Here is a 72089-nt window from a genome sequence, read left to right as displayed (position 1 = left end):
TCGGGTACATAACTGTGGGTAACATGTGGTTGGATCATCATCTCGATTGCTCATCATTCGAAGTGTCTTTCAAAATTTTCTAAGGGTTTGAACACAGATTGTAATCGTTAACATACATTTGATGTTCTAACACAGTTTTGAAGTCAAAATATAGCTTGTGAAAGATGTAAGGATCTAAGAGTGATGATTTTGGTCATATCTCAAGTTAAATTTTGAGATTTCAAAATCAGAATATGTAATTAAATTTTGAATGAGTATGGTTGTTTTGGTTTCTATAAAAGAATGTATATTGTTGGGAAAGTAGGGAGTATAATGGATGATTTGCTTAATCAGATTCAAAGAATGTAACATATTAATTGTGAATTTATATATCTCTCGGGTATTACCTACTCGTTAAAAAAATTTCACAATTAATATTTTGTACAAAAGAATTTTATTACAGTCTTTATGAAAATATATATATGTATATTTTCTTCAGATGTAACATATATTTAATGAGTTAATGTTAAATTAAACTCATTTGATTTACGGTTGAAACTAGAATTGAGTAATCCCTAAAGGCTTTAAAAAGTACATAACTTTTATGCAGTATTTCTTTAATGACATTGGAATTATGAATCAATACTTCGTTATTTGTTGATGTATGATGTTCGGTTCGTGGAATTCTTGTGAATTTCGCAAAGTACGAATGATGTTATCTGAAAAGTTTCGGGTACATCGATGATGAAAGTGTAAAATCAAATATATACTTGATTTATTATGAATTGGAATTTGTTGAATTGCGACAGAGATTGTAGTTAACGCTGGTTAAGTTGCGGCCGAAGGACGTACATTATTGCATATTTGTAATATGAATTAACTGAGTAGTTAAGATTCATACACAATAGCTTAGCACGGAAAGATTTATTTCAATATATATATATATATATATATATATATATATATATATATATATATATATATATATATATATATATACATACATATAATTTCTTCAGAGGGAATGAGTTAATTCTTCATAACTCGTTGATATAATATATACGTTATTGATTCGTAATGATGTCCACAGTGATTCTTGAACTGACGGAGTTTGTGATGCTATCGGTGTTGTTGATTCGGATGTTGACTGTACTGACGATGCTGGTAACGCTGACGGTACTGTTGGTGCTGTTGGTAAAGCAAGTTTAGCTTGTTAATCACACACAATTTTTATCAGGGTTTCTACTCTTCCTTCTATCATTTTGGTTCGCTTAACTGATTTATGGTTAGGGCTAGATTAGATAATCTCTAAGACTTTAGAGATTACATAATCGCCGCGGAATGTTTCTCCAATGAAGTTATGAATTAATACTTCATCAGTTATTGTTGTTGGTACTCCTTGGTATCTATGGTGCGTATGATGTTGATGCTCGTGGGACAGATTGTGAAGTTGCGGTTTACGACGCGGTTGTGGTTGGAGGTGGTAATGGTACTGTTGGCGTTGATGATGGTGGTACTGGTTATGCTGCTGATGCTGCTGCTGGTGTTTGTAATCTCTGCACCATATTCTCCAAAGCCACTACCCGAGCGCGAAGCTCGTTGACTTCTTCTATTACACCGGGGTGATTGTCGGTTCGGATGAGCGGATAAATAAAATCTAGAATTTGATGTAGTATATAATCGTGGCGAGATACTCTGGAAATGAGAGAGAAAATGGTGTTTCGGACAGGTTCGCCGGTAAGTGCTTCAGGTTCTTCGCCAAGAGGGCAATGTGGTGGATGGAAAGGATCGCCTTCTTCTTGTCTCCAATGATTGAGGAGGCTACGAACCCATCCCCAATTCATCCAAAATAGATGATGGCTGATTGGTTGATCCATTCCAATCACACTGCTTTCGGAGCTTGAGTGGGATTCCATATGGAATTCTAGGGACTTGAACTAATGACGAATTCCATTTCGTACGATTGGATAAAGGATTTTTTTTTCGATATGAAATGATTTTGGCTAACAGATGGTATTCTAATTACATAGAATATATATATATATATATATATATATATATATATATATATATATATATATATATATATATATATATATATATATAGATCAAAAGATTTCGTAGATTACGGAGGACTTTGCGGGATATGTCAGGTAAAGTTTAAAGTAACAGATACGATAAGATATGATTTAGCAGATATGCTAAGATATGAATTTTTGTCTATACACTATTCATGCAATCAATGCAGCAAGACGTGTCTTAGACTAAAAATGATAAGCGGGTAATTTCCTGAGGATGATAAGTAGTTAATTTTCGACACAAAATGATAAGCAAAACTTTGGACATGCAGACACGGTCGAAGTCCAGACTCACTAATGCATCCTATCGACTTATCAGTTAGACACACTAATGCAGACCTGGTTCGCTAAGACCACCGCTCTGATACCAACTGAAAGGACCCGTTCATATACATTATAAACGATTCTCAATAGTTGATTACATCGCGAGGTATTTGACCTCTATATGATACATTTTTCAGACATTGCATTCGTTTTTAAAAGATAAACTCTCTTTACATCGAAAATTGACAGACATGCATACCATTTCATAAGATTCAACTATAAATGACCTAATCTGTCATTTATTTAATAATAATCTTTATTGAACTCAACGACTTGAATGCAACGTCTTTTGAAATATGCCATGAATGACTCCAAGTAATATCTTTAAAATGAGCAAATGCACAGCGGAAGATTTCTTTAACACCTGAGAATAAACATGCTTTAAAGTGTCAACCAAAAGGTTGGTGAGTTCATTAGTTTATCATAATCATTTATTTCCATCATTTTAATAGACCACAAGAATTTCATTTCCAGTTCTCATAAATATACGTCCCATGCATAGAGACAAAAATAATCATTCATATAGTGAACACCTGGTAACCGACATTAACTAGATACATATAAGAATATCCCCTATCATTCCGGGATCCTCCTTCGGAGATGATATAAATTTCGAAATACTAAAGCATCCGGTACTTTGGATGGGGTTTGTTAGGCCCAATAGATCAATCTTTAGGATTCGCGTCAATTAGGGTGTCTGTTCCCTAATTCTTAGATTACCAGACTTTAATAAAAATGGGCATATTCGATTTCGATAATTTAACCATAGAATGTAGTTTCAATTACCTGTGTCTATTTCGTCAAACATTTATAAAAGCGCATGTATTCTCAGTCCCAAAAATATAAAGGGTAAAAAGGCAAATGAAACTCACCATACTGTATTTCGTAGAAAAAATACATATAACGTCATTGAACAAGTGCAAGGTTGGCCTCGGATTCACGAACCTAAATTAATTATATATATTTATGTGTTGGTCAATATTTGTCTAACAAATTAGGTCAAGTCATAGTGTACCACAATCCTAATGCTCGAGACTAATATGCAAAAGTCAACAAAAGTAAATTTGACTCAAAATAATTTCCAAAAATCTATACATGATTAATATATAGTTTAAATATCGTCGTTTTATATTTTTAAATATTTTTAAAAGATTTATTAGAGTAAATAATATAATTTATTTATTAATAAATAAAATTTTATATTAAATTTATATAATAAAATATACTTTTATATATATTAAGTAATAAAATTTATAGGGTTCATTTAATATCATAAAGATAATATGATAGGTATTATTAAAGTAAGTTATTACACGTAGTAAAATATGTTTGTATCATATATTTATTTGATAAAAGAATATCTATAATGATAGTAAGTAAAAGTTGTATTATTTTGTAATAATAATTATTATTATTATAAAAATATCAATATTTATAATTACTAAGATGACATTATGATAAAACGATAATTATAGTTATGATAACTTTAATATTTACGATAATTTTTAATATTATCTTTAAAATAATAATTCTATTTAAAATAATAATAATAATAATGATATTTTATAGTAACAATGACATTTCTATTAAAATGATAATTTTTGTTAAAATGATAGTTTTAATACTAACGATACTTTTAATAATAATAGTAATGATAAAAATAATAAGAACTATAATTTTATCTAAATCAATATCTTATAATATTTTAATTTCATCATGATACTCTTACTCATTATTTCCTAATCGTTTCGTTTAATAGCTTTTAATCGTCTTTTATATGGTGTTCATAACAATGATAATAATAGTAATTAAAATAATTAGGTGTTACAAATATTTGTTTTAATTACACTAATATTAATAATGATAGTTACTATAACATTATTAACGATAATACTAATAATTATCTTAATGATAATATAGTAATAATAATAATAACAATAACAATAACCATTTTTAAATAATGATATATATATAATAATAATAATAATACTAATAATAATAATAATAATAATAATAATAATAATAATAATAATAATAATAATAATAATTGGATAATAATAATAATACTAATTATAACTTTAACGATAATAACGATAGTAATAATAAAAAAAATAACAATTTTTAATGATAAATCCCTTTTATTGATAAAGATAATAATAATGATAATAATAAGATAAAACTAGAACGACGATAAAAACGACGATAATAATAATCATTTTTAATAAAAATATCGAAAATTCAATTGATTATAACTTCTAATCCGTTCATCGAAACCATTCGATATCTAAAGGAAAAGTTCTTAATTTTTCGCTAGCTTTCCAAGGACATGCATATCTTATACCTTATCTCAACCGCAAGTGTAACTAATTCAAGATTCAACCTAACATGTCTAAGGGAAATATCAAAAGTACAAGCATGCATAATCCTAAATACTCGAGCACTAGTCAGGGATACACTATTAATATGTAAAAGTTAAATTATGAGTACTCACGTATCAATATTGAGATTCAATATTGCAGGAAAGGTACGTAGACGCAACGGAAATGATAAACACTATATTGACCTCACGAGCATACCCATGAACCATACTAAATCACCTCCATAGCTATAACCCATAATTTCCTTAATCCTATCCTACTCGAAAAACAATTTCGAAATCACTCAGACAGCACTCCGTCGTAATATTTTATGTATACTAATAATATCTTGAAATAATACGGAGTAAATATATATATGTAAATCGATTGAGAGAGTTTAGAGAAAAATATTTTCAAGTTTCTATGAAATAATGAAACCTATTGAATTCTATTTATAATAGATTTTTAAATTATTAAAGTGAATTATTAAAGTATGAATTATTAAAGTGAATTATTAAAGCATAAATTATTAAAGTGAATTATTAAAGTATGAATTATTAAAGTGAATTATTAAAGTATGAATTATTAAAGTATGAATTATTAAAGTTAAAGTAAAGTAAAAATAAAGTAAAGGTAAAGTTTAAGTATAGTAAAAGTATAAAACTATGTACGTATAATACGCGTATAAATATATATAATATTAATTTAAATCGTTATATATTTAATAAAATAAAATATAAATATCGTTATCTTTATCATACTAGTTAAGTAATGAGTTGTCAAAAGTGGTTCTAGATATTTATAAAAGTTATATACGTTTTAATAATAAAGTTCTTTTTAAACTAAAAACGTTTTTGTACGTTTGAAACTAAATAGATCAATCGAGTCTTTATGAGATTCAATCTTCCACTATCCTTTGTCTAGTTCTCAATGATTGACAATTTGTTCTTATTTATAAATCACTTTATCATTTTCCGAATATTGTTAAAATGGAAAGATTTCTTCAAATCAACGTGGGCCTTTCAACAGAGACTTGTAATCATAATTCAATATATCTGATAATTCAATCATTTGATCTTATCTTCTAATTCCATTGATAAATATTTTGAAACATATACAATCATATAAAGTATTTAATCTAATATTTTGTTTACGTTTCAAGTTATAATATATATACAAATATACATATATAATCATATTCATTTAATGGTTCGTGAATCGTTAGAACTTGGTCGAGGTTGAATGAATGTATGAACATAGTTTAAAATTCTTGAAATTTAACTTAACAAATATTGCTTATCGTGTCGGAAACATATAAAGATTAAAGTTTAAATTTGGTTGGAAATTTCCGGGTTGTCACAGGATGATCACCTTACAAGATTGGAAGTGAGCTAGCAAACTTGAAAGTATTCTTGATTTTATGTAACTAGAACTTGTAGAATATATGAAGAACACTTGGAACTTGAAGATAGAACTTGAGAGAGATCAATTAGATGAAGAAAATTGAAGAATGAAAGTGTTTGTAGGTGTTTTTGGTCGTTGGTGTATGGATTAGATATAAAGGATATGTAATTTTGTTTTCATGTAAATAAGTCATGAATGATTACTCATATTTTTGTAATTTTATGAGATATTTCATGCTAGTTGCCAAATGATGGTTCCCAGATGTGTTAGGTGACTCACATGGGCTACTAAGAGCTGATCATTGGAGTGTATATACTAATAGTACATACATCTAAAAGCTGTGTATTGTACGAGTACGAATACGGGTGCATACGAGTAGAATTGTTGATGAAACTGAACGAGGATGTAATTGTAAGCATTTTTGTTAAGTAGAAGTATTTTGATAAGTGTATTGAAGTCTTTCAAAAGTGTATAAATACATATTAAAACACTACATGTATATACATTTTAACTGAGTCGTTAAGTCATCGTTAGTCGTTACATGTAAGTGTTGTTTTGAAACCTTTAGGTTAACGATCTTGTTAAATGTTGTTAACCCAATGTTTATAATATCAAATGAGATTTTAAATTATTATATTATCATGATATTATCATGTATGAATATCTCTTAATATGATATATATACATTAAATGTCTTTACAACGATAATCGTTACATATATGTCTCGTTTAAAAATCATTAAGTTAGTAGTCTTGTTTTCACATATGTAGTTCATTGTTAATATACTTAATGATATGTTTACTTATCATAGTATCATGTTAACTATATATATCCATATATATGTCATCATATAGTTTTTACAAGTTTTAACGTTCGTGAATCACCGGTCAACTTGGGTGGTCAATTGTCTATATGAAACATATTTCAATTAATCAAGTCTTAACAAGTTTGATTGCTTAACATGTTGGAAACATTTAATCATGTAAATATCAATCTCAATTAATATATATAAACATGGAAAAGTTCGGGTCACTACAGTACCTACCCGTTAAATAAATTTCGTCCCGAAATTTTAAGCTGTTGAAGGTGTTGACGAATCTTCTGGAAATAGATGCGGGTATTTCTTCTTCATCTGATCTTCACGCTCCCAGGTGAACTCAGGTCCTCTATGAGCATTCCATCGAACCTTAACAATTGGTATCTTGTTTTGCTTAAGTCTTTTAACCTCACAATCCATTATTTCGACGGGTTCTTCGATGAATTGAAGTTTTTCGTTGATTTGGATTTCATCTAACGGAATAGTGAGATCTTCTTTAGCAAAACATTTCTTCAAATTCGAGACATGGAAAGTGTTATGTACAGCCGCGAGTTGTTGAGGTAACTCAAGTCGTTAAGCTACTGGTCCGACACGATCAATAATCTTGAATGGTCCAATATACCTTGGATTTAATTTCCCTCGTTTACCAAATCGAACAACGCCTTTCCAAGGTGCAACTTTAAGCATAACCATCTCTCCAATTTCAAATTCTATATCTTTTCTTTTAATGTCAGCGTAGCTCTTTTGTCGACTTTGGGCGGTTTTCAACCGTTGTTGAATTTGGATGATCTTCTCGGTAGTTTCTTGTATAATCTCCGGTCCCGTAATCTGTCTATCCCCCACTTCACTCCAACAAATCGGAGACCTGCACTTTCTACCATAAAGTGCTTCAAACGGCGCCATCTCAATGCTTGAATGGTAGCTGTTGTTGTAGGTAAATTCTGCTAATGGTAGATGTCAATCCCAACTGTTTCCGAAATCAATAACACATGCTCGTAGCATGTCTTCAAGCGTTTGTATCATCCTTTTGCTCTGCCCATCAGTTTGTGGATGATAGGCAGTACTCATGTCTAGACGAGTTCCTAATGCTTGCTGTAATGTCTGCCAGAATCTTGAAATAAATCTGCCATCCCTATCAGAGATAATAGAGATTGGTATTCCATGTCTGGAGACGACTTCCTTCAAATACAGTCGTGCTAACTTCTCTGTGACGACCCGAAAATTTCCAACCAAATTTAAACTTAACCTTTATATGTTTCCGACACGATAAGCAGAATTTTTAATGTTGAATCTCAAAAAGTTTGGAACTACATTCATGTAATCAATTATCCTTTGACCGTGTTCGACGATTCACGAACAATTATGTGTATATAGATATGTATATATAATATATAATATTAACTGAAAACATTAACAAAGTATTAGATATATGATACTTTACATGAACGTATTTGTTTCGATATATTTATTGACAGAATTAAGAGATAATATCAAATGATTGAATTATCAGATACATTATGATATGATTACGGGCCTATGTTATGAGGTCCACTGTGATTTAAGAAATCTATTCTTTTTGACCACTCATTACTTAACTAGTATGATAAAATAACGATATTTATATTTTATTTTATCAAATATATATAACGATTTAAATTGATATTATATATATTTATACGCGTATTATACGTACATAGTTTTATACTTTTACTATACTTTAACTTTATCTTTACTTTACTTTTACTTTACTTTAACTTTAATAATTCATACTTTAATAATTCACTTTAATAATTCATACTTTAATAATTCACTTTAATAATTCATACTTTAAAAATTCACTTTAATAATTCATACTTTAATAATTCACTTTAATAATTCATACTTTAATAATTCACTTTAATAATTCATACTTTAATAATTCACTTTAATAATTCAAAAATCTATTATAAATAGAATTCAATAGGTTTTATTATTTCATAGAAACTTGAAAATATATTTCTCTAAACTCTCTCAATCGAATTACACATATATATATTTTCTTTGTATTATTTCAAGATATTATTAGTATACATAAAATACTACGACGGAGTTATATTTAGACGATTTTAAAATAAGTTTTCAAACGGGATAGAGCTAAGGAAATTATGGGTTATAGCTATGGAGGTTATGGGTATTGATCGAGGGTATTGCTCGTGAGGTCAACCTAACGTTTATCATTTTTGTTTCGTCTACGTACTTTCCTGCAATATTGAATCTCAATATTGATACATGAGCACTCATAACTTAACTTTTATATTTCAATAGTGTATCCCTGACTAGTGCTCGAGTATATAGGATTATGCATGCTTGTACATTCGATATTGTCCTTAGATAGGTTTGTTGAATCCTGAATTAGATACATATGCTACTGAGATAGGGTATAGATATGTATGTCATTGGAAAGCTAGCGAAAAATTAAGAACTTTTCATTTAGATATCGAATGGTTTCGATGAACGGATTAGAAGTTATAGTCAACTGAATTTTAGTATTATTGTTAAAATGATTATTATTACTATCGTCGTTATTATTTTAATAGAAATATCATTGTTATTATAAAATATCATTATTACTATTATGTTAGTATTATCATTTTATCATAATAACATTTTTAGTAAATATAAATATTGTTATTTTTTTATAGAATAATAATAATTATTATTACAAAATAATACAACTTTTACTTATTATTATGATCAATATTATTTTATCAAATAAATAGGGGATACAAAGATATTTTTCACCACGCGTAATATAATTACATTAATAATACTTACCACTATAGTTTTACGATATTAAGTGAACTTTATAAATTTTACTACTTAAGATATATAAAAGTATATTTTATCATATATAAACGTTAATATAAATTTTTATTAATAAATGACTTTTATTATTATAAAATCTAATAAATATATTTAAATATATAAAATGACTATAGTTAAGTTATATAATAAACACGTATAAATTTTAGAAGTCATTTTGGGTTAAGTTGAGTTTTGTTGACTTTTGCATATTAGTCTCGAGCATTAGGATTGTGGTACACTATGACTTGACCAAAAATTGTTAGACAAATATTGACCAACATATAAATATATATAATTAATATAGGTTCGTGAATCTGAGGCCAACCTTGAACTTGTTAAATGACGTTATATGTATTTTTACTACGAAATACAGTATGGTGAGTTTCATTTGCTCCCTTTTATATATATTTTTGGGACTGAGAATACATGCGCTGTTTTTATAAATGTTTTACGAAATAGGCACAAGTACTAAAACTAATTCTACGTGGGTTTAAACCAGAAATATACCCTTAGCTTGGTAACATTAAACTATTTGTCTATGTACGGTAGGCGCGAATCCTAAAGATAGATCTATTGGGCCTGACAAACCCCATCCTGACTATGGGATGCTTTAGTACTTCGAGGTTATTTTAAACACACCTGATCTGGTGTACTTCAGAGGGTAAAACATGAACGTTAAGGCTTGTTACCGGGTGCCTACAACTTATAGAATACTTTTATACACTTGCGAGTGTACATATATTTATAAACGGAAATCTTGTGGTCTATTAATATATTGAAATGATTGTTATGATAAACCTATGAACTCACCAACCTTTTGGTTGACACTTTAAAGCATGTTTATACTCAGGTATTAAAGAAATCTTCCGCTGTGCATTAGCTCATTTTAAGGATATTACTTGGAGTCATTTATGGCACATTTTGAAAGACGTTGCATTCGAGTTATTGAGTTCATTAAGATTATTATTAAGCCAATTATAGTTGGATGTATTATGAAATGGTGTGCATGCAGTCAACTTTCGTTGTAAAGAAAGTTTGTCTTTTAAAAACGAATGCAATGTTTGTAAAATGTATCATATAGAGGTCAAATACCTCGCGATGTAATCAACTATTGTGAATCGTTTATAATGTATATGAACGGGTCCTTTCAGATGGTATCAGAGCGGTGGTCTTAGCGAACCAGGTCTTGCATTAGTGTGTCTAACTGATAGTTGTTAAGATGCATCAGTGAGTCTGGACTTCGACCGTGTCTGCATGTCAAAAGTTTTGCTTATCATTTTTAGTCTGAAATCATCTACTTACCACCCTTAGGAAATTACCTGCTTATCATTCTTAAGTCTAGACGCATTTTCCTACATTTATTGCATAATAGTGTATAGACGAATTCTTATCTTAGCATATCTGTTACTGTGAACTTTGACTGACATCTTTCAAAGATTCCTCCTTAATTTATGGGATTTTGGTATTATATATACATATGTAAATTATGTATTGAAGAATACCAAATCTAAATTCTACAATCTATTTCATACAAAAAAAAATTCTTTCCCTGATAATACAAGATGGATCCCTCAACCAGTTTGAGTTCCTCGGATTTCGACAGCTATGCCGATATGGATTTCCACATGAGCTCCGAAAGCAGCGTGACCGAAATGGATCAACCAATTAGCCATCATCTATTCTGGATGAATTGGGGATGGGTTCGTAATCTACTTAACCATTGGAGACAAGAAGAAGGTGATCCCTTTCATCCACCACATTGCCCTCTTGGCAATGAACCTGAAGCACTTACTGGCGAACCTGTCCGAAACACCATTTTCTCTCTCATTTCCAGAGTATCTCGTCATGATTATATACTACACCAAATTCTAGATCTTATTTATCCGCTCGTCCGAACCGACAATCACCCCGGTGTAATAGAAGAAGTCAACGAGCTTCGCGCTCGGGTAGTGGCTTTGGAGAATATGGTGCAAAGGTTACAAACACCAGCAGCAGCACCAGCAGCATAACCAGTACCACCATCAACAACATCAACAGTACCATTACCACCACCAACAACAACTGCATCGCAAACCTCAACTTCACAATCTGTCCCACGAGCATCGACGTCATACGCCATGTAGATACCAAGGAATACCACAACGATTAAGTATTGATTCATAACTTCATTGGGGAAATATTCTACAGCGATTATGTAATTTCTAAAGTTTAGAAATTATCTATCCTAGCCTTAACCATAAATCAAATGAGTTTAATTTAATATTAACTCATTAAATCTATATTACATCTGAAGAAATATACACATATATATTTCCATAAAGACTGTAATAAAATTCTTTTGTACAAAATATTAATTGTGAATTTTTTTTTAACGGGTAGGTAATACCCGAGAGATATATAAATTCACAATTAATATGTTACATTCTTCGAATCTGATTCAGCAAGTCATCCATTATACTCCCTACTTTCACAACAATATACATTCTTTTATAGAAATCAAAACAACCATACTCATTCAAAATCTAATTACATATTCTGATTTTAAAATCTCAGAATTCGATTCAAGATATAACCGAAATCATCACTCTTAGATTCCTATATATTTCAAAGCTATACTTTGACTTCAAAACTGTGTTAGAACATCATATGTATTAACGATTACAATATGTGCTCAAACCCTTCGAAATTCCTGAAGACACTTCAACTAAGGAACAATCGAGATGATGATCCAACCACATGTTACCCACAGTTATACACCTGAAAAACTCTCAAAACCCAAGTCATAATTTGACACGTATCCGTGTTAGACCCTTTGGCATTTACTAGCTAAAATAACTTTTCAATTCCGTTTCAAAATAGATAGTTTTGTCACATCTCCAGCAAGTCAACTTCGACTTCTCAATCAAAACAGTCTTATTATAACCTCAATAGATACGTTGCCCTTTCGCCAACGTTACCGGGGAATCGTTTATATTCACCACATTAGCAATAAACTTACCAACAACTTCACTGATCTTTGACTTTCAAAAAAAAAATCATTATAATTATCGAAACCCTATCATATACTCATTCGTACCTTATAACAAGAATTGCCATACCAATTATTGAGAATCAGCAATCAGTATTTTGAAACCATGCAGCATGTCTACATCAACAATTACATATACACACAACGTCTACCTCCAAGACTTACATTCTTTGAATGAGAAATTTCTGAAAAACACCCTAAACTGCGAACCAGTTCTCAAAATTTTGAAAAATGCTGATGAAGCAGCAAAAACTGTAAACGACCTTAACAGTAAAAAGTTGGATGATAAAGGATAGTATATTGGCAAAGCTCAGAAAAAGAGAAGCTTTGGAACTGGAAAACGGATTAAGCAAAGTATGAAGGAGGCTGTGGACAAATCACAACGGCTGAACCTGCCTTCAAAGAATCCAAATGATTCAGTACTTGCTGAAGTCATTAACGAATACCTTGCTCCTGACTCTAAATCCCTGCGGATAATATCCTTCATCATCCTCTGATATTAGACATTCTAAGATATCATCGTATCTTTCATTATAAATATCATCCATACTTCTGAAGATATTTTTATAATTATTCTTATCTGAAATCATTTACCTCTTCGCGCTATCTGTATTATATCATAAAAGAAACTATTTTAGTTTCTAAATTCTGAAACATTCGAGTTTAAAATAGGAATATTCTTGAAGAAATGTTGGGAGCTGAAGCCTGAGTTAGTATAATATAATGACACTTGATCAATGTGATTATATTACAGTAATTCATGCTGAGTTTCTAAATGGAACATGATGATTCACAGATCATAACGTCATCATGTGCTATGTTACACGACTCTTGTATTCTCTTTGATCTCTAAATATCAAGAAAATATTTCTTGATGATTCGGCCTTTTCCGAGGTATTTTGGTAATTTGACGAGTCAAGATCGTGTCATTACAATTTCCTTCCTAGAACATTAACAATGTTCATTCCGAAATTTATATCTGCGAATTCTGGACCATTACAAGCGGTGCTTAATCGCAAGAAGAAGAAACGAAAGGACAAAGCTCCGAACTAGAAATGGGAGTATAAATCATAGCAAATAGAAGAGAGCATTAACCGTGGATGACAATGATTATAGAAGAAGTAAGGACTTTGAAATATAAGGGAAGATATAAAACCCAACAACAACCCAGAAATCACAAACCGTATATATCAATGCATATAGCAATATAAAGACACGAGAGAACTAAAAACACTATAAAACCAAGAGTATAGTAGAAGTAAATAGATTCTTCCGGAGGCAGATGAAAAAGAAGAGCGACAGATATGAAAGTGATGAGTATATCAAGAATCAGCACTAGATGAAGCATATTGACAAATACTTTAAAATATGAGTTGAGAAGGTGTGATTTGTAAGAAAACAAATGAGGTGGATTTATAGTGAAATATCAGACAGAGAAATCGAGACAGATTATCGCATTTAATCAAAGAAGGTCATGATTTTCTTAATCGCCGAAGAACCAAATCTTATTGCAAAGATTTTCTTTAAATCCAATGAATTCTGGAAATCAATCATAACTACGCCATCGGTTAAAATAAATATACGTTTACTCATTTCACACTCTTGCGATAGTTTCACTTATACTCTTCGCGTAATCAAATTGTTTTATCTATATTACTCAATGATGATAAAACTCTATTTATCAACTCATATTCGTCATGAAAACATTTTTATAGTTAGCCATGACGACCTCGATCAAATTTCGGGACGAAATTTATTTAACGGGTAGGTACTGTGACGACCCGAAAATTTCTGACCAAATTTAAACTTAACCTTTATATGTTTCCGACACGATAAGCAGAATTTGTAATGTTGAATCTCAAAAAGTTTGGAACTACATTCATGTAATCAATTATCCTTTGACCGTGTTCGACGATTCACGAACAATTATGTGTATATAGATATGTATATATAATATATAATATTAACTGAAAACATTAACAAAGTATTAGATATATGATACTTTACATGAACGTATTTGTTTCGATATATTTATTGACAGAATTAAGAGATAATATCAAATGATTGAATTATCAGATACATTATGATATGATTACGGGCCTATGTTATGAGGTCCACTGTGATTTAAGAAATCTATTCTTTTTGACCACTCATTACTTAACTAGTATGATAAAATAACGATATTTATATTTTATTTTATCAAATATATATAATAATTTAAATTGATATTATATATATTTATACGCGTATTATACGTACATAGTTTTATACTTTTACTATACTTTAACTTTATCTTTACTTTACTTTTACTTTACTTTAACTTTAATAATTCATACTTTAATAATTCACTTTAATAATTCATACTTTAATAATTCACTTTAATAATTCATACTTTAATAATTCACTTTAATAATTCATACTTTAATAATTCACTTTAATAATTCATACTTTAATAATTCACTTTAATAATTCATACTTTAATAATTTACTTTAATAATTCAAAAAACTATTATAAATAGAATTCAATAGGTTTTATTATTTCATAGAAACTTGAAAATATATTTCTCTAAACTCTCTCAATCGAATTACACATATATATATTTTCTTTTTATTATTTCAAGATATTATTAGTATACATAAAATACTACGACGAAGTTATATTCAGACGATTTTAAAATAAGTTTTCAAACGGGATAGAGCTAAGGAAATTATGGGTTATAGCTATGGAGGTTATGGGTATTGATCGAGGGTATTGCTCGTGAGGTCAACCTAACGTTTATCATTTTCGTTTCGTCTACGTACTTTCCTGCAATATTGAATCTCAATATTGATACGTGAGCACTCATAACTTAACTTTTATATTTCAATAGTGTATCCCTGACTAGTGCTCGAGTATATAGGATTATGCATGCTTGTACATTCGATATTGTCCTTAGATAGGTTTGTTGAATCCTGAATTAGATACATATGCTACTGAGATAGGGTATAGATATGCATGTCATTGGAAAGCTAGCGAAAAATTAAGAACTTTTCATTTAGATATCGAATGGTTTCGATGTACGGATTAGAAGTTATAGTCAACTGAATTTTAGTATTATTGTTAAAATGATTATTATTACTATCGTCGTTATTATTTTAATAGAAATATCATTGTTATTATAAAATATCATTATTACTATTATGTTAGTATTATCATTTTATCATAATAACATTTTTAGTAAATATAAATATTGTTATTTTTTTATAGAATAATAATAATTATTATTACAAAATAATACAACTTTTACTTATTATTATTATGATCAATATTATTTTATCAAATAAATAGGGGATACAAAGATATTTTTCACCACGCGTAATATAATTACATTAATAATACTTACCACTATAGTTTTACGATATTAAGTGAACTTTATAAATTTTACTACTTAAGATATATAAAAGTATATTTTATCATATATAAACGTTAATATAAATTTTTATTAATAAATGACTTTTATTTTTATAAAATCTAATAAATATATTTAAATATATAAAATGACAATAGTTAAGTTATATAATAAACACGTATAAATTTTAGAAGTCATTTTGGGTTAAGTTGACTTTTGTTGACTTTTGCATATTAGTCTCGAGCATTAGGATTGTGGTACACTATGACTTGACCAAAAATTGTTAGACAAATATTGACCAACATATAAATATATATAATTAATATAGGTTCGTGAATCCGAGGCCAACCTTGCACTTGTTAAATGACGTTATATGTATTTTTACTACGAAATACAGTATGGTGAGTTTCATTTGCTCCCTTTTATATATATTTTTGGGACTTAGAATACATGCGCTATTTTTATAAATGTTTTACGAAATAGGCACAAGTACTAAAACTAATTCTACGTGGGTTTAAACCAGAAATATACCCTTAGCTTGGTAACATTAAACTACTTGTCTATGTACGGTAGGCGCGAATCCTAAAGATAGATCTATTGGACCTGACAAACCCCATCCTGACTATGTGATGCTTTAGTACTTCGAGGTTATTTTAAACACACCTGATCTGGTGTACTTCAGAGGGTAAAACATGATCGTTAAGGCTTGTTACCGGGTGCCTACAACTTATAGAATACTTTTATACACTTGTGAGTGTACATATATTTATAAACGGAAATCTTGTGGTCTATTAATATATTGAAATGATTGTTATGATAAACCTATGAACTCACCAACCTTTTGGTTGACACTTTAAAGCATGTTTATTCTCAGGTATTAAAGAAATCTTCCGCTGTGCATTAGCTCATTTTAAGGATATTACTTGGAGTCATTTATGGCACATTTTGAAAGACGTTGCATTTGAGTTATTGAGTTCATCAAGATTATTATTAAGCCAATTATAGTTGGTTGTATTATGAAATGGTGTGCATGCCGTCAACTTTCGTTGTAAAGAAAGTTTGTCTTTTAAAAACGAATGCAATGTTTGTAAAATGTATCATATAGAGGTCAAATACCTCGCGATGTAATCAACTATTGGGAATCGTTTATAATGTATATGAACGGGTCCTTTCATTCTCCATCTTGTTCACTTCTCTTATTGGCAGGAAATGTGCTGATTTGGTGAGACGATCAACTATTACCCAAATAGTATCAAAACCACTTGCAGTCCTTGGCAATTTAGTGATGAAATCCATGGTAATATTTTCCCATTTCCATTCCGGGATTTCGGGTTGTTGAAGTAGACCTGATGGTTTCTGATGCTTAGCTTTGACCTTAGAACACGTCAAACATTCTCCTACGTATTTAGCAACATCGGCTTTCGTACCCGGCCACCAAAAATGTTTCTTGAGATCCTTGTACATCTTCCCCGTTCTAGGATGTATTGAGTATCTGGTTTTATGAGCTTCTCTAAGTACCATTTCTCTGATATCTCCAAATTTTGGTACCCAAATCCTTTCAGCCCTATACCGGGTTCCGTCTTCCCGAATATTAAGATGCTTCTCCGATCCTTTGGGTATTTCATCCTTTAAATTTCTCTCTTTTAAAACTCCTTGTTGCGCCTCCTTTATTTGAGTAGTAAGGTTATTATGAATCATTATATTCATAGATTTTACTCGAATGGGTTCTTTGTCCTTCCTGCTCAAGGCATCGGCTACCACATTTGCCTTCCCCGGGTGGTAACGAATCACAAAGTCGTAATCATTCAATAATTCAATCCACCTACTCTGCCTCATATTTAGTTGTTTCTGATTAAATATGTGTTGAAGACTTTTGTGGTCGGTATATATAATACTTTTGACCCCATATAAGTAGTGCCTCCAAGTCTTTAATGCAAAAACAACCGCGCATAATTCCAAATCATGCGTCGTATAATTTTGTTCGCGAATCTTCAATTGTCTAGACGCATAAGCAATCACCTTCGTTCGTTGCATTAATACACAATCGAGACCTTGCTTTGATGCGTCACAATAAATCACAAAATCATCATTCCCTTCAGGAAATGACAATATAGGTGCCGTAGTTAGCTTTTTCTTCGATAATTGAAACGCTTTCTCTTGTTTATCATTCCATTCAAATTTCTTCCCTTTATGCGTTAATGAAGTCAAGGGTTTTGCTATTCTGGAAAAGTCTTGGATGAACCTTCTGTAGTAACCAGCTAGTCCTAAAAACTGGCGTATGTGTTTCGGAGTTTTTGGGGTTTCCCACTTTTCAACAGTTTCTATCTTTGCATGAACCACCTTAATACCTTCTTTGTTCACTATGTGACCGAGGAATTGAACTTCTTCCAACCAAAATGCACACTTTGAAAACTTAGCGTACAATTCTTCCTTCCTCAATACTTCTAACACCTTTCTCAAATGTTCACCGTGTTCTTGGTCATTCTTTGAGTAAATAAGTATGTCATCAATGAAAACAATGACAAACTTGTCAAGGTATGGTCCACACACTCGGTTCATAAGGTCCATGAACACAGCTGGTGCATTAGTTAAACCAACCGGCATGACCATAAACTCGTAATGACCGTAACGTGTTCTGAAAGCAGTCTTTGGAATATCATCTTCTTTCACCCGCATTTGATGATACCCGGAACGTAAGTCAATCTTTGAATAAACAGACGAGCCTTGTAGTTGATCAAATAAGTCGTCGATTCTCGGTAGTGGGTAGCGGTTCTTGATGGTAAGTTTGTTCAACTCTCGGTAGTCGATACACAACCTGAATGTACCATCTTTCTTCTTGACAAACAAAACAGGAGCTCCCCAAGGTGATGTGCTTGGTCGAATGAAACCATGCTCTAAAAGTTCTTGTAATTGGCTTTGCAGTTCTTTCATCTCGCTGGGTGCGAGTCTGTAAGGAGCACGAGCTATTGGTGCAGCTCCTGGTACAAGATCTATTTGAAATTCAACGGATCGATGTGGGGGTAATCCCGGTAATTCTTTCGGAAATACATCGGGAAATTCTTTTGCAATGGGAACATCATTGATGCTCTTTTCTTCAGTTTGTACTTTCTCGACGTGTGCTAGAACAGCATAGCAACCTTTTCTTATTAGTTTTTGTGCCTTCAAATTACTAATAAGATGTAGCTTCGTGTTGCCCTTTTCTCCGTACACCATTAAGGGTTTTCCTTTTTCTCGTATAATGCGAATTGCATTTTTGTAACAAACAATCTCTGCTTTCACTTCTTTCAACCAGTCCATACCGATTATCACATCAAAACTCCCTAACTCTACTGGTATCAAATCAATCTTAAATGTTTCGCTAACTAGTTTAATTTCTCGATTCCGACATATATTATCTGCTGAAATTAATTTACCATTTGCTAATTCGAGTAAAAATTTACTATCCAAAGGCGTCAATGGACAACTTAATTTAGCACAAAAATCTCTACTCATATAGCTTCTATCCGCACCCGAATCAAATAAAACGTAAGCAGATTTATTGTCAATAAGAAACGTACCCGTAACAAGCTCCGGGTCTTCCTGTGCCTCTGCCGCATTAATATTGAAAACTCTTCCGCGGCCTTGTCCATTCGTGTTCTCCTGGTTCGGGCAATTTCTAATAATGTGGCCCGGTTTTCCACATTTATAACAAACTACATTGGCATAACTTGCTCCGACACTACTTGATCCGCCATTACTCGTTCCGACACCATTTGTTCCTTTCGTTCTATTAACCCCTGGTCCGTAGAACTCACACTTCGCCGCGATATGACCATTTCTTTTACACTTGTTGCAAAATTTGGTGCAGAACCCCGAGTGATACTTTTCACACCTTTGGCATAGCTGCTTCTGATTGTTGTTGTTGTTGCGGTTATTATTGTTGTTGGGATGTTTGTTGTAGTTGCTGTTGTTGTTGTTGTTGTTGTTGGGCCATTTGTTGTAGTTGCGATTGATGTTGCGATTGTTGGGATAATTGTTGCGATTATTGTTGTAATTGCTGTTGTTGTTGTATTGGTGATTCTTATCACCGTTTTCCTCCCACTTTCTTTTGACTTGCTTCACATTGGCCTCTTCAGCAGTCTGTTCTTTAATTCTTTCTTCAATCTGGTTCACTAGTTTGTGAGCCATTCTACATGCCTGTTGTATGGAGGCGGGCTCGTGTGAACTTATATCTTCTTGGATTCTTTCCGGTAATCCTTTCACAAACGCGTCGATCTTCTCTTCCTTATCTTCGAATGCTCCCGGACACAATAGGCACAATTCTGTAAATCGTCTTTCGTACGTGGTAATATCAAATCCTTGGGTTCGTAACCCTCTAAGTTCTGTCTTGAGCTTATTGACCTCGGTTCTGGGACGGTACTTCTCGTTCATCAAGTGCTTGAATGCTGACCACGGTAGTGCGTACGCATCGTCTTGTCCCACTTGCTCTAGATAGGTATTCCACCATGTTAATGCAAAACCTGTGAAGGTATGCGTAGCGTACTTCACTTTGTCCTCTTCAGTACACTTACTTATGCCAAACATCGATTCGACCTTCTCGGTCCACCGTTTCAATCCGATCGGTCCTTCGGTTCCATCAAATTCCAAAGGTTTGCAGGCAGTGAATTCTGTGTAGGTGCATCCTACACGATTTCCTGTACCGCTAAATCCAAGGTTATTGTTGGTATGTAGCGCAGCCTGTACTGCGGCTATGTTTGAAGCTAGAAAAGTACGGAATTCCTCTTCATTCATATTCACAGTGTGTCGAGTAGTCGGTGCCATTTCCTTCAAAATAGTCAAATGGAACAAGTTAATCGTACATAATATTAAGAGTAGTTAATAGTATTTCGTAGCATAATATGAACTCACTTATAAAAGCTTTTTCTTCATATTAGCGTTTTATAAGTTTAAATTCGGGTAGTACCTACCAGTTAAGTTCATACTTAGTAGCTAATATACAATTCAACTACTACAATTCTATATGAAAAACTGATTATAATAATATTTCGCGTTCAAACTTTTACACAATATTTTACAAACTTACAATACCGCTTATTTTACATATAGCATGAAATATAGCACACAATAAATTTGATACAAGATGGTTGTGAAGATAATTCTAGCTAGTACACAAGTCGTTCAGTAAAGGCAATAAAGACACGTAATTCATACGTCCAGAAACAAGTCATGCATTCTGGTTTTACTAGGATTACTTCCCATCCTTGGTCTTGTGGAACATAACCGTTATGGCCGTTGATAAGACAGCGTGTTGTAACGTTGTCAAAGGGACGAGGGTTAAGTAATGTCCAACAGTCCCGTAACAATCTAAAAACCTCATTTCTTACCCAAATTACCGACTCCGTCACTTGTGGGAACGTTTTGTTTAATAGTTGTAGCCCGATGTTCTTGTTCTCACTTTGGTGAGAAGCGAACATTACTAATCCGTAAGCATAACATACTTCTTTATGTTGCATGTTAGCCGCTTTTTCTAAATCACGAAGTCCAATATTCGGATATATTGGGTCAAAATAATTTCTTAACCCATTGCGTAAAATAGCATTTGGGTTCCCCGCAATATATGCGTCAAAGTAAACACATCGTAACTTATGGATTTCCCAATGTGATATCCCCCATCTTTCGAACGAAAGCCTTTTATAAACCAAGGCATTCTTGGAACGTTCTTCGAATGTCTTACAAACTGATCTCGCCTTAAATAGTTGTGCCGAAGAATTCTGACCGACTCTAGACAAGATTTCATCAATCATGTCTCCGGGTAGGTCTCTTAAAATATTGGGTTGTCTATCCATTTTGTGTTTTTATACTGTAAAATAGACAAGAGTTAGATTCATAAAAAAAATACTTATTAATACAAGCAATTTTTACATATATCATAAAGCATAAGCACACTATATTACATATATTACACCACACGAATACAACTATCTTATTCTGTAACATCCTCATTCGGGCCTAGATGTAAGATTACTAATGTGCCCTTAAGTTAGTGTAGTGTTATTATATGCTTTTATTTTTATTTAATGTTTGGTATTATTTAATGATGAGGTTAGGACCAGTTTGTGACAAGGGTCACAGAACAGGTTTGTTTATTTAATTTAGACTTCTTTTGGGTTGCCAAATGATGTACGAAAGATATCAGATAACTGATAAATACCCGTGTGCCACACAGTGTGGGATTTTAACCCACTTTTGATGCCTTATGCAGTGCATTTCTTGCACTTTTCAGACCCTTCCCAAATATTACCCCGTACCTAAATTCTTCCCCTTTGAAACCCTAATTGCTAAAACTAGTTCTTGAGCTCAAATTGTTCTTGGAATCGTGTTCTTTGTTGTCTACTGATTCTAACAAGGTAAGAAACATGTGTTTTTGTGTTCAATTCGTGGTTAAATTCATAGTTTTGTGTAAGTTTTGTAAAAAGCTTGATTTTGTGTCAAAACCCATGAATTTGATGTTGTTATAGTCCAAACTTTGTGGGTTTATAGTCTATAACATGTAGTGATTGAGTTGTGGTAAGTTCTGGTGTCGAAAATGAGCTCTAGATCGAGTTTTGGCGATTTTAGCTTGAAGTCCGTAACTTGTGTTCAGCTTCTGAAGAAGATGAACACAGTCGGCCGACTGTCGGTCGACAGTCGACCGACTGAGGGTTGAACCGGCGGAATAACGAAGACAACCGACCGACTGAGATTTACATTCGGCCGATTGAGGTAATACCAAGTGAGTCGACCGACTGAGAAGGTCAGTCGACCGATTGTGTAGACAGTCGACCGACTGTCAGTGTCAGTCGACCGACTGAGGGTCCAGGGCAGAATATTTTACCAAAGTGTTGAGTTTTAGCCGTTATACTGCCCGTTTGTATTTTGATGATTTTGATGTAAATTTTGAAGTGCATAAGTGTTAAGGAGAAAATTTGTAACATACCGCCTTTTTCCGTTTACTTTTCCGTTTAACTATTTATGTTCCGTTATATGTTTATAACACGTCTCGTTGATACGCGTTTCAAATTATCTTGTTTAGGTAATTTAACGCACCCGATTAAAACATGAGGGACTAAACTTGTCAAAGTGTCAAAGAAACCACTAGGTCAAAGTGGTGGTCAACACCCTTTCTATCCACCCATTCACATTTTCATTTCATTTTCCTTTATTTCTCCTACTTTCACATTTTCCTTAAATTTGCTCCATCAAAGAATCATCATCTTAAATCGAGCTAGTGATTATCTTGCCAAACAAATTACGTATTTGAACTCCTCGTGATCTCCTCTTCGATTCCATACCAACCTCATTACATTTGGGTAACTTTCTAAAATCACTAATTTTATGTGTTCTTGAGATTTTTGAGTTAAAAGGTTGTTAATTAGTGTCTATGGCTCAAGTCTAGTTTGTTTATGTGATTTGTATGCTTGTTCTTGCCATTTTGGTGTAACTAGTTCATATGGAAAGTTAACATGCTTAATCTTGAGTTTTAAGTGTTCATATGTTGTTAGATGCTAAGACTTCATGTTTTAATCTTGTTCTTAGTGTTACTAGCTCCATTATGATGTAAATATTGATCAAGAAACCCCTTAAACTTGATTATGAAATTTGGTGACTTTTGGTTAGAGTTTCACGAACTAGGAATGGATTCTTGATGCATTAAATGACATGAGATGTTAATTGTAAGTGTTAGGTTGTGTTGTATGCTTAATTACCTTCGAAACGGCATATTGTACATGTAATTTGGTTGCCAAATCATTAAATTGCAATATTGACTTGAATGCATTGATTATGGAACATTAAATGCGGTTTTGTTTGTCATAAGTGCAAGCTTGATTGATGATATGTGTTTAGTTGCATTCCTTGTCAAAATACCTTTTCAACGATGTATGATAGGCGTTATAAGCGTTTGCGGGTCAAGAATTGTGTTAGAATTGGTTTTGGTTCGTGCACATTTCAAAAGCAGAAAAATAGCTGAAGCAGCAGGGTGGCGCGGCGCGCCATACCCCCCGAGCGGCGCGCCGATTGGGTCTGTCCAATTTGGTCAATTTTCGAATAATGTTTGCTATGCTACGCACCTCCGATTCACATGTAACTTGTCCTAGCATACTCATACATGATTAAAAACCTCAGAAAAATAGTTCGGGACACGACCCGAGCGTGTTGACTTTTTCGTTGACTTTGACCGACCAAAGTTTGACTTTTTGTCAAACTTAACCAAATGATTTTTGCAACCTTCCTAACTTGTTTATATACTTGTATCTTTCATGAAACTTGACAATTTGATTTCGCATGCTAAATAATCGAGTCGTAACGAGCCATAGGACTAATTGAACATCTTTGACCTATCGTGGTTACCGTTATTAATACAACCTATTTGTTTAGGTCAAGACTAGCATTGTTCTTTGCACACGTTACTTGTCGAAGTACTTTTTGGTTCGTGCATACAAGGTGAGATCATAGTCCCACTTTTACTCTTTTAAACTTACTTTTGGGATGAGAAAACATAAACGATTCTTTTGAACTAAGTGAACACAAGAACGGGAAAACAAACATTCTACATACGAGTTTAGAACGAAAATCCTCAATCCGATTATCATTAGTTACATCAGATGGTGTAAGCGAGAACTTATGTTATATGGCCATATGGGTTTGACAAACCCTCATTCAAACGGTTCGCTACCGTTTACGAATGAAATATATTTTCGGGAACAGTGTTGTTCTAGCACTAATTGATGGGGTATTCAACGGACGGAACGTTAAGCTTTGATAATTGGGTGCTCGTGAATATTAACTTTTAGAATGTACTATGGCTTTATCGATGTTGCAAATCTTGTGGTTCAACTTACTATTACTCATTTACTTATTTAAACCTATGATTTCACCAACGTTTTCGTTGACAGATTCTCTATGTTTTTCTCAGGTCCTTGAACTTAGGTGATACATGCTTCCGCTCATACTATTTGATACTTGCATTGGATGTCGAGTATACTTGCATACGTGGAGCGTCTTTTTGACTACTTTTAATCGTGTCGCATGTGTTTCATACAAACTTTAAACATTGTTATGTACTTGTTATGGAAACTACTTTTGTAAACCTTGAAACACCCTTATTTATGAAATGAATGCGACATACTTTTCGGTCAAACTTTGTTATAAAGACTTACGACCATGTAATGGGACCATACGTAGGTGACGCCGTCATTTGACGATTTGTCGGGGTCGCTACAAGTGGTATCAGAGCTTTGGTTGTAGGGATTTAGAGTTCATTGGTGTCAACCCCGAGTCTTAGGGTACATTGGTGAGTCTAGACTACAACCGGCATATAGACTTGACATAGGAATTACTTGACAAATTGTGCATTTATACTCTAACTCTTCTACTCATATCTACTCTTATTCTATCTAAATCTTGCGTTATATAATTTAATTGACACGCCACCTTGACTATATGACGTAATGTCGAATGCACATATGAATTAGGGTAATATAATTCCCGGAAATTATATTACGGTGACTCATATGAACATACCGACATTATGACATAAAGAATTTAAGGCGGGTCAAGGATAATTTCTCTCTATCTTTATCCCATATCACGGTTAGTATTATTTAGAATACTAACCAACGGTACTATTTTGTTTTGAAGGAACAATGGCTCCTCGTCGTGTACGCCGCAATGAAACTCCCGAACAAGCTCTCGAACGGATGATAGCTACCGTCGTAGATGCGGCCATGGCCGGTCACTCTTCCAACAACAATAACAATAACAACAACCACAACAACAACAACAACAACAACAACAACAACAATGGGGCCGGTAACTCAAACGAGGGATGCTCCTACAAAGCTTTCATGGGGTGCAAACCTCACACTTATGATGGAACCGGTGGACCGGTTGTGCTTACTCGTTGGTTTGAACAAACCGAGGCCGTCTTTAGCATAAGCGGTTGTCGGGATCAAGACAAGGTCAAATACTCCACCCACACGTTCTCCGGTGTTGCTCTCACTTGGTGGAACACCTATGTTCAATCGGTGGGTACCGATGAAGCTCATGCCCTCTCTTGGGCCGATTTGAAGGAAAAGATGATTGTCGAATACTTTCCGCGCGAAGAAACCCGAAAGCTCGAGGAAGAACTAAGAGCTTTGAAAGCGGTCGGAAACGATCTTAAGGCTTATAATCAACGCTTCGCCGAACTATCCTTAATGTGTCCTAACCTTGTTAACCCCGAATCTCAAAGGATTGAGCTCTACATGCTCGGTCTTCCAAAAAGCATCAAACAAGGGGTGATGTCATCCAAACCCGCTACTCATCAAGCCGCTATGAACATGGCTCGTCAATTAATCGAAACGGTTGACGAAGTCGTAGTGCCGGCTCCTAAGGCCGAGGACAAGTCGGGTGGCAACAAAAGGAAATGGGAAGCCACTCCATCAACTAACTACAACAACAACACCTTCACCAAAAAGCCCTTCAACAACGACGGCAAGAAGGGTTATGTCGGAAACTTACCTTTGTGCAACAAGTGCCACAAACATCATTACGGCGAATGTAACAAGCTAATTTGTCATCGTTGCCAAGGAGTTGGTCATAGGGCCAACAATTGCACAAGCACCGCCCCCGTCGCTCGAAAGGGGCCCAATCCTCCAAAAACGGTCACTTGTTACGAGTGTGGCCAAACGGGCCATTATAAGAACGAATGCCCGAAAAAGAAAGCCAACCCCAACAACCGAGGCCGAGCCTTTAACATCAACACCGAGGAAGCCCGAGATGACAATGAACTAGTCACGGGTACGTTTCTTCTCAACAACTCTTATGTTACTTGCTTATTCGATTCGGGTGCCGATAAATGTTTTGTGTCCAAGACTTTAGCTCCTACCCTTTGCACTCCACCACACCCTTTAGATACTACTTATTCCATCGAAGTGGCCGACGGAAAACTCTTAAGTGCCGACACATATTACCGGGGGTGTACTTTGAACATTTTGGGTAAGGAATTTGAAATTGACTTGATACCCATGGAACTAGGAAGCTTTGATGTAATAATCGGTATGAATTGGTTAGTCAAAACGAAAACTCACATTCTTTGTGATCTTAACGCAATCCGAATTCCTATCGAGAATGGTGAACCTTTGATCGTCTATGGCGATAAGAGTTGCACCGGACTCAACCTCGTTTCGAGTATTAAAGTTAGAAAACTACTCCGTAAAGGTTGTTTTGCGATCCTTGCTCACGTTAAGAAAGTCGAGTCCGATGAGAAACACATCGATGATGTGCCAATTGTTAGTGACTATTCCGATGTATTTCCCGACGAATTACCGGGTCTTCCACCTCATCGACCGGTTGAATTTCAAATCGATCTTATTCCAGGAGCCGCACCCGTAGCGCGTGCACCATATAGACTCGCTCCATCTGAAATGCAAGAATTGCAAAGTCAAATCCAAGAACTACTTGATCGTGGTTTTATCCAACCTAGCCATTCACCTTGGGGCGCTCCGATTTTGTTTGTTAAAAAGAAAGACGGATCCCTACGAATGTGCATTGATTATCGTGAACTAAATAAATTGACGGTTAAGAACCGATATCCTCTTCCTCGCATCGATGACCTCTTTGATCAACTACAAGGGTCTTGTGTATATTCGAAAATCGATCTCCGTTCGGGTTATCATCAATTAAGGGTTAAGGGGGAAGATGTCTCCAAAACCGCTTTCCGAACTCGTTATGGTAGTTATGAATTTCTTGTAATGCCATTTGGTCTCACTAACGCACCAGCGGTGTTCATGGATCTTATGAACCGCGTGTGCAAACCGTATCTTGACAAATTCGTTATCGTGTTCATCGATGATATTTTAGTCTATTCAAAAAGCGAAGAAGAACACGAGGAACACCTCCGACTTGTGCTTGAACTTTTAAGACAAGAACAACTCTATGCCAAATTCTCCAAGTGTGAATTTTGGTTAAAGGAAGTTCAGTTTCTTGGTCATGTTGTGAGTGATCAAGGTATTAAAGTCGATCCCACAAAAATCGAAGCCATTAGCAAATGGGAGACTCCTACTACTCCTACTCACATTCGTCAATTTTTGGGTCTCGCCGGGTACTATCGTAGATTCATCGAAAATTTCTCTTTGGTTGCACGTCCTCTAACCGCATTGACTCACAAGGGAAAGAAATTCATTTGGGCGACCGAACATGAATCCGCATTCCAAATCTTGAAAACGAAGCTAACCACCGCTCCTATCTTGTCACTTCCCGAAGGCAATGATGACTTTGTTGTATATTGCGATGCCTCAAAACATGGTTTTGGGTGTGTATTGATGCAACGAACGAAAGTCATTGCTTATGCTTCTCGACAACTCAAAATTCATGAACGAAACTATACGACACATGATCTCGAACTCGGAGCCGTTGTCTTTGCACTTAAAATGTGGAGACACTATCTTTATGGAACCAAGAGTACTATCTTTACCGACCACAAAAGCCTCCAACACATTTTCGATCAAAAGCAACTAAACATGAGACAACGAAGGTGGATTGAAACCTTAAACGATTACGATTGCGAGCTTCGTTACCATCCCGGGAAGGCAAATGTAGTAGCCGATGCTTTAAGTCGAAAAGAAAGAGCGGTGCCTCTTCGTGTCCGAGCCTTAAACATCACCATCCACACAAACCTTAATAGCCAAATTCGGGTAGCCCAAGATGAGGCTCTCAAGGATGAAAATTTCTCTCTCGAACACTTGAACGTCCTCACCTCTCGATTCGAAGTTAAAGAAACCGGACTCCGATATTTCGCCGGAAGAATTTGGGTGCCTAGTTATGGGGATCTACGAAGCCTTATTTTAGATGAAGCCCATAGGTCACGATACTCGATTCACCCCGGTGCCAATAAGATGTACCACGACCTTAAACAACTATATTGGTGGCCGAACATCAAAAGGGACGTAGCTACTTATGTTTCCAAGTGTTTGACATGTTCCAAAGTCAAAGCCGAACACCAAAGACCGTCCGGACTACTTCAACAACCCGAAATCCCGCAATGGAAGTGGGAAAGGATAACGATGGATTTTATCACAAAACTACCAAAAACGACGGGCGGTTATGATACCATTTGGGTTATTGTTGACCGTCTCACCAAATCCGCACACTTCCTTGCCATGAAAGAAACGGACAAAATGGAGAAACTTGCACAACTTTACATTAAGGAGATCGTAGCCCGACACGGTGTACCATTATCGATTATCTCCGACCGAGATGGCCGTTTCGTTTCTAGATTTTGGCGTACATTGCAAGAAGCGTTGGGAACGCGTTTAGACATGAGCACCGCATATCATCCTCAAACCGATGGACAAAGCGAACGTACAATTCAAACCTTAGAGGACATGTTACGAGCTTGCGTGGTTGATTTCGGAAAAGCTTGGGACAAGCACTTACCTCTCGCCGAGTTCTCTTACAACAATAGTTATCACGCGAGTATTAAAGCCGCACCTTTTGAAGCGCTATATGGCCGCAAATGTCGTTCACCTCTTTGTTGGGCCGAGGTAGGCGACGTGCAAATCACCGGACCCGAACTCATTCACGAAACCACCGAGAAAATCGTTCAAATCCGAGATAGGCTTAGGACGGCCCGAAGTCGTCAAAAGAGCTATACCGACAAACGACGCAACGATCTTGAATTTCAAATCGGTGACCGAGTAATGTTAAAAGTCGCACCTTGGAAGGGTGTAATCCGTTTTGGGAAACGCGGGAAGCTAAATCCGCGGTATATTGGTCCTTTCGAAATCTTGGAGCGTATTGGAACCGTTGCTTATCGTTTAGATCTTCCGCCTCAATTGAGCTCCGTTCATCCTACTTTCCATGTATCCAACTTGAAAAAGTGTCTTGCCGAACCCGATATCGTCATTCCTCTCGAGGAGCTTACCATTGATGACAAACTTCATTTTGTGGAGGAACCGGTTGAAATTGTGGACACCTCCGTCAAGACATTGAAACAAAGCCGAATCCCGATTGTCAAGGTTCGTTGGAATGCCAAAAGAGGACCCGAGTTTACTTGGGAAAGACAAGATCAAATGCAAAGGAAGTATCCTCATCTATTCGTGAATTCGGAAACGCAAGATCTCGAGGAAGAAACAACGACTACTACGCCTACTTAAATTTCGGGACGAAATTTCTTTTAAGGAGTAGGTAATGTAACATCCCGCCTTTTTCCGTTTACTTTTCTGTTTAACTATTTATGTTCCGTTATATGTTTATAACACGTCTCGTTGATACGCGTTTCAAATTATCTTGTTTAGGTAATTTAACGCACCCGATTAAAACATGAGGGACTAAACTTGTCAAAGTGTCAAAGAAACCACTAGGTCAAAGTGGTGGTCAACACCCTTTCTATCCACCCATTCACATTTTCATTTCATTTTCCTTTATTTCTCCTACTTTCACATTTTCCTTAAATTTGCTCCATCAAAGAATCATCATCTTAAATCGAGCTAGTGATTATCTTGCCAAACAAATTACGTATTTGAACTCCTCGTGATCTCCTCTTCGATTCCATACCAACCTCATTACATTTGGGTAACTTTCTAAAATCACTAATTTTATGTGTTCTTGAGATTTTTGAGTTAAAAGGTTGTTAATTAGTGTCTATGGCTCAAGTCTAGTTTGTTTATGTGATTTGTATGCTTGTTCTTGCCATTTTGGTGTAACTAGTTCATATGGAAAGTTAACATGCTTAATCTTGAGTTTTAAGTGTTCATATGTTGTTAGATGCTAAGACTTCATGTTTTAATCTTGTTCTTAGTGTTACTAGCTCCATTATGATGTAAAGATTGATCAAGAAACCCCTTAAACTTGATTATGAAATTTGGTGACTTTTGGTTAGAGTTTCACGAACTAGGAATGGATTCTTGATGCATTAAATGACATGAGATGTTAATTGTAAGTGTTAGGTTGTGTTGTATGCTTAATTACCTTCGAAACGGCATATTGTACATGTAATTTGGTTGCCAAATCATTAAATTGCAATATTGACTTGAATGCATTGATTATGGAACATTAAATGCGGTTTTGTTTGTCATAAGTGCAAGCTTGATTGATGATATGTGTTTAGTTGCATTCCTTGTCAAAATACCTTTTCAACGATGTATGATAGGCGTTATAAGCGTTTGCGGGTCAAGAATTGTGTTAGAATTGGTTTTGGTTCGTGCACATTTCAAAAGCAGAAAAATAGCTGAAGCAGCAGGGTGGCGCGGCGCGCCATACCCCCCGAGCGGCGCGCCGATTGGGTCTGTCCAATTTGGTCAATTTTCGAATAATGTTTGCTATGCTACGCACCTCCGATTCACATGTAACTTGTCCTAGCATACTCATACATGATTAAAAACCTCAGAAAAATAGTTCGGGACACGACCCGAGCGTGTTGACTTTTTCGTTGACTTTGACCGACCAAAGTTTGACTTTTTGTCAAACTTAACCAAATGATTTTTGCAACCTTCCTAACTTGTTTATATACTTGTATCTTGCATGAAACTTGACAATTTGATTTCGCATGCTAAATAATCGAGTCGTAACGAGCCATAGGACTAATTGAACATCTTTGACCTATCGTGGTTACCGTTATTAATACAACCTATTTGTTTAGGTCAAGACTAGCATTGTTCTTTGCACACGTTACTTGTCGAAGTACTTTTTGGTTCGTGCATACAAGGTGAGATCATAGTCCCACTTTTACTCTTTTAAACTTACTTTTGGGATGAGAAAACATAAACGATTCTTTTGAACTAAGTGAACACAAGAACGGGAAAACAAACATTCTACATACGAGTTTAGAACGAAAATCCTCAATCCGATTATCATTAGTTACATCAGATGGTGTAAGCGAGAACTTATGTTATATGGCCATATGGGTTTGACAAACCCTCATTCAAACGGTTCGCTACCGTTTACGAATGAAATATATTTTCGGGAACAGTGTTGTTCTAGCACTAATTGATGGGGTATTCAACGGACGGAACGTTAAGCTTTGATAATTGGGTGCTCGTGAATATTAACTTTTAGAATGTACTATGGCTTTATCGATGTTGCAAATCTTGTGGTTCAACTTACTATTACTCATTTACTTATTTAAACCTATGATTTCACCAACGTTTTCGTTGACAGATTCTCTATGTTTTTCTCAGGTCCTTGAACTTAGGTGATACATGCTTCCGCTCATACTATTTGATACTTGCATTGGATGTCGAGTATAATTGCATACGTGGAGCGTCTTTTTGACTACTTTTAATCGTGTCGCATGTGTTTCATACAAACTTTAAACATTGTTATGTACTTGTTATGGAAACTACTTTTGTAAACCTTGAAACACCCTTATTTATGAAATGAATGCGACATACTTTTCGGTCAAACTTTGTTATAAAGACTTACGACCATGTAATGGGACCATACGTAGGTGACGCCGTCATTTGACGATTTGTCGGGGTCGCTACAAAATTTTTAGCGGACAGTTTTCTGACAAAATTTTCTGTATTGTGTTATTTGGTGTTTATGGACATAAACTAACTCGTGTATATGTATTTCTCAGGAGAAAAGGAGAAAGAGAAGGTTCAGTGATTAGATAACTGAACACCTTCTCGTTTGCTGATAATCGGTGAGTGGGACGAACTGGAGAATATAGTATATAGAAGCATGTTATATTATGATTGCCATGCTTGTTAGATATACTTATTATTGTGGATAGTTGGTACATTGTGATGACTGCATGTTGGTTGATGCTTGTCTGCTGGAGCCCAGTGCGTCCCTATTGTGTGGTGGCCTCGGTAGGAGAGATCAACCTGCGGGTTGGGTTCCTCATGTGGTGGCCTAGACAGCCGTGGTGTATATATATGTAAATGACGCGTCCGTCGCGTGTGGATTATGTATATACATACGGTGGTGGAGGAACTTCTGGTAAGCCCCAGTCCGATCAGCTGGTGGTTAATGGTTTGGCCGAGCCGCCAGAGTCTCTGTAGACGGCACTTGGGTGATGTTTGTGTGTTAGACTAAGTGACATGATTAGTATAACACTTATGTATACTATGGCCTGTAGTTAGTCGTACTCACTTAGCTTCGTGCTAATTCCCCTCCATCTCCTCCCTGCAGGTTGTTAGCTTTTGTAGATAGTGCTTTTGGGAGAAGACGGGCATGATGATGTTATGTTTGATAGGGTTAACTCTGATGTGGTCTTTTAGAATATGAACCGTGTACCTTTGAAAACAGAATGTATTTACGTCTCTTCCTATTAATATGTAAATTGTTTTAATGACACGTGACATCGGTTTGTACAAATGTTGATATCTTAATTAATTAATATTATGCTTCCACCACGTATAAAAAAAAAATAGCGGTGTCACAAGTTGGTATCAGAGCTGGTTTAACCTGACTGGCAGGTTAATCGTAGAGGGGGTTCCCACAGTGGGGACCTGTGACGAAGCATTGGCTCTTACCCCTTGCGATCCCTTTATGTGTAAAGGGTTGGCCGGCTGTACGGAGACGCGGGCTGTAAAACCAGGCTTTGAGGTACGCTCAGTGGTCACCCTGTGCGCAGGTATGACACTGAGTGGGATGCGTCCCAAACTTGTTTTACAAGTTGGTATCAGAGCTGAGTTTGGCAGCATGTGCATTGTGATCTACATGTCATGTTCCCAAACTTAGAAGAGTCATGTCAAACATAACATGCTGGGGATGGGTTAAGTGAGTATTAGGACAGGTTATGTGTTAGTTGTTAGTACTAACAAAGTTTATACTAAGCTTTGGTGTGAGTGTGGTGGTAGTGCAGTAATGGCAGATAACGAAGCTAACGCTACTGGCCCCACTGTCCCTGGAACTGGTACTTTTAGAGCCCCTGACGAAGATGGATATGTGTCTTCAGAAGAAGAAACTTCTCAAGAAGTAATAGAACTTCAAAGTCGGTTACTAGAAGCTCAGGAGAAAATTAAGGAATTAGAACAAGAACGGGCGCAATGGAACCCAAATACCACTGCGTTGAACACAACCTTTCCTCCTAATTTTTATAATCAAGCCGGTGGCAGTTCTCAGTCACAATTTCCACAAAATACCTATCAAAACTATCAAATGCCATTTCCGTTTAACCATACTTTTCCTAATCAAATGATGTACCCATTTCAAGTCCCTGAGACAAGAAGGAAGTATACCTATAAACAGTTTATGGACTGCAAACCCCCTGAGTACAGTGGTCACACAAACCCTACAGCGACGCTCAATTGGTTAAGAGAAGTGGAACGAGCATTAAAAGCATGTTTTTGTGAGCCTGAATCTATGGTACTGTTTGCTAGTAGGCTTCTCAAGGGTGAAGCAATGGAATGGTGGGACTCTATCACTGCATATTTACCCAAAGAACAGATCAGTCAGATAACTTAGGAACAGTTCGCTGCTAAGGTTAGGGAGCAGTATTGTTCTGAGTATGAGATGGAAAGATTGAAAACTGAGTTTCTGAGTATGAAAATGACCGAAAACATGACGATTGATGAGGTTTTCAGAGATTTTACATCGAAGTTAAGGTTTGTTCAACAGTGGGTACCAACTGAGAAAGATAAGATTCAGCATTTTATGCGGGTGATTAGGCCAGAATATAGGACAGTTGCAAGATTTGCAACCTCATTGGCACAGGCTCATGAGATGGCTAAAGTTACAGAAGGTGATATAATGGCAGCGAAAAGAGAAAGTTCAAAAGGTGGACCTTTTGGGGGTAAATCAGAAGGTCAATCAGGTGGACAGTCGACTCAGCAGTCGAGTAAGCAATCCGGTTTTCGTGGTAAGAAGTCAGTTGGGATTAAACAGAGAAGTAAGTCTGGTATGAGTGGATCGGGTTCTTGTCAGTCTGGTTGGTGTAATGTTTGTAAGTCGACTCATGCCGGTCCATGTTCTCCAATGACCCGAAGATGCTTGAGATGTGGAGTACTAGGTCATGAAACAACAACTTGTTCCTTTAAGTCCGATGTGTGTTGGACTTGTCATCAGGTAGGTCATAGATCAGCGAATTGTCCATCCGCGTCGAGAGCCGGTTCTGGGGCAGGGTCAGGGGCGAGGTCAGCAACTTCTGGGGGATCTTTTGCTTCTACCGCCGGGCAGAAGAGAAAGAATCCTTCAACAGCAGAGGCAAGGGCGTTTCAGATGACGGTAGACACTGCAACCGCTACCGATGACGTCATTACCGGTATGTTCTTGGTTAATTCCTTACCAGCTCGTGTGTTATTTGATTCTGGAGTGAATCGATCTTTTATGTCCTTAGGCTTCTGTGATAAGTTGAAGTTGCCTGTTAGAATGTTAGATGCGCCTTTGGGAATAGAAGTAGCTGATGGTAAAATGGTTCCATGCACATCATCTGTGTCTGGAATTACCATCGAAATTGACGGCCATTCCTTTCCTTTAACCTGTTTGTTGATGCCTATACCTAGCTTTGATGTAGTCATAGGTATGAATTGGTTAAGAGCTAATAGGGCTAATATTAAGTGTTATAAGAAGATGATTTCTTTCCGTTTGGCCGACGGATCCTGAGTGATAGCTAGGGGAGAGCGCAGTGGATTTAACTTCCCTATGGTTTCCCTAATGAAAGCTCAGAAGGCATTAACGAAAGGGTGTGATTCATTCTTAGCCTACGTGATTGATGTTAAGAAAGAGAAGAAGCAGGTGACCGATATTCCCGTTGTGTCAGAATTTCCAGAAGTATTTCCAGATGATTTACCAGGATTACCTCCAGTACGTGAAGTAGAGTATAAAATCAATTTGGTTCCAGGTGCTACACCAGTTGCAAAAGCTCCGTACAGATTAGCTCCATCAGAAATCCGAGAAATGATGTCTCAGATTCAAGAATTGTTAGATAAGGGGTTTATCCGACCAAGTTCTTCACCGTGGGGTGCTCCTGTGTTGTTTGTGAAAAAGAAAGATGGGTCGCTTCGTATGTGTATAGATTATCGTGATTTAAACAAGAGAACAATCAAGAATAAGTATCCGTTACCAAGAATAGATGACTTATTTGATCAGTTATAGGGTGCTTCCTACTTTTCAAAGATTGATTTACGTTCAGGGTATCACCAGGTACGTGTTGCAGAGAGTGATATACCGAAAACAGCGTTTAGAACTAGATATGGTCATTATGAGTTTTTAGTTATGCCATTCGGGTTAACCAACGCGCCAGCAGTGTTTATGGATCTCATGAACAGGTTGTGTCGTCAATATCTTGACAAGTTTGTGATTGTCTTCATAGATGATATCTTGATATATTTAAAAACCGAGAAAGATCTTGCTACACATCTGAGATTGGTGTTAGAACTTTTGAAACAGGAACAGTTGTACGGTAAGTTTTCTAAGTGTGAATTTTGGTTGCGGGAAGTACATTTTCTGGGTCATGTGATTTGTGAACAGGGTATTAAAGTAGATCAGTCTAAGATAGAAGCTGTAATGAACTGGAACTCGCCGAAAACGCCAACAGAAATTAAAAGTTTTCTGGGTTTAGCAGGTTATTACCGCCAGTTTATCAAAGACTTTTCTAAAATAGCAGGTCCATTAAATAAGTTAACCAGAAAAGATGTAGCCTTTCGATGGACTAATGAACAAGAAAAGGCTTTTCAGACCCTTAAGCAGTTGTTATGTCAAGCGCCGGTTTTAGCTTTACCAGAGGGAACAGAAGATTTTGTGGTTTACTGCGATGCGTCACGTGCAGGTCTGGGTTGTGTTTTGATGCAGAGAAATAAAGTTATAGAATATGCTTCACGACAGTTGAAGAATCATGAACGAAACTACCCTACTCACGATTTAGAGTTAACTGCAGTTGTGTTTGCTTTGAAGCTTTGGAGACATTATTTGTATGGTACACATTGTGAAATCTATACAGATCATAAGAGTCTTCAATATATCTTTTCGCAGAAAGAATTAAATATGCATCAACGTCGATGTTTAGAATTGATTAAAGACTATGACTGTGAGATTAAATACCATCCGGGTAAAGCAAATGTGATCGCAGATGCTCTGAGTCGCAAGAAAACAGTCGAAAATGTTAGATTTATGAGAATTGAGATAGTTTCAGACCTGATTGATCGATTGAAAACCGTTCAGTTAGTAGCTTTGAATGACGAAAACCTAAAGACTGAACAAATGACTAAAATAAAATTTGACCTATGCAATGATTCTAGAGGATTAAAGACCTATAATGACCGAATTTGGGTGCCTATGCTTGGAGATTTGAGGGATTTAATCCTTACTGAAGCGCATAAATCGAGATTATCAGTGCATCCAGGTAGTACAAAGATGTATAGAGACTTGAAAACATTGTATTGGTGGCCAACAATGAAGACAGATGTTGCAAATTTTGTCGAAAAATGTCATATTTGTGCGCAAGTTAAGGCAGAACATCAGAAACCGTATGGATCTCTAAGACAGTTAGAAATTCCTCAGTGGAAATGGGATTATATAACGATGGATTTTGTAACCAAGTTACCCCGAACCCAGAAAGGACACGACATGATCTGGGTGATTGTGGATCGTTTAACAAAGAGTGCTCACTTTTTAGCTACTCGTGAAACAGCTTCGTTGAGTGATTTGGCAGAGTTGTACTTGAAAGAAATCGTTAGTCGACATGGTGTACCATTGTCAATAGTTTCCGACAGGGATACTAGGTTTGTATCTAACTTCTGGAACAGTTTACAACAGAATCTGGGTACGCGTGTGAATCTTAGTACAACATATCATCCACAAACAGACGGTCAGAGTGAACGAACGATTCAAACGTTAGAAGACATGTTGAGAGCGTGTGTCTTAGAATATGGTGGTTTTTGGGATTCGCATCTTCCATTGATAGAGTTTGCTTACAAAAATTCATATCATTCGAGTATCGGAATGCCACCATATGAAATGTTGTATGGTCGAAAATGCAGAACTCCTACGTGTTGGTTAGAAGCAGGTGAGAAACAATTTGCAGGTCCCGAGATTGTTCAGATAACTGCAGAAAAAGTTGAAATTGCACGTGAGAAATTAAAGGCAGCTAGAGATCGACAAAAGGTATATGCTAACCCGCGCAGACGTCCGGTGACATTTAATGTAGGTGATCGTGTTTATCTGAAAGTTTCACCGTGGAAGGGAGTGATCAGATTTGGTAAACGTGGTAAACTAGCTCCGAGGTTTATTGGGCCATTTCCAATCAAAGAAATTTTGAATGATCAGACTGTTGTTTTAGATCTTCCATCAGAGTTAGCAGGAATTCACAACACATTCAATGTGTGCTATCTGAGAAAGTGCAAAGTAGACGATGAAAGTCAGATTCTTCCATTGAAAGACTTGAAAGTTGATTTGACTAAGAAATTAGTGGAAGAGCCGATTAAGATAGTAGATAAGAAAATCACCAAGTTAAGAAGGAAGCTGATTCCAATGGTGTTAGTAGAGTGGCGACATAGTTTAGGTTCCAACCTGACGTGGGAAACCGAGGAGTTAATGAGAACGCGCTATCCCCATTTGTTTGACCTTGACCAGATTCCGAGGTCGGAATCTTCTTAAGGGGGGTAGACTTGTAACATCCTCATTCGGGCCTAGATGTAAGATTACTAATGTGCCCTTAAGTTAGTGTAGTGTTATTATATGCTTTTATTTTTATTTAATGTTTGGTATTATTTAATGATGAGGTTAGGACCAGTTTGTGACAAGGGTCACAGAACAGGTTTGTTTATTTAATTTAGACTTCTTTTGGGTTGCCAAATGATGTACGAAAGATATCAGATAACTGATAAATACCCGTGTGCCACACAGTGTGGGATTTTAACCCACTTTTGATGCCTTATGCAGTGCATTTCTTGCACTTTCCAGACCCTTCCCAAATATTACCCCGTACCTAAATTCTTCCCCTTTGAAACCCTAATTGCTAAAACTAGTTCTTGAGCTCAAATTGTTCTTGGAATCGTGTTCTTTGTTGTCTACTGATTCTAACAAGGTAAGAAACTTGTGTTTTTGTGTTCAATTCGTGGTTAAATTCATAGTTTTGTGTAAGTTTTGTAAAAAGCTTGATTTTGTGTCAAAACCCATGAATTTGATGTTCTTATAGTCCAAACTTTGTGGGTTTATAGTCTATAACATGTAGTGATTGAGTTGTGGTAAGTTTTGGTGTCGAAAATGAGCTCTAGATCGAGTTTTGGCGATTTTAGCTTGAAGTCCGTAACTTGTGTTCAGCTTCTGAAGAAGATGAACACAGTCGGCCGACTGTCGGTCGACAGTCGACCGACTGAGGGTTGAACCGGCCGACTAACGAAGACAACCGACCGACTGAGATTTACATTCGGCCGATTGAGGTAATACCAAGTGAGTCGACCGACTGAGAAGGTCAGTCGACCGATTGTGTAGACAGTCGACCGACTGTCAGTGTCAGTCGACCGACTGAGGGTCCAGGGCAGAATATTTTACCAAAGTGTTGAGTTTTAGCCGTTATGCTGCCCGTTTGTATTTTGATGATTTTGATGTAAATTTTGAAAGTGCACAAGTGTTAAGGAGAAAATTTTTAGCGGACAGTTTTCTGACAAAATTTTCTGTATTGTGTTATTTGGTGTTTATGGACATAAACTAACTCGTGTATATGTATTTCTCAGGAGAAAAGGAGAAAGAGAAGGTTCAGTGATTAGATAACTGAACACCTTCTCGTTTGCTGATAATCGGTGAGTGGGACTAACTGGAGAATATAGTATATAGAAGCATGTTATATTATGATTGCCATGCTTGTTAGATATACTTATTGTTGTGGATAGTTGGTACATTATGATGACTGCATGTTGGTTGATGCTTGCCTGCTGGAGCCCAGTGCGTCCCTATTGTGTGGTGGCCTCGGTAGGAGAGATCAACCTGCGGGTTGGGTTCCTCATGTGGTGGCCTAGACAGCCGTGTTGTATATATATGTGAATGACTCGTCCGTCGCGTGTGGATTATGTATATACATACGGTGGTGGAGGAACTTCTGGTAAGCCCCAGTCCGATCAGCTGGTGGTTAATGGTTTGGCCGAGCCGCCAGAGTCTCTGTAGACGGCACTTGGGTGATGTTTGTGTGTTAGACTAAGTGACATGATTAGTATAACACTTATGTATACTATGGCCTGTAGTTAGTCGTACTCACTTAGCTTCGTGCTAATTCCCCTCCATCTCCTCCCTGCAGGTTGTTAGCTTTTGTAGATAGTGCTTTTGGGAGAAGACAGGCATGATGATGTTATGTTTGACAGGGTTAACTCTGATGTGGTCTTTTAGAATATGAACCGTGTACCTTTGAAAACAGAATGTATTTACGTCTCTTCCTATTAATATGTAAATTGTTTTAATGACACGTGACATCAGTTTGTACAAATGTTGATATCGTAATTAATTAATATTATGCTTCTGCCACGTATAAAAAAAAAATAGCGGTGTCACATATTCCGACTCGCTTGTTTCTTCTTCTTCGGTTTTGGTTCGTTTTGCCAAGTTTCTAGGGATATATGATGTTCCCCTAATACGAGCCGTCCTTTTCCACATTGGTTTAGAAAAACCTGGTGGTTTAGAGGTTCCCGGGTCATTGTTACAACTTAAGGACTTCGGGGGTTGACGATACATATAAAGTTCATCGGGGTTGGAATTAGATTTCTCTATTTTTATGCCCTTTCCCTTATTATTTTCTTTTTCCTTTTTAAATTCCGTTGGGGTAATTTCTATAACATCATCGAAATTCTCGTCGGAATCCGATTCATCGGAGAATTGGTAATCCTCCCAATATTTTGCTTCCTTGGCGGAAACACCATTGACCATAATTAACCTTGGTCGGTTGGTTGAGGATTTTCTTTTACTTAACTGTTTTATTATTTCCCCCACCGGTTCCGATTCTTCTTCCGGTTCCGATTCTTCTTCCGGTTCCGACTCTTCTTCCGGTTCCGACTCTTCTTCCGGTTCCCCTTCGGGAACTTGTGAATCAGTCCACGAATCATTCCAATTTACATTTGACTCTTCATTATTATTAGGTGAGTCAATGGGACTTGTTCTAGAGGTAGACATCTATCACATAATATCAAACGCGTTAAGAGATTAATATATCACATAATATTCACATGTTAAAAATATATAGTTTCCAACAAAATTTGTTAAGCAATTATTTTTCAAGTAAACACGGTCGAAGTCCAGACTCACTAATGCATCCTAACAAACTCGATAAGACACACTAATGCAAAATTCTGGTTCTCTAAGACCAACACTCTGATACCAACTGAAATGTCCCGTTCTTATTGATTAAAAACGTTCCATATTAATTGATTTTGTTGCGAGGTTTTGACCTCTATATGAGACGTTTTTCAAAGACTGCATTCATTTTAAAACAAACCATAACCTTTATTTCATCAATAAAGGTTTAAAAAGCTTTACGTAGATTATCAAATAATGATAATCTAAAATATCTTGTTTACACACGACCATTACATAATGGTTTACAATACAAATATGTTACAACAAAATAAGTTTCTTGAATGCAGTTTTTACACAATATCATACAAGCATGGACTCCAAATCTCGTCCTTATTTAAGTATGCGACAGCGGAAGCTCTTAATAATCACAGGAGAATAAACATGCTTAAAACGTCAACAAAAATGTTGGTGAGTTATAGGTTTAACCTATATATATCAAATCATAATAATAGACAACAAGATTTCATATTTCAATACACATCCCATACATAGAGATAAAAATCATTCATATGGTGAACACCTGGTAACCGACATTAACAAGATGCATATATAAGAATATCCCCATCATTCCGGGACACCCTTCGGATATGATATAAATTTCGAAGTACTAAAGCATCCGGTACTTTGGATGGGGTTTGTTAGGCCCAATAAATCTATCTTTAGGATTCGCGTCAATTAGGGTGTCTGTTCCCTAATTCTTAGATTACCAGACTTAATAAAAAGGGGCATATTCAATTTCGATAATTCAACCATAGAATGTAGTTTCACGTACTTGTGTCTATTTTGTAAATCATTTATAAAACCTGCATGTATTCTCATCCCAAAAATATTAGATTTTAAACGTGGGACTATAACTCACTTTCACAGATTTTTACTTCGTCGGGAAGTAAGACTTGGCCACTGGTTGATTCACGAACCTATAACAATATATACATATATATCAAAGTATGTTCAAAATATATTTACAACACTTTTAATATATTTTGATGTTTTAAGTTTATTAAGTCAGCTGTCCTCGTTAGTAACCTACAACTAGTTGTCCACAGTTAGATGTACAGAAATAAATCGATAAATATTATCTTGAATCAATCCACGACCCAGTGTATACGTATCTCAGTATTGATCACAACTCAAACTATATATATTTTGGAATCAACCTCAACCCTGTATAGCTAACTCCAACATTCACATATAGAGTGTCTATGGTTGTTCCGAAATATATATAGATGTGTCGACATGATAGGTCGAAACATTGTATACGTGTTTATGGTATCTCAAGATTACATAATATATAATACAAGTTGATTAAGTTATGGTTGGAATAGATTTGTTACCAATTTTCACGTAGCTAAAATGAGAAAAATTATCCAATCTTGTTTTACCCATAACTTCTTCATTTTAAATCCGTTTTGAGTGAATCAAATTGATATGGTTTCATATTGAACTCTATTTTATGAATCTAAACAGAAAAAGTATAGGTTTATAGTCAGAAAAATAAGTTACAAGTCGTTTTTGTAAAGGTAGTCATTTCAGTCGAAAGAACGACGTCTAGATGACCATTTTAGAAAACATACTTCCACTTTGAGTTTAACCATAATTTTTGGATATAGTTTCATGTTCATAATAAAAATCATTTTCTCAGAATAACAACTTTTAAATCAAAGTTTATCATAGTTTTTAATTAACTAACCCAAAACAGCCCGCGGTGTTACTACGAAGGCGTAAATCCGGTTTTACGGTGTTTTTCGTGTTTCCAGGTTTTAAATCATTAAGTTAGCATATCATATAGATATAGAACATGAGTTTAGTTGATTTTAAAAGTCAAGTTAGAAGGATTAACTTTTGTTTGCGAACAAGTTTAGAATTAACTAAACTATGTTCTAGTGATTACAAGTTTAAACCTTCGAATAAGATAGCTTTATATGTATGAATCGAATGACGTTATGAACATCATTACTACCTTAAGTTCCTTGGATAAACCTACTAGAAAATAGAAAAATGGATCTAGCTTCAACGGATCCTTGGATGGCTCGAAGTTCTTGAAGCAGAATCATGACACGAAAACAAGTTCAAGTAAGATCATCACTTGAAATAAGATTGTTATAGTTATAGAAATTGAACCAATGTTTGAATATGATTATTACCTTGTATTAGAATGATAACCTACTGTAAGAAACAAAGATTTCTTGAGGTTGGATGATCACCTTACAAGATTGGAAGTGAGCTAGCAAACTTGAAAGTATTCTTGATTTTATGTAACTAGAACTTGTAGAATATATGAAGAACACTTGGAACTTGAAGATATAACTTGAGAGAGATCAATTAGATGAAGAAAATTGAAGAATGAAAGTGTTTGTAGGTGTTTTTGGTCGTTGGTGTATGTATTAGATATAAAGGATATGTAATTTTGTTTTCATGTAAATAAGTCATGAATGATTACTCATATTTTTGTAATTTTATGAGATATTTCATGCTAGTTGCCAAATGATGGTTCTCACATGTGTTAGGTGACTCACATGGGCTGCTAAGAGCTGATCATTGAAGTGTATATACCAATAGTACATACATCTAAAAGCTGTGTATTGTACGAGTACGAATACGGATGCATACGAGTAGAATTGTTGATGAAACTGAATGAGGATGTAATTGTAAGCATTTTTGTTAAGTAGAAGTATTTTGATAAGTGTCTTAAAGTCTTTCAAAAGTGTATGAATACATATTAAAACACTACATGTATATACATTTTAACGGAGTCGTTAAGTCATCATTAGTCGTTACATGTAAATGTTATTTTGAAACCTTTAGGTTAACGATCTTGTTGAATGTTGTTAACCCATTGTTTATTATAACAAATGAGATGTTAAATTGTTATATTATCATGATATTATCATGTATTAATATCTCTTAATATGATATATATACATTAAATGTCTTTACAACGATAATCGTTACATATATGTCTCGTTTAAAAATCATTAAGTTAGTAGTCTTGTTTTCACATATGTAGTTCATTGTTAATATACTTAATGATGTGTTTACTTATCATAGTATCATGTTAACTATATATATATCCATATATATGTCATCATATAGTTTTTACAAGTTTTAACGTTCGTGAATCACCGGTCAACTTGGGTGGTCAATTGTCTATATGAAACATATTTCAATTAATCAAGTCTTAACAAGTTTGATTGCTTAACATGTTGGAAAAATTTAATCATGTAAATATCAATCTCAATCAATATATATAAACATGGAAAAGTTCGGGTCACTACATAAACTCTCGGCCCAACAGGAGCAATTTCCAAGCCTAAAACTTGTTATTTAATAAATAAAAAAAAATAGCGCAGGAAGGGAGGAGCGAACACAGGACCTCTTGATTACCCATTCCATACCAAACCATTGCACCAGCGCGACATTACTGAAATTATCTACACCCTTATTTATTTTATCCTATAAATAACATGTTTCATCATCATAAAATAAAACCCAACATATTTGCAGCAGTCGTCGGTGATAATTCCGGTATTTGGATCAAACAGGCAAAGCAAGACATAGCAGTTTATGGTTTAATCATCATCATCATCAACATCTTTATTATTTTGTTTTAACAGGAGATTAAAAAAAATGGTGGTCGAAAGTATTCAGATAGTGGTTTGTGGCTGCAAAACAGCAGCTATAAGTGGGTCTTGACTGATCGAGCATCAATAATACAAGTAATACGATGGCAGCAGAAAATAGAAAACGAAGGTGATCAAGTTTAGCGATCGATAGCGGGGTTGTGGTTTGGTTTTGAAGTTTGAAAAATGAAAACAGGAGGTAGTTAGAACAAGTGGGTTTCGTGGTAATTCGAATAATACACAGCAGTAATTAGCGTACTACTCAAAGAGATTTGCGAGGTATTTGGCTAAGAAGTGGGTTTATTTTAGGTGTTTGTGAAGTTCATTTAACGAGTAACAATAGAGTGGAAAACAACTAGCAGCAGTTTACATGGTAGCATGGTGAGAATACTTTGAGTTGGGTCACAGTTAATAATAGTGATCCATCGTGGTTTAAGAAGGTGGTGATGGCGGTGATATATGATAAAGTTGATGGTTATTAATGGTGTTAAGGGTGGTGGTAGCGATGGTTGAAAGGTGATGGGAGGTGGACGGTCATGAAACAAGAAAAATGAATGATGGTGGTTTTGTGGTGTGGTGTGGTGGTTTTGTATAGTTGTTTTCCGGCTGTAATAGTAGCAACAAGATGACGATCTTATGGCTATACATGACTGGATTAGGATAGTATACACCAGAGTAGTTCGTTGATTGATTGAGGTGGTTTTTGGGTTTTGGTTAATAGATAAAACATCAACCGAAGGTGGAAGTGATGAGGAAGTAGCTCACAATGGTGGAAGGCCGAGATGGGTGAAGGTGTTGGTTCTTGATTTGGCTTCAAACAAAATAACAACATAGAAATTGAATTAGCAAAGGTTTGATATATGGTTATGGTTCTTGTTGCAGGAAGAAGTGATAATATATGTTAGTGGGTTTGAAAAAAAATAAATTGATTGAAAGATGGTGGTTGATATGTATCTATCATGTGTACGTATGTATATTATATATCAATTTGATATATGAGAATATATGAAAAAGAATTAAACAGCACATCCCACGTTCACAATTTACAAGTTGCCACAATTATTCTACCGACACCTTTTTATGGAATACTATATCGTGTCTATTGCTAAACAGTTAAAACATAAAAGTGTCCCTAACAATCCCAAATTTTTAGATTAAATATATTTAATTATTTCACTCATTAACTGTTTGAAACCTGATAAAAAAAATTAGATAATTATTTATTTTCTGTTCCAATTTATATGTACGGAGTACAAAAACTTAGATTGAAAATGTAAAAAAAATATTTATCAAAACTATTATCTTTTTAATCAAATTTTGGACCAACTTTTATTTTAAAACTTCATATATATATATATATATATATATATATATATATATATATATATATATATATATATATATATATATATATATATATATATATATATATATATATATATATATATATATATATATATATATATTAGACCTATTTTAAAAATAATTAAACGTCAACCGAAAGTTACAGACATTTACCATTTAAGCTCAAAATTAATTATATTTAATATACACTATGTATATATATAAACAGTTTTAAATAACAAAATTTACTACGCAAATAAATATATATTAAATAATTAAATTAAATATAACGATATATATATACAAGTAATATATATATTATATATAAAATAATAGTTTTCATTACAATGTATTTTATTTTACATATTTATTTATAACAATAAATGTATATAATTGTTTATTAATGTTCATGTTATTATATATATTATACATATATTTATATATACACACATATATATATATATATATATATATATATATATATATATATATATATATATATATATATATATATATATATATATATATATATATCCACATATTTACAAGCAATGGTTCGTGAATCATCGGGAACAGTCGAAGGTCTCATTAATATATGAAAATAGTTCAAACTTTTTGAGACTCAATTCTACAGACTTTGCTTATCGTGTCGGAAACATATAATGATTAAGTTTAAATTTGGTCGGAAATTTCCAGGTCGTCACACTTGGTTACTACTATTTACATGCGGTATTGTAAACGCGAATCCTGTTGATAGATCTATCGGGCCTGACAACCCCAACCGGACTGGACGACCAGTATTCAATGGTTGCACAGTACTTCGTTTCGGTGACTACACTTGGTACAGTGTAGTAAGATTTCATAATAAAGGGAATATACGTTGATTAAATGTTAAGTATGGTTATCAAGTGATCAACCACTTAGAATATTTTTATTAAAATGTTTATGTATATGACATCTTGTGGTTTATATTTATAACGCTGCTAGCTTTAAACCTATATCTCACCAACTTTATGTTGACGTTTTAAGCATGTTTATTCTCAGGTGATAAATAAAAGCTTCCGCTGCATTATGCCGAATTTAAGCAAGATTTGGAGTATGCATATTTGTGTCAAAAATAAAACTGCATACCGAAAGATTTGTAATGTGAAATATGTTGAAAATTGTATTGTTATTATCAAATGTAAAGTTTGTAAGACTAAGATTATCGCTAAACGATAATCATTATTATGTTGTTTAAGCCTTTGGTTATAATAAAGGTTATGGTTTGTATCATAAAAACGTATGCAGATTTTGAAAAATGTCACATATAGAGGTCAATACCTCGCAATGACACCAATAAGTACGTAACGTTTATAATCGATATGAACGGGATGCTTCAATTACCAACATCATGAGTTATTCATACTTATTCATTAATTAATCTTTATCATAATATCTTTAATTCATCCTAATAACTAATCAAGTTCATACTTTATATCCAATAACACTTATATTTATTCATACATGATATTTATAATCCATTACCATTCATAAATCTTTATCATTCTTTAATCATTATATACTTAACATAAAACCTATTAATATACTTATGTGTAATTAAATAAAGACAAGATCACTAGGGTTTAGACTACCTTAGGGTTAAAGATTGATGATCAATGCGGACCGAATCAGAAACAGAAACCAAGCAGGCTGCAGCAACAGCAAGATCACGACCCAATAGGGGTCTGTTTGGGTTTGTTTCATCAACAGACGACAGATGCAGGTACAGCAGCAGCAAGAAACTGGATGATTGTGGACTCCTTTGGGCTGTTTGATCACGACAACACAGTAGGAAAAGCAGCAACAAAAATGCAGCAGTTATGCCGCAACAGAAACACAGAATACACAGCAACTTGGACGGTTTAAAGGGGTGTTTTGGTTCGCGTATGCAGGTGGGATTTGTAGGGAATTTAATCGACAGAAACTGGAAGATTGAAGGTGTATCTAGTCAACTGAATTACAGGGAAATTGTGGTGATTAAACCTGAAAATCACGAGGCCTTTTTATAGTTGTTGGAGGTTTCCTAATCCTACACAAAAGCTTGGAGATTAGAGTTTGTGTTTAACTAGGACTAAGAAGACTTAGAGGTTAAGTTGATTTCCTAATAAAAAAACCTACAGCCGATATCCTTGTGATTAATGTATTTACTTCTCCTTTTTTTTATACGGCATACATTGATTTTATTAGGTATTTTATATTTTTTTTTACGGTTTACCTATATATTTATATATATATTTTTTTATAATTATTATTATTATTATTAATATTAGGGTTATATTATTTAAATACATTTTATTTATTTATTAGACCCTAACCTTTTAAAAATTTATTTGTTCCAATTAGTTTGTATTAATTTTTATAGTTTATACAATATCACTTTTAAGTATTAATATATATATATATATATAGTTTATATTATTAATTTAGTATTAGGGTTAGGGTTTAAGATTTAATATTAAATGGTATTATGGTTTAATAGTTAGTTGGTAAGGTTAGGTTTAGGGTTTTATATCATATTAGGGTTTTAATAATAATTACGATCATTTAATGAAAGTATAAATGTTCATTTGTCAAAATGGATAACAACCCTAATGATGATGCACAGAATATGACATTGAAACCCTAAGGACAACTTGGTAAATTCAGAAGGGAAAAGTGAGGGTTGTTATAGTACCTCCCCGTTAATTTAAACTTCGTCCCGAAGTTTCAGGAAGACTTCTCGGATGCACCAATGTTTAAGAAAATGTGAGGTTATTTCCGAATCATCTGGTCTTCATGTTCCCAGGTATGCTCGGGGCCTCTTCGTGAATTCCAACGGTTCTTAACAATAGGAATAGAGCTTTTGATGATACCACAACTTATCATAAATGCGAAGATTATTCAAGGGAATAACGAGTATGTCGTCAACAAGAAACTTTTTAAGATTCGAGATGTGAAATGTATGAACTTTAATTAACAGGAAGTATTGACTAAAAATTATCATTCGGTCAACGTTTTGTTAAAGCAAAGTCTACACTTAATTACAGTGGGGACCTACTTGAGTGAGAGTTGATATTGTATGAAATTTCAGCTAAAAGAGCCTAGGTGATTAGAATATCTAGTCTTATGGACTTCCTCCATGACTAGTTTTCGAAAAATTTCTAAATAGTGGTGATTTTTATAGGGTCGACATGTATTTCTTCACTATTAACTACATGTCCAAGGAATTGTACGATTTGTAGCCAAAGTTCACACTTGGAAAACTTGGCATACATTTGTTCCTTCTTTAAGAGCTCTAGAATCAATTGCAGATGTTGCTCATGCTCTTTCTCGCTCTTAGAATAGATTAAGATGTCATCAATGAAGATGGTTACGAATTTATCAAGATAAGGTTTGCATACACGGTTCATAAGATCCATGAATACAACAGGAGTATTGGTTAAACCAAAAGGCATGACAAGAACTCATAGTGTCTATAACGAGTTAGGAAAATAGTCTTAGAAACGTCAACTTCATTGACTCTCAATTGATGATGACCTGACCTAAGGTCAATCTTTGAATAGATACTTGACCCTTGCAGTTGGTCAAACAGGTCATCAATACACAGGAGTGGATAACGATTCTTGATGGTTAGCTTGTTGAGTTCTCGGTAATCAATACACATTCTCAACGTGCCACCTTTATTTTTAACAAATAGAACGGGTGCTCCTTTCGGAGGCAAGCTAAGACGAATGAAACCTTTCTCCAAAAACTCTTGGATGATTTCTTCATTTTGGATGGAGCTAAGCGGTATGGTGCCTATGCACTAGGTACAGCACCGGGCGTGGATAATTGACAAGTGAAGAATCTAGGGTTGATATTTTTAATTGACAATATAGTGATAAGGAGTATCTAATGGCTCACAATGGTCCTAAGGTTGATCAAATCTTATTCCCATCATGATCCATTAGGAATCCTGTATGACTTTTCATAATATAATGACGTTGATCAAGTGTCATTATATTATTCTAAATCATACTTTTAGCACTCCATAAGGTTACTACTATGTCATCTAGTCAATATGCATCTTCATCGAGGTGAATGATTCAATGGAAAATGAAAGAAAAGAAAATAACATCATTCATTAAAAGAAAATAACTAGAGTATTACAGAAACTTAACGAAATCTTCCAAAATGTAAAAGTACTAAATGCTGACATAAAGAACACTATGAAAATGAAAAGTTTAAATGTCTCTAGTGGTTTCTGAAAACTCTTCATTGTGCCTCTTCATTCTTCTTCTTATCCAAACATTGATTTTTGAAATGCCCTACTCTTCCGCAGTTATAGCAACTAGGAACGGTTGCATTTGCCTTTGTAGCTGGAGTTTTGATTGATGGGATAACAACTCTACAATTCTTGGCTACGTGACCCACCTTCTCACACTTAGTGCACTTGGCCTTACACCATCCTTCATGATGTTTCTCACATCTCTTGCAATTAGGACGTTTTCCCTTATACAACTTGTTGAATTTGCTTTTAGAATTTTCTTGCTCCATTCCTTCTCTCTTCCTTTTTGCACCTTCTTTCTCCTTATATTTGTCGATGAAAAAGCTTGCTATGCAAGCAGCTTCTTGTATGGTACTCGGGTTCTCCAAGATAACATCTCTTTGGACTTCATTAGGCAATCCATTGATATAGCATTGGATCCCTAGATACTCGGGAGTAGCCATGAGAGCAAACTCTTGAAATCGGTTGGTGTAGCTCATGAGATCAGTATTCACCATTTCTATATCACTGAGCCCAGGTCTTTCAGTACTCTTGTATGTAGGGGGCGGGTAGCTTATAAAACTTTAATGAGAACGAATAGTCGAAAGGTTTCGCGGTACGCCATTGTTGCCATTGCCTTGAACAGAGGACTCAGACTTGGATTCTTCCTCATCTTCTTCTTTTTCATTCATCTCCTCCACAAACTCTTCCTCCTCATCATCCCCATCATAGTTATCATTAGTTTGGGATTCTTCTAAATGAAGGTAGTGTGGTGGACTAGCGGGGACACACTTTGGGTGAGTTGGTGAAAATGGCGGGGAAACGGGTCCATAAGCCGGTGTGTGGATAGATCTTTCGGAGTAGGATCCATCGGACTCGTTGTTGGAGATGATGATCGGGCTATTGCGAGACATCCTAAATGAATAGAAAGAGAGATGATTAGGTAGGTTCTAAAGATGACGCAAAAGCACGAATAAAATGTAAGGGGAAAATGCACTAGAACTAAAACAGGAAAGGTTATAGTCCTATAGATTGCTAAGGCACCTAACTAACACATAAGGCACACATAAAATGCAATCCTGGTTCTCTGTAACAACCTGGGCTCTGATACCACTCTGTCATACCCCCAAATAAGGTCGGGGAAATATGACTTCACAATATCACAACACAAGTATGTATAAACGAGAACGACTTTATATGAGACGTTTTAATATAAACTAATGTATTTATAAGTAGCGGAAAGTATTAAGTCATTACAATTTAAATGTTCTAATGCAACAGTATAAATGTATAAATGCAAACTCCAAAAGCAGCAAATTCCAAATAGCAAATAATCTTTAGCAATCTTCACCTGAGACAAAACATGCTTAAAGTGTCAACCAAAAAGGTTGAGTGAACAACATAGGTTTAATATATATAGTTTTAGACTACAAGATTTAGTTATCAAAAGTAAATGCTGAAGTTATGATATCGAAACGTAAACAAAGATACCCCTGGACACCTTGAACTGTCAGTGTCGTAATCATTATTATGCAACCAAAGACCAACGGTCAAATGGTTAGAGACGTCACTCTCAATAGAGCTATTCACAATAACTAAGCTTACCAAATTCCAGTAATTAACGATATCATGGTAGGGATTTAGCATGAATCAAAGCATGTCAGCATGGTTAAACAGTTTGCGGGTACTTGTGTCTAAGCGTAAAACAGTTTAAAAGCAAGCATGTGTCTCACCCCAAAGTTTATAAAACAGTTAAGAATTAGTAAAAAGAGTGTCTATGAAGTTTACCTTAATAGCAGATAGATATTCCACGCAAGTTATGTGATCGGAGTGTTGAACACAGAGATCTCAACCTAGAGATATTATGTTCGATTAGTTAATGTCTAATAGACGTAATGTTTGTTTATTAATATATCAAACTATATTAATAGTGACCGTTCTCGAGAAAAATTATATTTATATAAGTGATAATATACTTTGTGTACTTAAGTGTTACTATATAGATAAGTGTATAGGTTATACTAATTATAATATTATTATTTAATTAATCAACTATTGTATATACTTATCATTATATGTTACATATATAAATATACACCTATGTGATACATACATATATATGCTTTATTATTATTATTATTATTATCATACATGCATGTGTTCATAACTATATGATATATATACATTAGGTATAAGTGTTACATATATATAAGTGTAAGATGATGCATATATATATACCTATTACTTTTCTTATTATTTACTAACTTATAGAACTTACACAATACACATTCATACATACATACACACGTGCATATACATACAGATATACACATACATATACACGTATGTATATATTTACATATACACACACATATACATACAGTGTATACATGCACATACGTACGTATGCATGCATGCATGTGTACCATTATCATTATTATTTACTAATATTCTCTCGTACATAAAATTATAAACCTTAACTTCATTAACTTTTTTCACGTTACATCATACTTGTTCATAACCATTAATTACCTATATCATAATCACTTCTCATAATCATTGTTCATGTTCATAATTCATGATCATACTTAATCATTCTTATTAATCATATTCATTCTCATCTCTATCTTCACATATTAACACTAATCTTTACTAACCACAACTATTATCCATTTAAATTTTAAATCTACAAGTTCATATTAATTTACATAAACATACTAACTAAATTATATCCTATTAACTTTTAACCACATTCATAACCTTTTAACATCATTCCTAATTATAATACTATTAATCTAACAATCTTATTAATCATCATCAAAATCTTTTATAATACTTTTAACCTTTTTCATTAATCATCTAACTTGTTCATAATCTCTTAAGTTTTACAATCCTTAATCCTATTAATCACATTCATGACTAGTTTATTAATCAATACCCATTATTTTTTTTTTCATGCACAATACTTATAATCATATATCATTAACATTAATTAACCTAGTGGTTTATTAATCTATAATCATGATCATACATCTTTTATTTTTTAACCTTATTACATGAAATCATAACTTTTATCTTTAACCTAATCAATACATAAAATCACAACTTTTTAACATAATAACAAGTCATATTTATTAACCCTAATCACAATAATCATAATCATACTCATTATCATCTTTTAATTATACTTTTACTTTGATCATACCCATTATTATTTTACTAATCAACTTTTATTAACCCTACTTAACCTTATTACACCACATAAAATCATAATCATGATCTTATAATACTTTTATCATAACATCAAACTTAATTACCAACATCATGACTTATTCATACTTATTCATTAATTAATCTTTATCATAATATCTTTAATTCATCCTAATAACTAATCAAGTTCATACTTTATATCCAATAACACTTATATTTATTCATACATGATATTTATAATCCATTACCATTCATAAATCTTTATCATTCTTTAATCATTATACTTAACATAAAACCTATTAATATACTTATGTGTAATTAAATAAAGACAAGATCACTAGGGTTTAGACTACCTTAGGGTTAAAGATTGATGATGAATGCGGACCGAATCAGAAACAAAAACCAAGCAGGCTGCAGCAACAGCAAGATCATGACCCAATAGGGGTCTGTTTGGGTTTGTTTGATCAACAGACGACAGATGCAGGTACAACAGCATCAAGAAACCGGATGATTGTGGACTCCTTTGGGCTGTTTGATCATGACAAGACAGCAGGAAAAGCAGCAACAAAAATGCAGCAGTTATGCAGCAACAGAAACGCAGAATACACAGCAATTTGGACGGTTTGAAGGGGTGTTTTGGTTCGCGTATGCAGGTGGGATTTATAGGGATTTTATTCGACAAAAACAAGAAGATTGCAGGTGTATCTAGTTGACTGAATTGCAGGGAAATTGTGGTGATTAAACCTGAAAATCATGAGGCCTTTTTATAGTTGTTGGAGGTTTCTTAATCCTACACAAAAGCTTGGAGATTAAGGATGAGAGTTTGTGTTCAACTAGGACTAAGAAGACTTAGAGGTTAAGTTGATTTCCTAATAAAAAAAACCTACAGCTGATATCCTTGTGATCAATGTATTTACTTCTCTTTTTTTTTATACGGCATACATTGATTTTATTAGGTATTTTATATTTTTTTTTACGGTTTACCTATTTATTTATATATATTATTTTTATAATTATTATTATTATTAATATTAGGGTTATATTATTTAAATACATTTTATTTATTTATTAGACCCTAACCTTTTATAAATTTATTTGTTCCAATTAGTTTGTATTAATTTTTATAGTTTATACAATATCACTTTTAAGTGTTAATATATATATATAGTTTATATTATTAATTTAGTATTAGGGTTAGGGTTTAAGATTTAATATTAAATGGTATTAGGGTTTAATAGTTAGTTGGTAAGGTTAGGGTTAGGGTTTTATATCATATTAGGGTTTTAATAATAATTACGATCATTTAATGAAAGTATAAATGTTCGTTTGTCGAAATGGATAACAACCCTAATGATGACGCAAAGAATATGACATTGAAACCCTAAGGACAACTTGGTAAATTCAGAAGGGAAAAGTGAGGGTTGTTATCGAGTTCCTAATGCTTGCTTTAATGTCTGCCAGAATCTTGAAATAAATCTGCCATCCCTATCAGAGATAATAGAGATTGGTATTCCATGTCTGGGGACAACTTCCTTCAAATACAGTCGTGCTAACTTCTCCATCTTGTCATCTTCTCTTATTGGCAGGAAGTGTGCTAATTTGGTGAGACAATCAACTATTACCCAAATAGTATCAAAACCACTTGCAGTCCTTGGCAATTTAGTGATGAAATCCATGGTAATGTTTTCCCATTTCCATTCTGGGATTTCGGGTTGTTGAAGTAGACCTGATGGTTTCTGATGCTCAGCTTTGACCTTAGAACACGTCAAACATTCCCCTACGTATTTAGCAACATCGGCTTTCATACCTGGCCACCAAAAATGTTTCTTGAGATCTTTGTACATCTTCTCCGTTCCAGGATGTATTGAGTATCTGGTATTATGAGCTTCTCTAAGTACCATTTCTCTCATATCTCCAAATTTTGGTACCCAAATTCTTTCAGCCCTATACCGGGTTCTGTCTTCCCGAATATTAAGATGCTTCTCCTATCCTTTGAGTATTTCATCCTTTAAATTTCCCTCTTTTAAAACTCCTTGTTGCGCCTCCTTTATTTAAGTAGTAAGGTTATTGTGAATCATTATATTCATAGCTTTTACTCGAATGGGTTCTCTGTCCTTTCTATTCAAAGCGTCAGCTACCACATTCGCCATCCCCGGGTGGTAACGAATATCAAAGACGTAATCATTCAACAATTCAATCCACCTGCACTACCTCATGTTCAGTTGTTTCTGATTAAATATATGTTGAAGACTTTTGTGGTCGATATATATAATACTTTTGACCCCATATAAGTAGTGCCTCCAAGTATTTAATGCAAAAACAACCGCGCCTAATTCCAAATCATGCGTCGTATAATTCTGCTCGTGAATCTTTAATTGTCTAGACGCATAAGCAATTACCTTCGTTCGATGCATTAATACACAACCGAGACCTTGCTTTAAAGCGTCACAATATATCACAAAATCATCATTCCCTTCAGGTAATGACAATATAGGTGTTGTAGTTAACTTTTTCTTTAACAATTGAAACGCTTTCTCTTGTTCATCTCTCCATTCAAATTTCCTCCCTTTATGCGTTAATGCAGTCAAGGGTTTTGCTATTCTGGAAAAATCTTGGATGAACCTTCTGTAGTAACCAGCTAGTCCTAAAAATTGGCGTATATGTTTCGGAGTTTTCGGGATTTCCCATTTTTCAACGGTTTCAATCTTTGCTGGATCCACCTGAATACCTTCTTTGTTCACTATGTGACCGAGGAATTGAACTTCTTCCAACCAAATGCACACTTTGAAAACTTACCGTACAGTTTTTCTTTTCTCAGCAACTCTAGCACTTTTCTTAAATGTTCTTCATGCTCTTGATCATTCTTCGAGTAAATAAGTATGTCATCAATGAAAACAATGACAAACTTGTCAAGATATGGCCCACACACGCGGTCCATGAGGTCCATGAACACAGCTGGTGCATTCGTCAATCCAAACGGCATAACCATAAAATCGTAATGACCGTAACGCGTCCTAAAAGCAGTCTTTGGAATATCATCCTCCTTCACCCGTATTTGATGATACCCAGAACGTAAATCAATCTTCGAATAAACCGACGAGCCTTGTAGTTGATCAAATAAGTCGTCAATTCTCGGTATTAGGTTGCGGTTCTTGATGGTAAGTTTGTTCAACTCTCGGTAGTCGATACACAACCTAAATGTACCATCCTTTTTCTTGACAAACAAAACAGGAGCTCCCCACGGTGATGTGCTTGGTCGAATGAAACCATGCTCTAAAAGTTCTTGTAATTAGCTCTGAAGTTCCTTCATTTCGCTAGGTGCGAGTATGTATGGAGCATGAGCTATTGGTGCAGCTCCCGGTACAAGGTCTATTTGAAATTCAACGGATCGGTGTGGAGGAAGTCCCGGTAATTCTTTCGGAAATACATCGGGAAATTCTTTTGCGACTGGAACATTATTGATGTTCTTTTCTTCGGAATTGACTTTCTCGACGTGTGCTAGCACAGCATAGAAACCTTTTCTTATTAGTTTTTATGCCTTCAGGTTACTAATAAGATTTAACTTCGCATTGCTCTTTTCTCCGTACACCATTAAGGGTTTTCCTTTTTCTCGTATAATGCGAATTGCATTTTTGTAACAAATGATCTCTGCTTTTACTTCTTTCAACCAGTCCATACCGATTATCACATCAAAACTCCCTAACTCTACTGGTATCAAGTCAATCTTAAATGTTTCGCTAACCAGTTTAATTTCTCGATTCCGACATATATTATCTGCTGTAATTAATTTACCATTTGATAATTCGAGTAAAAATTTATTATCCAAGGGCGTCGGTGAACAACTTAGTTTAGCACAAAAATCTCTACTCATATAGCTTCTATCCGCACCCGAATCAAATAAAACATAATCAGATTTATTATCAATGAGAAACGTACCCGTAACAAGCTCCGGGTCTTCCTGCACTTCTGCCGTATTAATATTGAAAACTCTTTCGTGGCACTGCCCATTAGTATTCTCCTGATTTGGGCAATTTCTACTAAAGTGGCCTAGTTTTCCACATCCAAAACAAACTATGGCGGTATTATTTGTTCCAACATTATTTGTTTCTTTAGTTCTGTTATGCATTGGTCCGTAGATTTTGCATTTCTTCGCGCTATGACCATTTCTTTTACACCTGTTGCAAAATGTCGTGCAGAACCCCAGGTGATGCTCTTCACATCTTTGGCATGGCTGTTTTTGGTTTTTGTTGCCATTTTTGTTATTGAGATTGTTGTTGGGATTGTTATTGTTGCTGTTGTTGTTGTTATTGTTGTTGGGCCGGTTATTGTAGTTGTTGTTGGGACGTTTGTTGAAGTTGTTGTTGCGATTGATGTTGCGGTTATTGGGATAGTTGTTGCGATTTTGGTTGTGATTGTTGTTGTATTGGTGACTCTTGTCATTGATTTCTTCCCACTTTCTCTTGACTTGTTTCATATTAGCCTCTTCGGTCGCCTGCTCTTTAATCCTCCCTTCGATCTGGTTCACTAATTTGTGAGCCATTCTACTTTCCTTTTGTATGGAGGCGGGCTCTTGTGAACTCACATCTTCTTGAATTCTTTCCGGTAACCCTTTTACAAATGCGTCGATCTTCTCTTCTTCGTCTTCAAATGTTCTTGGACACAATAGGCACAATTCTGTGAATCGTCGTTCGTACGTGGTGATATCAAAACCTTGCGTTCGTAATCCTCTAAGCTCTACCTTGAGCTTATTGACCTCGTTCCTGGGACGATACTGCTCGTTCATCAATTGCTTGAATGCTGACCATGGTAGTGTGTAAGCAGCATCTTGTCCTACCTGCTCGAGATAGGTATTCCACCACGTTAACGCCATACCTGTGATGGTATGCATAGCGTACTTAACTTTTTCCTCTTCAGTACACTTACTTATGGCAAACAACGATTCGACCTTCTCGGTCCACCGTTTCAATCCAATTGGTCCTTCGGTTCCATCAAATTCCAAAGGTTTGCAGGCAGTGAATTCTTTGTAGGAGCATCCTACACAATTTCGTGCGGAATTAGTTCCACTGCTAGATCCAGAGTTATTGTAATTTTTCATTTCAGTCTGCACTGTGGCTATGTTCGCATCAAGGAAAACACGGAAGTCTTCCTCACTCATGTTCAAGTTCTGACGAGTCGCCGGTGCCATTTCCTTCAAAATAGCCAAAAGAATTGAGTTAATCATATAGAATTTAAGAGTAGTCAATAGTATTTCATAGCATAATATGAACTTATTTATAAAAGCTTTTTCTTCATATTAGCATTTTATAGTTTTAATTCGGGTAGTACCTACCCGTTAAGTTCATACTTAGCAGCTATTATACAATTCAACTACTACGATTCTATATGAAAAACTTATTACAATAATATTTCGCGTTCAAACTTTATACAATATTTTACAAACTTACAATACCGATATAATACATATAGGATGAAATATAGCATATAATAACTTTGCTACTCGGCAGCTATGAAGGCAATTCTAGTTAATACGCAAGTTGTTCAGCAAAAGAAATAAAGACACGTAATTCATAAGTCCAGAAACAAGTCATGCATTCAGGTTTTACTAAGACGACTTCCCATCCTTGATCTTGTGGAAAATAACCGTTATGACCATTGGCTAGGCAGCATGTTGTAATGTCGTCAAAAGGACGAGGGTTTCGTAATGTCTAACAACCCCGTAATAATCTAAAAACCTTGTTTCTCACCCCAACTACTGAATCCGTCACTTGTAGGAAGGTTTTATTTAAAAGCTGCAATCCGATGTTCTTTTTCTCACTTTGGTAAGAAGCGAACATCACTAACCCGTAAGCATAACATGCTTCTTTATGTTGCATGTTAGAAGCTCTTTCTATTTCACGAAATCCTATGTTGGGATATGTTGAGTCAAAATAGGTTCTTAACCCGTAGCGTAAAATTTCATTTGGGTTCCCCGCATTTAACGCTTTAAAGAAAACACGGCGTAACTTACGGTCTCCCCAATGTGATATACCCCACCTATCAAAGGAAAGCCTTTTATAAACTAAGGCATTTCTAAAATATTCGGTTGTCTACCCTTAACGTCCATTTTGTTTTTATACTTTAAAATAGACAAGGATTAGATTCTTAAAAGATAATTAACAAACAATACAAGAAATTTTTACATAGAACATAAAAGTAAAAGCACACTACAATACATATAATACACAACATGATTACAACCCTCTAATCTGAATCACTGGTTTCTTCTTCTTCGGACTTGGTTCATTTTCCTAATTTTCTAGGAATATATGGTGTTCCTCTAATACGAGTCGTCATTTTCCACAATGGTTTAGAAAAACCTGGTGGTTTAGAGGTTCCCGGGTCATTGTTACATTTTAGGAAATACGGATGTTGCCGATACATATAAAGTTCATCGGGGTTGGAATCGGGTTTCTCTATTTTTATACCTTTTCCCTTATTATTTTCTTTCGCTTTATTAAATTGGGTCGAGGTAATTTCTATAACATCATTGGAATCCTCATCGGGATCCGATTCATCAGAAAATTGGTAATCTTCCCAATATTTTGCTTCCTCGGCGGAAACACCATTGACCATTATTAACTTTGGTCCGTTGGTTGAGGATTTTCTTTTATTTAATTGATTTACTATAGGTATCAATATTTCTTCCTCCGAAACATCTTCTTCTTCTTCCAGTTCCTCCTCTTCCGGTTCCTCTTCTTCCGGTTCCTCCTCTTCCGGTTCCTCCTCTTCCGGTTCCTCCTCTTCCGGTTCCTCTTCTTCCGGTTCCTCTTCGGGAATTTGTGAATCTTCCCAAAATATATTCGACTCTTCATTATTATTAGGTGAATCGATGGGATTTGTACTAGTGGTAGACATCTATCACACAATATCAAACACATTAAGAGGTTAATATATCACATAATATTTACATGTTAATAATAAGCAATCATTTTTTAAAAAAACAAGGTCGAAGTCCAGACTCACTAATGTATCCTAACAAACTCGATAAGACACACTAATGTAAATTTCTGGTTCTCTAAGACCAACGCTCGGATACCAACGGAAATGTCCCGTTCATATTGATTATAAACGTTCCATATTAATTGATTTCGTCGCGAGGTTTTGACCTCTATATGAGACGTTTTTAAAAGACTGCATTCATTTTTAAAATAACTATAACCTTTATTTTATCGATAAAGGTTTAAAAATCATTACGTAGATTATCAAATAATGATAATCTAAAATATACCGTTTACACACGACCATTACATAATGGTTTACAATATGAATATATTACATCAAAAATAAGTTTCTTGAATGCAGTTTTACATAATATCATACAAGCATGGACTCCAAATCTTGTCCTTATTTTAGTATGCAATAGCAGAAACTCTTAATAATCACCTGAGAATAAACATGCTTAAAACGTCAACAAAAATGTTGGTGAGTTATAGGTTTAACCTATATATTATCAAACCATAATAATAGACCACAAGATTTCACATTTCAATACATCCCATACATAGAGATAAAAATCATTCATACGGTGAACACCTGGTAACCGACATTAACAAGATGCATATAAGAACATCCCCATCATTCCGGGACATCCATCGGACATGATATAAAAACTCGAAGTACTAAAGCATCCGCTACAATAGATGGGGTTTGTTGGGCCCAATAGATCTATCTTTAGGATTCGCGTCAATTAGTAGACTGGTTTACTAATTCCTAGGTTACCAAGTAAAAGGGCATATTTGGCTTCGATCGTTCAACCAAAGAAAGTAGTTTCATGTACTTGTGTCTATTTTGTAAAACATTTATAAAGCTGCATGTATTCTCATCCCAAAAATATTAGATTTTAAAAGTGGGACTATAACTCACTTTCACAGATTTTTACTTCATCGGAAAGTAAGACTTGGCCACTGGTCGATTCACGAACCTATAACAAATATGTACATATATATCAAAGTATGTTCAAAATATATTTACAACATTTCTAATACGTTTTAATGTTTTAAGTTTATTAAGTCAGTTGTCCTCGTTAGTAACCTACAACTAGTTGGCCATAGTTAGATGTACAGAAATAAATTGATATATATTATCTTGAATCAATCCACGACCCAGTGTATATACGTCTCAGGCTAGATCACAACTCAAAGTATATATATTTTTGGAATCAACCTCAACCATGTATAGCTAACTCAAACATTACTGTATATAGAGTGTCTATGATTGTTCCAAATAATATATATACATGGGTCGATATGATATGTCAAAACATTTTCATACGTGTCTATGGTATTCCAAGATTACATAATATATTAGAATACATGTATAATACAATATAAGTTAACTAGGATATGATTTGTATAGAATTGTTACAATATTTCCCGTAGCTACAACAATAAAAAAATATCTAATCTTGTTTTACCCATATCTTCTTCGTTTTAAATTTGTTTTGCGTGAATCAAATTGCTATGAATCCAAACAGAATTGTATAGGTTTATAGTCGGAAATATAAGTTACAAGTCGTTTTTGTAAGAGGTAGTCATTTCAGTCGAAAGAACGACGTCTTGATGACCATTTTGAAAAACATACTTCCACTTTGAGTTTAACCATGATTTTTGGATATAGTTTCATGTTCATAAGAAAAATTATTTTCCCAGAAGAACAACTTTTAAATCAAAGTTTATCATAGTTTTTAATTATCAAACCCAAAACAGCCCGCGGTGTTACTACGACGGCGTATATCCAGTTTTACGGTGTTTTTCGTGTTTTCAGATTTTAAATCATTAAGTTAGCATATCATATAGATATAGAACATGTGTCTAGTTGATTTTAAAAGTCAAGTTAGAAGGATTAACTTTTATTTGCGAACAAGTTTATAATTAACTAAACTATGTTCTAGTGATTTCAAGTTTAAACCTTCGAATAAGGTAGTTTTATATATATGAATCGAATGATGTTATGAACATCATTACTACCTCAGGTTTTGTGGATAAACCTACTAGAAATGAAAAAAATAGATCTAGCTTCAAAGGATCCTTGGATGGCTTGAAAGTTCTTGAAGCAGAATCATGACACGAAAACAAGTTCAAGTAAGATTTCCACTCGAAATAAGATTGTTATAGTTATAGAAATTGAATCTAAGTTTGAATATGAGTATTACCTTGTATTAGAATGATATCTTACTGTAAATAAGAAAGATTTCTTGAGGTTGGATGATCACTTTACATGATTGGAAGTAAGCTAGCAAACTTGGAAGTATTCTTGATTTTATGAAACTAGAACTTATAGAATTTATGAAGAACACTTAGAACTTGAAGATAGAACTTGAGAGAGATCAATTTGATGAATAAAATTGAAGAATGAAAGTGTTTGTAGGTGTTTTTGGTCGTTGGTATATGGATTAGATATAAAGGATGTGTAATTTTGTTTACATGTAAATAAGTCATGAATGATTACTAATATTTTTGTAATTTTATGAGATATTTCAGGCTAGTTGCTAAATGATGGTTCCCACATGTGTTAGGTGACTCACGTGGACTACTAAGAGCTAATCATTGGAGTATATATACCAATAGTACATACATCTAAAAGGTGTGTATTGTACGAATACGAATACGGGTGCATACGAGTAGAATTGTTGATGAAACTGAACGAGGATGTAATTATAAGCATTTTTGTTAAGTAGAAGTATTTTGATAATTGTCTTGAAGTCTTTCAAAAGTGTATGAATACATATTAAAACACTACATGTATATAAATTTTAACTGAGTCGTTAAGTCATCGTTAGTCATTACATGTAAATGTTGTTTTGAAACCTTTAGGTTAACGATCTTGTTAAATGTTGTTAACCCATTGTTTATTATATCTAAAGATATGTTAAATTATTACATTATCATGATATTATGATATATTAATATATCTTAGTATGATATATATACAGTTAAATGTTGTTACAACGATAATCGTTACATATATGTAGTTCATTGTTAATACACTTAATGAAATGTTTACTTATCATTTATCATGATTAAACATAGTGTATCAATATCTTAATATGATTCATATGTATTTAGTAAGACGTTTTTATAACGATAATCGTTATATATATCGTTTCGAGTTTCTTAATTCAATAAACTCAATTTTATGTATATAACTCATTGTTAAAATACCTAATGAGATACTTACTTATCACAATATCATGTTAACTATATATAAAATCATATATATGTCATCATATAGTTTTTACAAGTTTTAACGTTCGTGAATCACCGATCAACTTGGGTGGTCAATTGTCTATATGAAACCTATTTAAATTAATCAAGTCTTAACAAGTTCGATTGCTTAACATGTTGGAAACACTTAATCATGTAAATAACAATTTCATTTAATATATATAAACACGGAAAAGTTCGGGTCACTACATAACCGCTGTCCAATTTTCAGATCGTACTCGATGTTGTTTGACCGTGGCGACGGTTCAAGCTCGAGTAGGTCAGAATTTTCAGCACGTCATTACAAAGGCGTAGTGACTTTCAGAAGGCTATAAATCCTAAATTGTATATCGGATTTAGGCGAGTCTTGAATGAAAAATCATCTACTCGAACCGTACTATCTGAAAATCAATTTTCCAGAAGTCCTAGGAGTCTAATCAGACCCCCAAAAATAGCAAACAAGTGCTCCAGTGGGTTTCTTGGTGCTTGATGCTCATCACGATTCTCATCCTTGATGCGTGTAATCTTCAAGTGTACAACTCTTTGATGTTTTAGCATCACTTTGACCAAGTTTTAACCATAAACACACAACTAAGAGTAAAAGCTAATATTCTACAATTTTAAACATCAAGGTTGTCTCTTTATTGCATAAATACAATAAAGCTTCAACCTTTGTCCTTTTGACACAAGTTTATGCATCTTCATCATATGAGATGATGAAGACTTGATTTTTATCACCATAAAAATCATAAAAAGGTTCCAAGTAAGTGAGATCTACAATAATAACTTAGATCTCAAGTATTAAGAAACCCTAAGCTAGAAAGCATGGATCTTTACAAGATTAATGAGACCATAAGCTAGAAAGCTAAGATCTAGTGAAAGTAATGAGACCATAAGCTAAAAAGCTAAGATCTAAATAAAATAATGAAACCCTAAGCTAGAAAGCTTGGATCTTTAATTTTCTTGAAGATCCTTAAAGCAAAAGGCTAGATCTACAAGTTACATGAAGATCATAAACACAAGTTTTGATCTTTTAACAAAAATAAAGTGATCATAAGCTATAAAGCTTAGATTCATCAAAATAATGAAGATTCAAAGCTAGAAAGCTTGAATCTTTCATGTTCTTGAAGGATTCAAATCAAAGTTTGAATCTTCAAGATATAACAAGATCAAGAAGCTAAAAAGCTTGATCCTTTAGTGATGATGATGATGTTGAAAATAAGAAGAAAAGAAGAAGAAGACGAAAATTTGAAACTTACACTTTTTAGAGTGAGAAAGACTAGAGAGAAAATTAGAGAGTAAGTGTGTGTAATATGTGAATGAGATCAAGTGTGAAATGGAAGGAAATATCTTGGTATTTATAGTGGTGGTGAGAGGTGATGGCCGTGGGTTTTGAGGGGGACAATGGAGACACCTTTTTGCTTTTTGGTTAGTGGTGGTCTAAAGGTGGTGCTTATTGTTAGGATCCCATGCAACATTTGTGATAATGGTGAACAAAAATGCTAGTATGTTGGCTTAACTTTGTGGGTTTTTGTCTTACATTTATATGGGTCATAAACTTATTAAAGTTGGGCTAATTAAATAGTTCATTAACTAGAGTAGGGCGGGCTTGAGTCCGAGTAGGGCGGGTTTGAGTCCAACAAGGTAGAAAGTAGTAGGGTGGCTTGAGTCCAACAAGGTAGAAAGTCCAACAAGACTAACTAGTGTGCATTAGTAAATTACTAAGCGTAATTAAGCATCCAAAAACCAAGTAATTGTTATTAGAAAATAACAATTAGTATTACGTAGTCATAATATTCCAATTACAATAAAAGTTAAACGTGTACCAAGATACATAGCTCGTTCTAAACGTCAAGTGACACTAACAGTCATAAAAGAATTCGAGGATCAAGTTAAGTAACTAAGTACTTAATAAGACGTTTTAAAATATAAACGAAAGTAATCAACATAAAATAAGATCCCAGAATATAATCTAACACAGTACGCATAAATACACAGTTTCGTGAAAGTAACAAGCTCAAATATAAGTCGAAAAAGTTGGGTCGTTACATTACCTACATGTTAAAGAAAATTTTGCCCCAAAATTTTAAGCTGAGGTAGACGGTAGAGTTGTGAAGAGGTGAGGATACTTCTGAATCATCTGATCCTCTCGTTCCCAAGTAAACTCGGGTCCTCGTTTAGCATTCCAACGAACTCGTACAATTGGGATCTTGTTTCGTTTCAAGGTTTTGATTTCACGGTCCATAATTTCAACAGACTCTTCCACGAAGTGAAGTTTATCATCAATCGTAAGCTCCTCAAGAGGTATGACAAGTGTGACGACCCGTAAATTTCTGACCAAATTTAAACTTAACCTTTATATGTTTCCGACACGATAAGCAGAATTTGTAATGTTGAATCTTAAAAAGTTTGGAACTACATTCATGTAATCAATTACCCTTTGACCGTGTTCGACGATTCACGAACAATTATGTGTATATAGATATGTATATATAATATATAATATTAACTGAAAACATTAACAAAGTATTAGATATATGATACTTTACATGAACATATTTGTTTCGATATATTTATCGACAGAATTAAGAGATAATATCAAATGATTGAATTATCAGATACATTATGATATGATTACGAGCCTATGTTATGAGGTCCACTGTGATTTAAGAAATCTTTTCTTTTTAACAACTCATTACTTAACCAGTATGATAAAGATAACGATATTTATATTTTATTTTATTAAATATATATAACGATTAAAATTAATATTATATATTTTTATACGCCTATTATACGTACATAGTTTTATACTTTTACTATACTTTAACTTTACCCTTACTTTACTTTTACTTTACTTTAACTTTAATAATTCATACTTTAAAAATTCACTTTAATAATTCATACTTTAATAATTCACTTTAATAATTCATACTTTAATAATTCACTTTAATAATTCATACTTTAATAATTCACTTTAATAATTCATACTTTAATAATTCACTTTAATAATTCATACTTTAATAATTCACTTTAATAATTCATACTTTAATAATTCACTTTAATAATTCATACTTTAATAATTCACTTTAATAATTCATACTTTAATAATTTACTTTAATAATTCATACTTTAATAATTCACTTTAATAATTCAAAAATCTATTATAAATAGAATTCAATAGGTTTCATTATTTCATAGAAACTTGAAAATATATTTCTCTAAACTCTCTCAATCGAATTACATATATATATATTTACTTAGTACTATTTCAAGATATTATTAGTATACATAAAATACTACGACGGAGTTATATTCAGACGATTTCAAAATAAGTTTTCAAATGGGATATAGCTAAGGAAATTATGGGTTATAGCTATGAAGGTTATGGGTATTGATCGAGGGTATTGCTCGTGAAGTCAACCTAACGTTTATCATTTTCGTTGCGTCTACGTACTTTCCTACAATATTGAATCACAATATTGATACGTGAGCATTCATATCTTATCTTTTATATATTAATAGTGTATCCCTGACTAGTGCTCAAGTATATATGATTATGCATGTTTGTATGCTTAGTTTCGTCGTTAATTAGTTTATGATAAATCACGAATTTGATACATATGCTACTGAGATAAGTTATATGATATGCATGTCGTTGAAAAGCTGAAGAAAAAAAATTAATAACTTTTCATTTAGAAATCGTGTGGTTTCGATGAACGGATTAAAAGATATGGTCAACTGAATTATCATTAATTTTAATATTATTATTATAACGATTATTATAACTGTTATCAGTTGATGTTATTACTAAAATTATCTTTATTACTAAAAATTAATATTTTTATTGAAACTATCATTTTATTATTTTTATCATTATTATTATTATCAATATTATTTTATCAAATAAATATACGTACAAAGATATTTTTACCACATGTAATGTAATTACATTAATAATACATACCACTATATTTTTATGATATTAAGTGAATTTTATAAATTTTATTACTTGAGATATATAAAAGTATATTTTTATCATATATGAATTTTAATATAAATTTTTATTTATTAATAAATGACTTGTATTATTTAGTATAATAAGATCTGATAAATATATTTAAATATATAAAACTACTATATATAAGTTATATAATAAACATGTATAGATTTTGAAAGTCATTTTGGGTCAAGTTGACTTTTGTTGACTTTTGCATGTCGGTGTCGAGCATTAGGATTGTGATACACTACGACTTGACCTAAATTGTTAGACAGATATTGACCAACATATAAATATATATACTTAATATAGGTTCGTGAATCCGAGACAAACCCTGCACTTGTTCAGTGCCGTCATATACATAATTGCTACAAAATACAGTATTGTGAGTTTCATTTGCTCCCTTTTTATATATATTTTTGGGCTGAGAATACATGCGCTGATTTATAAATGTTTTAAAAAATAGGCACAAGTACTAAAACTAATTCTATGTGGGTTTAAACCAGAAATATACCCTTATCTTGGTAACATTAAACTACTTGTCTATGTACGGTAGGCGCGAATCCTAAAGATAGATCTATTGGGTCTGACAAACCCCATCCTGACTATGGGATGCTTTAGTACTTCGAGGTTATATTAAACACACCTGATCTGGTGTACTTCAGAGGGTAAAACATGAACGTTAAGGCTTGTTACCGGGTGCCTACAACTTATAGAATACTTTTATACACTTGCGAGTGTACGGATATTTATAGAAACTGAAATCTTGTGGTCTATTACTATTACGGAAATGATGGATTATGATAAACTAATGAACTCACCAACCTTTTGGTTGACACTTTAAAGCATGTTTATTCTCAGGTATTAAAGAAATCTTCCGCTGTGCATTAGCTCATTTTAAGGATATTAGTTGGAGTCATTCAAGACATACTTTGAAAGACGTTGCATTCGAGTCGTTGAGTTCATCAAGATTAATTTTAAGTCAATTATAGTTGGATGTAATATGAAATGGTATGCATGCCGTCAATTTTTGATGTAAAGAAAGTTTGTCTTTTAAAAACGAATGCAATGTTTGTAAAACGTATCATATAGAGGTCAAATACCTCGCGATGTAATCAACTATTGTGAATCGTTTATAATGTATATGAACGGGTCCTTTCAGTTGGTATCAGAGCAGTGGTCTTAGCGAACCAGGTCTTGCATTAGTGTGTCTAATTGATAGTTGTTAAGATACATTAGTGAGTCTGAACTTCGACCGTGTCTGCATGTCAAAATTTTTGCTTATCATTTTTAGTCGGAAATCATCTACTTACCATCCTTAGGAAATTACCTGCTTATCATTCTTAAGTCTAGACGCGTTTTCCTACATTTATTGCATAATAGTGTATAGACGAATTCTTATCTTAGCATATCTGTTACTGTGAACTTTGACTGACATCTTTCAAAGATTCCTCCGTAATTTATGGGATTTTGGTATTATATATACATATGTAAATTATGTATTGAAGAATACCAAATCTAAATTCTACAATCTATTTCATACCAAAAAATTCTTTCCCTGATCATACAAGATGGATCCCTCAACCAGTTCGAGTTCCTCGGATTCCGACAGCTATGCCGATATGGATTTCCACATGAGCTCCGAAAGCAGCGTGACCGGAATGAATCAACCAATTAGCCATCATCTATTATGGATGAATTGGGGATGGGTTCGTAATCTACTTAACCATTGGAGACAAGAAGAAGGTGATCCCTTTCATCCACCACATTGCCCTCTTGGCAATGAACCTGAAGCACTTACCGGCGAACCTGTCCGAAACACCATTTTCTCTCTCATTTCCAGAGTATCTCGTCATGATTGTATACTACACCAAATTCTAGATCTTATTTATCCGCTCGTCTGAACCGAAAGTTACCCAGGTGTAATAGAAGAAGTCAACGAGCTTCGCGTTCGGGTAGTGGCTTTGGAGAATATGGTGCAAAGGTTACAAACACCAGCAGCAGCACCAACAGCATAACCAGTACCACCATCAACAGTACCATTACCACCACCAACAACAACCGCATCGCAAACCTCAACTTCACAATCTGTCCCACTAGCATCGACGTCATACGCCATGTAGATACCAAGGAATACCACAACGATGAAGTATTGATTCATAACTTCATTGGGGAAACATTCTACGGCGATTATGTAATTTCTAAAGTTTAGAAATTATCTATCCTCGCCTTAACCATAAATCAAATGAGTTTAATTTAATATTAACTCATTAAATCAATATTACATCTGAAGAAATATACACATATATATTCCCATAAAGACTGTAATAAAATTCTTTTGTACAAAATATTAATTGTGAATTTTTTTTTAACGGGTAGGTAATACCCGAGAGATATATAAATTCACAATTAATATGTTACATTCTTCGAATCTGATTCAGCAAATCATCCATTATACTCCCTACTTTCACAACAATATACATTCTTTTATAGAAATCAAAACATCCATACTCATTCAAAATCTAATTACATATTCTGATTTTAAAATCTCAGAATTCGATTCAAGATATAACCGAAATCATCACTCTTAGATTCCTACATCTTTCAAAACTATACTTTGACTTCAAAACTGTCCTAGAACCTCATTTCTATTTATGGAACTCACAAAAATATTTGTATCATTCAAAATCTTAGAACATCATATGTATATTAACAATTACAATATGTGTTCAAACACTTCGAAATTCCTAAAGACATGCGAGATGATTATCCAACCACACATTACCCACTGTCATGCACCTGAAAAGCTCTCGAAACCAAAGTTATAGTTTAACATGTATCCATGTCAGATCCTTTGATATTTATTACCAAATATAATTTTTCAATCTCTTTCCAAAATAGACAGTTTTGTCACAGCTCCAGCAAATCACCTTCATTTGTTTATACGAATAAACCCTTCATCATGGTTACCGGGGAACCTTTCATATCTCGTCACATTAGCAGTAAACTTATCAACAACTTCATTAACCTTCGACTTAAGCCTCTCCGAAAATCCACTATACTTATTCATTAAAACCCCATCATGTACTCACCTACATCCTGTAACAATAATTGTCACACCAACTACTGGGAATTAGCAATCAGTATTTTGAATTTCGCGACAATTTTACGTCAAAAGTTATACATATAACGTCTATCTCCTAGACTTACATACTTCGAATGTGAATTTTCTGAAAAACATCCCAAACCATGAACTAGTTCTCCGAAATTGGAAAAATGCTGATGAAGCAGCAAAAACTGTAAACGACTTTAACAGTCAAAAGTTTGATGATAAAGAATAGTATGGTGGTAAAGCTGAGAAAAAGAGAAGGTTGAAACTGGAAAACGGATTGAGCGGACCATGAAGGAGGCTGTGGACAAATCACAAAGACTAAACCTGCCTTCAAAGGATCCAAATGATTCAGTGTCTACTGAAATCGTTAGCAAACAACTTACTTCTTATTCTAAACCTTCACAGACAAATCTTCTTCATCATCCATATTATCGTATCTTTTATTATAATATCTTCGATATTCCTGAAGATATTTTCACAACTATTCTTATCTGAAATCTTTTATCTCTTCGCAATATCTGCGTTACAACATAAAAAGAAACTGTGTTAGTTTCTAAATTCTAAAAAAAAAAATTTGAATTTAAAATAGGAATATTTTGAAGTAATGTTGGGAACTGAAGCATGAATTAGTATAATATAATGACACTTGATCAATGTGATTATATTACAGTAAGTCATGCTGAGTTTCTAAATGGAACGTGATGATTCACAGATCATAACATCATCATGTGCCATGTTATACGACTCTTGTATTCTATTTAACCTCTAAAATATCAAGAAAATATTTCTTGATGATTCGGCCTTTTCCAAGGTATTCTAGTAATTTGACAAGTCAAGATCGTGCCATCACA

This window comes from Rutidosis leptorrhynchoides, chromosome 8 (assembly GCF_046630445.1).
Source record: "Rutidosis leptorrhynchoides isolate AG116_Rl617_1_P2 chromosome 8, CSIRO_AGI_Rlap_v1, whole genome shotgun sequence".
Classification (NCBI taxonomy): Eukaryota; Viridiplantae; Streptophyta; class Magnoliopsida; order Asterales; family Asteraceae; genus Rutidosis; species Rutidosis leptorrhynchoides.
Note: the sequence above shows the minus strand (reverse complement) of the source record.